This window comes from Triticum aestivum, chromosome 5A (genome assembly GCF_018294505.1).
Source record: "Triticum aestivum cultivar Chinese Spring chromosome 5A, IWGSC CS RefSeq v2.1, whole genome shotgun sequence".
Classification (NCBI taxonomy): domain Eukaryota; kingdom Viridiplantae; phylum Streptophyta; class Magnoliopsida; order Poales; family Poaceae; genus Triticum; species Triticum aestivum.
The window spans coordinates 641,567-712,859 of NC_057806.1; the positions used below are offsets into that span (position 1 = coordinate 641,567).

Consider the following 71,293-nt stretch of genomic DNA (forward strand, 5'->3'; position numbering starts at 1 on the left):
CCAACTTATGTGGTGTACTATTCAATGTCGATTTTGTGATTTTTGTACCTTGATTAACGTTTCATGTCTGGGTTAGCGCCTCCACAGTAGAAGGCGCCTACCCGCGTTTTGGTTACCGCGTTTACCAACCCCCCTCGAGAAACACTCATATCGAGCAAAAAATCTCAAATAATTTGAAATTTTTGAATTCAAACTCTTGCAATATAGTTAAATAATGTCCATCTCTTCCCTAGAAAGAGAACTGGTCGCGGCCTGGCAAGGTAGGTGATAATAGGAGTTAAATAGCTCTCTATATCGATTTAAAAAAAATGAATTCAAAATTTGATTATAAATTCCGTCCGGAACTTCACGGTTACCGTGGTAATCGTAAATTCAGGTGCCCCTCGAGAAAAAAGGTCCACTTGGGATCCAAAACCTTGGCGCCTACACCTGCCGTTTCCGGTGTATCGTGGGAACACAACCCAGTGACTGCCGACAGCCACCGCCGGGCAAGCTCGAACGACGCCATGCCCATGGTCTCTAGAGCCGATCCAACTGACGGCACGACAACACCCGAGGAGCCCAACTCGGACCGATGCCATGAAAAAGCATCAGACATGAGAAGCACAACGCAAAGGAGACCAACACGGACCGAGTCAGCCCCTCGTATCAATGCGCCAGCCGTCGTCCACCACCACGAACCTGATCCACGCCGCACAACAAAGATATCCACGACCCGGATCGCACCGCCGCCAAGCCGCCCCTACGCCAACCGGACTTTGCCCGGCGGCGCGCGTCGGCAGTGACCAGGGGAAGGGAGGCGCGGGGAGGGCTGCTGGTGGCGCAGGCTAAGGGTCGGTGGTGGTGACCACAGAGAGGTTGTTGAAGCCGCAGGATCCCTTCTGCTGGCCGGCGGACTGGAAGAACTGGTTGAAGGCGTAGGAGACGTTGCCCCTGACGTCGAGGCCGCCGCACGAGGAGCCGGGGCTGAGGCTGGTGCAGTCGGCGTACTGGCACGCGTACCCCACGGCGCCCACGATGGCCGGGTCGGTGGGGCTGGCGTCGGGGCGGAGCACGCACCACTGCTTGGACAGGTACCTGACGCCCTTGGCCGGCACGACGCCCCTGCCGCCGGCGAGCCTGAGCGCGTACTTGGGCGAGCCGTCGTAGTTGAAGACGCCCCAGTGGCGCTCGAAGTTGCCGGGGTCGACGCTCTTGGCGTCCTCGTCCAGCAGCGCGAACACGTAGACGTCGGGCATCTGGGGCCGGCCACGAACCTTCATCCATGCATGTTTGTTTCTTCTTGATTGTTTGAATGAAGAAGAAGAAGAAGAAGAAGAAGAAGAAGAAGAAGAAGAAGAAGAAGAAGAAGAAGAAGAAGAAGAAGAAGAAGAAGAAGAAGAAGAAGAAAAGAGACGTAATACGTACCGGATGTCGACGCCGTAGTCGGAGACGTAGTGCGAGACGTTGTGCTGCACCCACTGCTCGGCGGCGGCGACGTCCCGGGCGACGGTGGCGAGCAGCTCGTTTGGACGTGTATGCGCGCTCGTTGGAGGAGCTCAAACGACGACGCCCGCATTTAAGGCCCCTTCCTTTGCTTTTTTTTCTTCTAACTAGAACAGTGACCGTGCGTTGCAATGCTGTGTTAATAAATTCTTATCAAATTCTACCCTTGAATTACCTTATATTTTGATTAGAAGTTTGGTAAGTAAACTGAAGTAGAATTGATTCATAAGGCAAGTAAATTAAGGTGATTGATATCATATACATGAAAGGTTGGACGAGGAGGTGGTGGGAAGAAAGATGAAATGGGAACCTTACGTTCTTTTTAAGTAGTAGAGATTCCATTCATTCATTCAAAACTTTGTTACATACATTATTCTTTTGGGAAGGTAACAACTTTTTAAGGAAGGCATTACTTCTTCAACCATAAAAGTAATTATGCTCTCTTTTTGCGGGGAATTGATTTTCTCACACCATGCATGTGTGTTTCTGTCTGTCTGAAAGTTTCACGGCCAATATCTAGCTAGTGCCATGTGTGTGTTTCACCCAATATGTGTCACCCGAGCTTTAGGACGGTGGTAGTGGGAGGTCAATGGGAGCAGCAAGAGATCGGGCCTCATAGAGTTTGTTGGGCACCACCAAGCTTCGAGAGCGTGACATGATACATGGGATTGGCGGGATGTACTCGTGGGCAAGCTAGCGGGTGCTTGGGAAAATTTGTGTGTGTGTGTGTGTGTGTGTGTGTGTGTGTGTGTGTCGTCTGTCATTCCCCTCCCGATCCCCTTGGTCTCCCTCCTATCCCACTCACGGTGGCGCCGCCGCCTCCACCCACCACACCGGCAACCTCCCCCACCGGCGATCCCCTACATCCGTCGCCCTCACCTTCTCTCTGGCCCAGTCCCAGATCGACCCGACCCGCAGGTGAGCCGGCGGCCAGGACCCACGCGAAGCGACGCAGGTCGATTTTCTCGCGCGCCACTGCCTCCTTCCTTCCTTCCTTCCTCTCTTGGGGCGCTCTACCTCTCTCTCGCTGCGCCTCCTCTGCTTCGACCTTCTCCAGGTGCCCGAGCCATGGAGCTCAATCGTCAAGGTGCTTGGATTCGATTTCGATTTTGTTTGTTGCTATATATATATATGCTGTTGGTTGGTGATGCCAAGGTCCTTCCTTTAATTTCCTTTGCTGCAGGAGAAGAAAACCCTATCTAGACCTGGAGGAGGATGTGGTGGATTGGGGAACCACCCGAGGAGGAAGGAAGGAAGGAACGTCACCATGGACCTCGACGCCCTCAATAGTGTTTTCTGGCATGGTAAGCTTGCGGGTAGTAGTTACGAGCTGTGTCTGCACCAACAAAAAAAAAGACGTGCAGTCCAATTTACTAAAAAGAAAACCATCCAGTCCAAAGCAGTAAATAAACCTGTCCAGTCCAATCCAATCCAAACCAAGTCAATCTATGTACGTAGTATCTATTCTACTGGACGCTGACTCAAGTTTCTTCTCATGTGTTGTTGGATATGGGCCCAACGGCTGGGATTAAGTGGAGGAAATGATCGATCCGTGGGAGGACTCGATGGACCAATCAATGAAGGGCAGTAATAATAAAAGTAAAAAAAATCAGGGGGAGAAAAGGAGGGAGAATCCCAAACGAAACGACGCCCAACCAAATCCTCCCTCCCTCCCAAGCCGCCGCCGATGCCTCGGTCCTTCCTTTCATTTCCTTTGCTGCAGGAGAAGAAAACCCTAGCTAGACTAGCTGGAGGAGGATGTGTTGGATTGGAGAACCACCCGAGGAGGACGGAAGGAAGGAAGGAAGGAAGGAACGTCACCATGGACCTCGACGCCCTCGATAGTGTTTTCTGGCATGGTAAGCTTGCGGGTAGTAGTTACGAGCTGTGTCTGCACCAACAAAAAAAAAGACGTGCATTCCAATTTACTAAAAAGAAAACCATCCAGTCCAAAGCAGTAAATAAACCTGTCCAGTCCAATCCAATCCAAACCAAGTCAATCTATGTACGTAGTATCTATTCTACTGGACGCTGACTCAAGTTTCTTCTCATGTGTTGTTGGATATGGGCCCAACGGCTGGGATTAAGTGGAGGAAATGATCGATCCGTGGGAGGACTCGATGGACCAATCAATGAAGGGCAGTAATAATAAAAGTAAAAAAAATCAGGGGGAGAAAAGGAGGGAGAATCCCAAACGAAACGACGCCCAACCAAATCCTCCCTCCCTCCCAAGCCGCCGCCGATGCCTCGGTCCTTCCTTTCATTTCCTTTGCTGCAGGAGAAGAAAACCCTAGCTAGACTAGCTGGAGGAGGATGTGTTGGATTGGAGAACCACCCGAGGAGGACGGAAGGAAGGAAGGAAGGAAGGAACGTCACCATGGACCTCGACGCCCTCGATAGTGTTTTCTGGCATGGTAAGCTTGCGGGTAGTAGTTACGAGCTGTGTCTGCACCAACAAAAAAAAAGACGTGCATTCCAATTTACTAAAAAGAAAACCATCCAGTCCAAAGCAGTAAATAAACCTGTCCAGTCCAATCCAATCCAAACCAAGTCAATCTATGTACGTAGTATCTATTCTACTGGACGCTGACTCAAGTTTCTTCTCATGTGTTGTTGGATATGGGCCCAACGGCTGGGATTAAGTGGAGGAAATGATCGATCCGTGGGAGGACTCGATGGACCAATCAATGAAGGGCAGTAATAATAAAAGTAAAAAAAAATCAGGGGGAGAAAAGGAGGGAGAAGCCCAAACGAAACGACGCCCAACCAAATCCTCCCTCCCTCCCAAGCCGCCGCCGATGCCTCGGTCCTTCCTTTCATTTCCTTTGCTGCAGGAGAAGAAAACCCTAGCTAGACTAGCTGGAGGAGGATGTGTTGGATTGGAGAACCACCCGAGGAGGACGGAAGGAAGGAAGGAAGGAAGGAACGTCACCATGGACCTCGATGCCCTCGATAGTGTTTTCTGGCATGGTAAGCTTGCGGGTAGTAGTTACGAGCTGTGTCTGCACCAACAAAAAAAAGACGTGCATTCCAATTTACTAAAAAGAAAACCATCCAGTCCAAAGCAGTAAATAAACCTGTCCAGTCCAATCCAATCCAAACCAAGTCAATCTATGTACGTAGTATCTATTCTACTGGACGCTGACTCAAGTTTCTTCTCATGTGTTGTTGGATATGGGCCCAACGGCTGGGATTAAGTGGAGGAAATGATCGATCCGTGGGAGGACTCGATGGACCAATCAATGAAGGGCAGTAATAATAAAAGTAAAAAAAATTAGGGGGAGAAAAGGAGGGAGAAGCCCAAACGAAACGACGCCCAACCAAATCCTCCCTCCCTCCCAAGCCGCCGCCGATGCCTCGGTCCTTCCTTTCATTTCCTTTGCGGCAGGAGAAGAAAACCCTAGCTAGACTAGCTGGAGGAGGATGTGTTGGATTGGAGAACCACCCAAGGAGGACGGAAGGAAGGAAGGAAGGAAGGAACGTCACCATGGACCTCGACGCCCTCGATAGTGTTTTCTGGCATGGTAAGCTTGCGGGTAGTAGTTACGAGCTGTGTCTGCACCAACAAAAAAAAGACGTGCATTCCAATTTACTAAAAAGAAAACCATCCAGTCCAAAGCAGTAAATAAACCTGTCCAGTCCAATCCAATCCAAACCAAGTCAATCTATGTACATAGTATCTATTCTACTGGACGCTGACTCAAGTTTCTTCTCATGTGTTGTTGGATATGGGCCCAACGGCTGGGATTAAGTGGAGGAAATGATCGATCCGTGGGAGGACTCGATGGACCAATCAATGAAGGGCAGTAATAATAAAAGTAAAAAAAAATCAGGGGGAGAAAAGGAGGGAGAAGCCCAAACGAAACGACGCCCAACCAAATCCTCCCTCCCTCCCAAGCCGCCGCCGATGCCTCGGTCCTTCCTTTCATTTCCTTTGCTGCAGGAGAAGAAAACCCTAGCTAGACTAGCTGGAGGAGGATGTGTTGGATTGGAGAACCACCCGAGGAGGACGGAAGGAAGGAAGGAAGGAAGGAACGTCACCATGGACCTCGACGCCCTCGATAGTGTTTTCTGGCATGGTAAGCTTGCGGGTAGTAGTTACGAGCTGTGTCTGCACCAACAAAAAGAAAGACGTGCAGTCCAATTTACTAAAAAGAAAACCATCCAGTCCAAAGCAGTAAATAAACCTGTCCAGTCCAATCCAATCCAAACCAAGTCAATCTATGTACGTAGTATCTATTCTACTGGACGCTGACTCAAGTTTCTTCTCATGTGTTGTTGGATATGGGCCCAACGGCTGGGATTAAGTGGAGGAAATGATCGATCCGTGGGAGGACTCGATGGACCAATCAATGAAGGGCAGTAATAATAAAAGTAAAAAAAAATCAGGGGGAGAAAAGGAGGGAGAAGCCCAAACGAAACGACGCCCAACCAAATCCTCCCTCCCTCCCAAGCCGCTGCCGATGCCTCGGTCCTTCCTTTCATTTCCTTTGCTGCAGGAGAAGAAAACCCTAGCTAGACTAGCTGGAGGAGGATGTGTTGGATTGGAGAACCACCCGAGGAGGACGGAAGGAAGGAAGGAAGGAACGTCACCATGGACCTCGACGCCCTCAATAGTGTTTTCTGGCATGGTAAGCTTGCGGGTAGTAGTTACGAGCTGTGTCTGCACCAACAAAAAAAAAGACGTGCAGTCCAATTTACTAAAAAGAAAACCATCCAGTCCAAAGCAGTAAATAAACCTGTCCAGTCCAATCCAATCCAAACCAAGTCAATCTATGTACGTAGTATCTATTCTACTGGACGCTGACTCAAGTTTCTTCTCATGTGTTGTTGGATATGGGCCCAACGGCTGGGATTAAGTGGAGGAAATGATCGATCCGTGGGAGGACTCGATGGACCAATCAATGAAGGGCAGTAATTATAAAAGTAAAAAAAAATCAGGGGGAGAAAAGGAGGGAGAAGCCTAAACGAAACGACGCCCAACCAAATCCTCCCTCCCTCCCAAGCCGCCGCCGATGCCTCGGTCCTTCCTTTCATTTCCTTTGCTGCAGGAGAAGAAAACCCTAGCTAGACTAGCTGGAGGAGGATGTGTTGGATTGGAGAACCACCCGAGGAGGACGGAAGGAAGGAAGGAAGGAAGGAACGTCACCATGGACCTCGACGCCCTCGATAGTGTTTTTTGGCTTGGTAAGCTTGCGGGTAGTATTTACGAGCTATGTCTGCACCAAAAAAAAAGACGTGTAGTCCAATTTACTAAAAAGAAAACCATCCAGTCCAAAGCAGTAAATAAACCTGTCCAATCCAATCCAATTCAAACCAAGTCAATCAATGTAGTATCTATTCTACTGGACGCTGACTCAGGCTATTGCTGACGCTCTCTCATGTGTTGTTGGATATGGGCCAACGACTGGGATTAAGTGGAGGAAAGGATGGATCCGCGGGAGGACTCGATGGACCAATCAACGAAGATTCGGATGTGTGGGTGTGGGTGTGTGAGTTATCTTCTTCTTTCTCTTCCTCTCTGCATCTGCTTCTATCTAATGTGTGGGTGTGGGTGTGGGTGTGGGTGTGGGCGGATGCAGGCAGTTTGATGAGACGATCCCATCTCCATCTCATCTTCTCGTGTCAAGGACGCCATGGAAGAGGTTTCGCTTCTCTTCATTCATGAGCAGGATCAGGATCTTTCTTGAACAAACTTAATTATTGGCATGCAGATTCATGAATCAATTTAATTTTTGTTTGTGCTGTAGGTAAGATGTTTGTAGCAAAAATAATCTATTTTTCATGCAACCATTACATTTTCTCTCACTAACGTGTGGGTGTATGTGGTTGCGTGCAGGCAGCGTCATCCCATCTCATCTGCTTGTGTGAAGGACAGGGGCCCTGGAGGAGCTGCTCCCCTGCGGGTTCAGTGGCTGCTCCGACACTGACGGCATGGAAGGTCCTCGCTTGCCCTTACCTCTCCCTGTTCGGTTCCGTTCATGAGCAGATTTAATTTTTGGTAGATTCACGAATCAATTTCCCACAAGTTGGAGCTTTATGTGGTTGCGACTAGGGATTATTGTAATGCTATTCGCTTTCACTGGATGGCCGTGTGAATGAAATTACATGTGTTAGTCAAATGAACAAATTAGATGACCCCCCATGCCTACAAGCCTTCTTGGGTTAAAATTAAATGGTTTATTGATGTCTAGTTTTTGTATGTTCTGGTTGGTTGTGAAACACATGCGGTTTTTCTAGGCCGATTCAGTTTTTTGGTTCTGTCTTGTTCTAGCCTTCTAGGTCGATTCAGTTTTTCATTTTCTCTCTTTATGATTTAAACACGAACTGCAGATCCAGTATCTGTTTGATCATCCATGTGCCATATATATATATGGAGCTGTCTGTAGCATTTGATCACTACTACTACTAGTTGCAGCAACTAGTAGTGCCTTAACAATGGGCTCTCTCTGGAAAACAAGTCTTCTTGAGGAGAAATCTAACTGTACTAAGTACCAGTAGTAAGTATCTTCTATTTGCACCCCTAACAGCTTAGATTGTTTTTTTTAACTTGTTAAAATCGTGGAAGATGTTTAGCAGCTGCTTCTCTTGGAAGCTGCTCTTTCTAAACATAGTCATGGATATGTATGTACTTGCTTCATATACCATACCTTTTCAGAAATATATATCAGCTGTTCTTGCAGTATTTAAGATGTTTGAATGAGAAATTACCATTTTCGTGCCTCCATTAATTTTTTTCTCTGAATAAACTGCTCTTTTGTTGCACGTGAAGGAAAGAAATTGGTAAGAATCTACATATCTACACGAGAACATTTGTAGTTGAAGGACTTAGTCTGACCATTTCTTTTCGCACTCGTTCATTTCTTTTCTATCTTGCACCTATGCTTAATATGGTATTGCTATCTATTCTGGAACTGCAAATATGTTTATATAAAGATGTATATAAATCAAGCAACACACGCATTGTAGTTTGTTACTTCTTGGTTTTCTAACTTGTGTCAAAAACTTTCAGCATGTTATCAGAATGGTAGCTTGTATTGCTGCAGAGCCCATTTCTATCCTGGAAAGCATGGATTCTGAAGGGTAAGCAGGCATCTGAAGGTTTGCTATGTTTGATGCATCATGCATTTTCCCTCTCTTCTTATGACGCTTCTGTATATTTCTTTCAGATATGTATAATGGGACGTCAAACCTGAGAACTTTCATCTCAGCCAGCCTGGAACTCCTGAAGAAAAGAAACCTTTTCTTGTAGATCTTGGATTAGGTAAGCAACTCTTTATCCAGATCCTTGTTACTTGTTAGTTTTCGCTGCAGGGGTACTGGTATAATGTTGTTGCTAGTGTACTGGTAGTTCAGATGATTCAAACTTGATAATCTTGACTGCTTTGGACCTTCGGTGTTCTTCATTTCTTTGTTTCTGGAACTCTGGATCATTTAAGATTTATCATTTGGCAGCAACAAAGTGAGAAGCTTATGTATGATTCATCACTTGTCCAAATTCAAATAGGGCAGACATGAGTTTCTTTCTTCTGTTGGTCTTTCTAACGGCTTGGACCGACTTACTTTTTTTTTCTATTCTGGTTGTAATAATGCCTAGTTTCTCTATGTTATGGTTGGTTATGAAACACGAGAAAATTTTCTAGGCAGATTCAGTTTTTGGGTCCCGTCTTGTTCCAGGTCGATTCAGTTTTTATTTTTTCTCTCTTTCTGCTTTAAATACGAGCAGCACATTCCAATGTCTATGTGATCATCCAAGTGCCATGGAGCCGTCTGCAGCGTTTGATCAATACTACTAGCTACAACAACTAGTAGTGCCTTAACAGTGCATGGTCTCTCTCTGAAAAACAAGTCATCTTGAGGAGAAATCAAACTGTAGTAAGTACCAACAGTAAGTAGGTTAATTACTGCTAGTACATGTACACCCGTCTATTAAAAAAATTAGTTGCAGCCAGCCACATAATCGATCGAGTTATTAATAGTTTTGTTGCCCAGAGGAGTGAGATACTCCACTATTGAATAGTAGTGGTGGTATTGGATGTTGTAGAATCGTTTGTAGTCGGTGGGCTACTGATGAGAGATATCAAGGAATCTGTTTGCTCGGGCCTAGCCTGTGGAATTCATGGAATCCGACAGGGCAATCGTGAGCATTTCTCTTGTGTTGGCATTCCTAACAGCTTAAGCTGGCTTCTTTCTTCTTTTCTTGTATTCATGGAAGATGTTTACCAGCTGCTCCTCTTTGAAGCCACTCTTTCTGAACATACAACTGTACTGCCATGGATATCTGCTTGCTTGACGTAGGATATATCTTTTCAGAAATATATCAGTTGTTCTTGCTGTAGCTAAGATGTTTGAATGAGAAACTATCGTTTTCATGTACCCACTCATTTTTTTTCTGTGACTACACAACTCTTTTCTTGCACGGGAAGGAAAGACATTGATAAAAATCTACACATCGACGTGAGAACATTCATAGTTGAAGGACTTAATTTGACCAATTCTTTTCACACTAAATCATTTCTTTCCTATCTTGCACCTATGCCTAATATGGTATCGCTATCTATTCTGGAACTGCAAATATATTTACATCAAGTAAAGCAACACAAGCATTGTAGTTTGTTGCTTCCTGGTTTTCAAACTTGTGCGTCAGGCATTTTTGATTTTATAGGCCCTTTTTTTACCAAGGCATGGCCGTGGGCAGTGTCGTTTTGGTGTTGTTCAATGTGTACTATTCCGTTCTTAGATGGTGAGGGATGATGTTGTATTGCTGAATGGGTTCCAGGACACGTACAAGAATTGTTTTTCATTTGGTTTGGTCAACATTTATTATGATTTGCTTAAACCACATATGTTGTAGAGTAGCTCCAAGTGTATGCGTCCTACATCCTGCTTATCAACCCTCAACACATGTTTACATTCTTTAAAGCCATGGACCTTTGCTCACTTGTTTCCCCAAAGTTGTTCTTTTTTCATTTGTGCTTTCCTTTTGCAGAGGTGATCGTTGTTGTGATGAAGCTGCAGTGGTGGCGTAGGTAAGATAAGGCACTCCCTTCCTCTCATGTCTTTCTCTTCCGCTCTGTGTGTCCATGGCCATCGAGCCATGGTAGGATCTATGCTGGCCATGGAAATTTCTATGATTTGAGGCTATGGTAATAGTCTGTTGTGATAACCAGCGCCACCGTTTCTCTTCTGCTGTTTGAGTCCACGACCATGGTGTCATGGAGAGCTTTGTGCTCGCCATCGCGCCATGGCAATCTCTAGTTTTTTTGGCTGTGGTGATGGTCACCATTTGAGTGGATTTAGCCCTGGAGAATTAAATGTTTTAGATTGCCTCATGGTTTATAGAATCTATTAATCCCCAATCTGGCACTATTTCTGGTTTGTCTACTGAATTTCTTCACTATTTCTGTGTAGACTATGTATGCTTTTTTGCCAGTTGCTATTAATTGTTTGCGGTATTTTTTCTTGACCTGCATATCTGGAATCAAATGGCCACAGACTAGTAAAATTTCTTACTTGTAAGGAAGGTATGGGAGAAACAAATAGTACCCTTTTGACATTTATGAGATAAAAGTGTCATAGAAACAATCTGTCATGTGAAATTGTCATATATTCCCTATCTGTGTTGGGCATAAACCAGTCATATCTGCCTAACTTAGTCCTTTGTTGTGTATCTAGAAACATGTTGCCTGAAGCTATTTCCTAGCTTCGTTGACCTAGTGAGATAAACCTAGGTGGATTCTAGGTGTGAAACGCATTTTTCGTATTCTGAGACTTTGAGAACAGAGTCGTCGCTCTGTTGGTAAGTTGTGTAGGTGCATGTTTGAGTCTTAGACTCCATTGGGTCTCAGGTTGTTTCTTCTATAAAAAAATACCGCCAAGGGCTTCTGTTTGGTCTCGTTTTTTTATATTCTGAGACCTTGAATATAACTTCCTGTAGTTTTGTTATCATTCTGCATTTCGAGAACCACTGAGACTCTTGTTGATTTTTTTTGTTGTCCTCACATCTTAGATGGACATGAAAACACTTGCTCTTAGATGTGGCACCACTATACTTTTGGTCCATGTTCTAACTGTTAGGAATATGATACTACACTTGGTTTTATCTCCTGGTTTCCAGAGTTGGATGAAGAACTATCATACTGGAAGCTACTTTGTTGCTTCTAGTTGCTATTGTATATTAGATGATAATTGATTTGTAGTCTTGTGATGATCAAGGGTGTTTCTTCCCGGACATAGCTATTGTGTTTAATTTTGATTTGGTCACTATTATGATTGCTTAAGCTGTCTCTAGTGTTGTGCGTAAGTGTTAAGAGTGTAAAGTTTCATCATGTTTCCTTTTTCAGGAAATTTAGCTTATTTTTTGAGGTCACCTAATCTTCTACAACCTTGGCAATGGCGGCTGCCTCTTCTTGGTTCAGGTGAGCGCTTGATGTCCTCTCTCTATTGCTCTGAGATGGTGTCCGGCCATCAAGTCGTTGATTTCGTGTTCAGATATGTGGTGGTGGTCTTTCGATGGGCCACCACAATCATGTGGAGAATGCTGGATTTTTGTCCCTATTAGCTGGCTGGATTGATAGTTTTCAAATGTTAAGCATTTTGGGTAGCAAAGGTCTTAGTTGGATTAGAAATGTGAAAACTAAGCCCTCAATTAATCAAATGCTGCCTCAGCTATGGAGCAAAACTATATCATTTGGTCTTGGTTATGTTGTCGCCGTGCTGGACGAAATGGTAATATATGCACTAGTTTTTTACATTCTGTTGTAACTAGGTGGGTTGATTGTTGTCAAATGCTTAAAATCAGAGAATGGTTTGAGTTGTTGGTTGTTTTTGTCCCGAGATCAAAATGCATGTGATTAGATAATCCAGTACTATATGGCAAACCATTTGGGTATGATATAGTGACTATTCATCATGGTTATGCTACTGTTTCTATCGTGATTCAATGGATATGCTTCTTGACAATGTTAGTATTGGTAGGTGATTCTTGGTCTTATTTGATAGGATTGAATAATAAAAGAGAGATATTCTCTACTTGATTTCTTACCAAATGTTAGCGATGTGCTTTGTGCTACTGATAAGTGTGGCACGCCTGACCTATTCCCATGTGTTGGTGCTGCGTGCAGTGAATATAGGAATACATTGGCTTGACTGGTTGTAACTTGCCATAGAGCTTATTCTAACAATGCATCATGGAAGAATCTTGGTTTCTAGTTGGTACTGTCTACTAGGTGACGTTTGATTTTTTAGGCCTTTTTTCACCATGGCATGGGCATGTGTAGTGTTGCCTTGGTGCTGTGCTATGTGTACTATTCCGTTCTTAGATAGTGAGGGATGATGTTGTATTGTTGAATGGGTTCGAGAACATACATACAAGAATTGTTTTTCATTTGGTTTGGTCAATATTTATCATGATTTTCTTAAACCATAGATGTCGTGGAGTAGCTTCCAGTGCTTGTGTCGTGCATAGTGCTTATCTAGCCTGAACACATGTGTACATTCTTTACTGCCATGGAACTTTGCTCACTTGTTTCTCCAAAGTAGTTCTTTCTTCATTTGAGTTTTCCTCTTGTAGAGGTGATCGTTGTTGTGATGAAGCTGCAGAGGTGGCATAGGTAAGATATGGCACTCCCTTCCTCTCGTAGGCTTTCTCTTCTGCTGTGTGTGTCCATGGCCATCGAGCCATGGTAGGTTCTATGCCGGCCATGGAAATTTCTAGGATTTGAGGCTATGGTGATGGTCTGTTGTGCTAACTAGTGCCACTGTTTTTCTTCTGCTCTTTGTGTCCATGACCATCGTGTTGTGGTGAGCTCTGTGCTCGCCATCATGACATGGCAATCTCTAGTTTTTTTGGGCTACGATGATGGTAACCGTTTGAGTGGATTTAGCCCTGGAAAATAAGTGTTTTAGATTTCCTCGTGGTTTATAGAATCACTTAATCCCCAATTCGGCACTATGTCTAGTTTGTCTACTGAAAATTTTCACTATTTCCGTGTAGACTATATATGCGATGCACACTTCAGACTTTTGTACATGCATGGGTCGAATATTGTTATGCTATAATTTTGTGTTGTGTCCATTCGAGAGAGACCTGACTAGGCCGTTTCAGGTTGACGGAACTTGGTAAGCTCAAGGGACACGTCGAAGTTGGTTTGTCAACTAGAAGGCGCTCGACATCGAGACTGTCCAGCAGTTTGTACATGGTGGGATGATATGGGCTTACATGACTGCCTCTTCAGCTACAACTACTTGGGTGAGTCCCTGATTTCTCCTTCCTCCTCTGTTTTCTCTGGGTGCTAGCTTTCGAGTTATGGCCATACCGTGTTCTGTTCTGGCCATCGAGCCGAAGATCTAGTGGTTGTCGTCTATCCTATGGTTTTATGATGTTAGTGTTTTCATGTTTAGGTTTAGTCATTTGCTATGTGTTGATGATGATGATGATGGTTGCAAATGATGTGTTAGGCACATTTACAGAGTTGGATGAAGAACCATTTCAAAAAAATATTTTCCTAAAATTTATTTAGATGGAACAGACTCTTGTTTAATTGTTATTTTGTTGTGCTGGCATTTTCACTTTGAACTATAAATTTTGCAACTACAGCCTGCTTTTTTGCCAATTGCGATTAATTGTTCACGGTATTTGTTCTTAAGTGCATATCTGGAATCAAAAGCCACGAACCAGTCAAATTTTCTTATTTGCAAGGAAGGTATGGTAGACCCAAATAGTTCCCCTTTGAACATTTAATGAGATAAAAGTGTCGTAGAAACAAGCAGTCATGTGAAACCATCATATATTCCCTACCTATACTGGGAATAAATCAGCCATATCTGCCTAACTTAGTCCTTGTTGTGTATCCAGCAACTGGTTGGCTGAAGCTATTTCCCAGCTTCGTTGACCTAGAAAGATAAACCTAGGTGGATTCTAGGTATGAAACCCACTTTTCTTATTGTGAGACTTTGAGAACAGAGCCGTCACTCTGTTGGTAAGCTGTGAGGGTGCACGTTTGAGTCATAGACTCCACGGGGTCTCAGGTTTTTTCTTCTATAATAAAATGCCACCAAGGGCTCCTGTTAGGTATCTTTTTTCTATATTCTGAGACCCTGAATATAACTTCCTGTAATTTTGTTATCATTCTTCATTTCAAGAATCACAGATTGTAAAGTTGATTAGTAAAAAGAATTTATCTTCAATAAATTTGTTATCATCCTCTATTATGTATTGTTGAATCAAGTGGTCAAAATAAGAAATCAGATGGTCATTTCATTTATTTAGCTACAAGCATGCAACAAACTCTTGGTTATTTTTTACCTGTCCTAGCATCTTTGATGGAAATGAAAACACTTGATCTTAGATGTGGCACCAATATACTTTAGGTCCATGTTATAACTGTCAAGAATATGATACAACGTTGGGTTTTATCTCTGGGTTTCCAGAGTTGGATGAAGAAATGTCGTACTGGAAGCTACTTGGTTGCTATTGTCTAGTAGATGATAATTGATTTATAGTCCTGTGATGACCAGGGGTGTTCCTCCCCTAACATAGCTACTGTGTTCAATTTTGGTGTGGTCACTATTATGATTGCTTAAGCTATCTGTAGTGCTCTGCATAAGTGTTAAGAGTGTAAAGTTTCATCATGTTTCCTTTTACAGGAGTTTTAGCTTATTCTTTGAGGCTGCCATATCTTCTACAACCTCGGCGATGGCGCCACCTCTTCTTGGTTCAGGTGAGCCCTTGATGTCCTCTCTCCTGCTCTAAGATGGGGTTCGGCCATCAAGTCATTGATTTAGTGTTCAGATAAATGGTTGTGGTCTTCCGATGGGCCACCACGATCATGTGAGCTTGCTGGATTTTTGTCCCTATTAGCTGCCTGGATTGATAGTTTCCAAATGTTAAACATTCTGGGCAGCAAAGGGCTTAGTGGGATTAAAAATGGTCAAACTAAGCCCTCAAATGTTGCCTCACAGCTAGTTTTTACATTCTGTTGTAACTAGGTAGGGTTATTGTTGTCAAGTGCTTAAAATCAGAGAATGGTTTGAGTTGTCGATTGTTTTTGTGCTGAGATCAAAATGCATGTGATTAGATAATGCGGTACTCTGGCATGATATAGTGACTATTCATCATGGTTATGCTTCCGTTTCAATTGTGATTCAATGAATATGCTTCTTGGTAGTATTGGTAGGTGATTCTTTGTCTTCTTTGATAGGATTGAACAAGAAAAGAGTGATATTCTCTACATGATTTCTTACCAAATGTTAGTGATGTGCTTTGTGGTACTGATAAGAAGTGTGGCATGCTTGACCTATTCCCATGTGCTGGTGCTGCGTGCAGTGAATATAGGAATACGATGGCTTGACTGATTGTGACTTGCCACAGAGCTTATTTTAACAGAGCATCATGGAAGAAGCTTGGTTTCAAGTTGGTACGGTCTACTAGGTGACGTTTGATTTTATAGGCCTTTTTTCACCAAGGCATGGGCTTGTGTAGTGTTGTCTTGGTGATGTGCAATGTGTAGTATTCCGTTCTTAGATGGTGAGGGATGATGTTGCATTGCTGAATGGGTTCCAGAACATACATTCGAGAATTTTTTTTCATTTGGTTTGGTCAATATTTATCATGATTTGCTTAAATCATATGTGTCGTGGAGTAGCTTCAAATGCATGCATCGTGCATAGTGCTTATCTACCCTGAACACATGATTACATTCTTTACAGCCATGGAACTTTGCTCACTTGTTTCCCCAAAGTTGTTCTTCTTCATTTGTGTTCTCCCCAATGCTGCAGAGGTGGCGTAGGTAAGATAAGGCACTCCCTTCCTCTCCTATGCTTCCTCTTCTGTTCTGTGTCTCCATGGCCATCGAGCCATGGTAGGTTCTATGCTGGCCATGCAAATTTCTAGGGTTTGAGGCTATGGTGATGGTATGTTGTGATAACTAGTGCCACTATTTCTCTTCTGCTCTTTGTGTCCACATCCATCGTGTCGTGGTGAGCTCCGTTCTCGCCATCGTGCCATGGAAAGCTCTAGTCTTTTGGGCTATGGTGATGGCCGCCCTTTGCGTGGATTTAGCCCCGGAAACAAGTTTTTTAGTTTGACTTGTGGTTTATATAATCAATTAATCCCCAATCCAGCACTATTTCTGGTTTGTCTACCGGATTTTTTCATTATTTCCATGCAGACTATGTATGCGATGCACTTGAGACTTGACCTCTACCTTTTGAGTTTTGATACGCTCGAATATTGTTATGCTATAATTTTGTGTCTTGTACATTCGAGAGAGATCTGACTAGGCTGTTACAGGTTGAGGGAACTTGATAAGCTCAAGGGACATGTGGAATTTGGTTTGCCAACTAGAAGGCGCTCGGCATCGAGACGGTCCAGCAGTCCGTACACGGTGTGATGATCTGGGCTTCCATGAATGCATCAGCTACAACTACTTGGGTGAGTCCCTGATCTGGGCTCCCATTGTATGCGTCCTACATCTTGCTTATCAACCCTCAACACATGGTTACATTCTTTAAAGCCATGGACCTTTGCTCACTTGTTTCCCAAAGTTGTTCTTTCTTCATTTGTGTTTTCCTCTTGCAGATGCGATCGTTGTTGTGATAGAGCTGCAGTGGTGGTGTAGGTAAGATAAGGCACTCCCTCCCTCTCATGTGCTTTCTCTTTCGCTCTGTGTGTCCATGGCCATCAAGCCGTGGTAGGTTCTATGCTGGCCATGGAAATTTCTAGGATTTGGGGCTATGGTGACGGTCTGTTGTGATAACTAGCGCCACCATTTCTCTTCTTCTCTTTGTGTCCACGACGTGTCATGGTGAGCATTGTGCTCGCCATCGCGCGATGGCAATCTGTAGTTTTGTTGGGCTGTGGTGATGGTCACCATTTGAGTGGATTTAGCCCTGGAGGACTAAGTGTTTTAGATTGCCTCATGGTTCATAGAATTTATTAATCCCCAATATGGCACTATTTCTTTTTTGTCCATTGAATTTCTTCATTATTTCTGTGTAGACTATGTATGCTTTTTTGCCAGTTGCAATTAATTGTTCGCGGTATTTGTTCTTGACCTGCATATTTGGAATCAACTGGCCAGGAACCAGTCAAATTTTCTTATTTGTAAGGAAGGTATGGGGGAAACAAATAATACCCTTTTGAAATTTTATGAGATAAAAGTGAGATAGAAACAATCTGCCATGTGAAATCATCATATATTCCCTATCTGTGTTGGGCATAAACCAGTCATATCTTCCTAACTTAGTTCTTGCTGTGTATCTAGAAACTGGTTTCCTGAAGCTATTCCCCAACTTCATTGACCTACGGATATAAACCTTGATGGATTTTAGGTATTTCTTAGCTTGGTTGGCCTACTGAGATGAACACTTTTTCTTTTTTGTGAGACTTTGAGAACAGAGTCGTTGCTCTGTTGGTAAGGTGTGCGGATGCATATTTGAGTCTTAGACTCCGCGGTGTCTCAGGTTGTTTCTTCTATATATAAAAAATGCCGCCAAGTGCTCCTGTTTGGTCCCCCTTTTCATATTCTGAGACCTTGAAATATAACTTCCTGTAATTTTGTTATCATTCTGCATTTCAAGAACCACCGATTGTAAAGTTGATTTGTAAATCGTTTACGCAATCTCTCGTGTTGTGCATAAGTGTTAAGAGTGTAAAGTTTCATCCAATTCCTTTTTTTTCATGAATTTTAGGTTATTCTTTGAGGTCTCCTAATCTTCTACAACCTCGGCAGTGGTGGCTGCCTCTTCTTGGTTCAGGTAAGCCCTTGATGTCCTATCTCTCTCCTCCTCCGAGATGGTGTCTGGCCATCAAGCCATTGATTTAGTGTTCAGATCCACGGTGCTGGTCTTTCGGCGGTCCATCAAGCCATTGATGTTCATCCCTATTAGCTGGCTGCGTTGATTGTTTTGAAATGTTAAGCATTTTGGGCAGCTAAGGGTTTAGTTGGATTCAAAATGTGAAAACTAAGCCCTCGAACTAACCAAATGTTGCCTCTCAGCTATGGAGCAAAATTATATGATTTCGTCTTTGTTTATTATCTTGTCGCCTTGCTAGACGAAATGGGAATATATGCATTGGTTTTTGACATTATGTTGTAACTAGGTAGGGTGATTTTTGTCAAATGCTTAAAATCAGAGAATGGTATGAGTTGATTGTTTTTGACCCGAGATCAAAATGCATGTGATTAGATAATCCGGTACTATATGGCAGAACATTTGGGCATGATATAGTGACTATTTAACATGGTTATGCTACTGTTTGGGTTGTGATTCTACGGATATGCTTCCTGGCATTGCTAGTATTGGTAGGTGATTGTTGGTCTTGTTTAATAGGATTGAACAAGAAAAGAGAGATATTCTCTACTTGATTTCTTACAAAATGTGTTAGCGTTGTGCTTTGTGTTGCTGAAAAGAAGTTTGGCATGCTTGACCTATTCCCATGTGCTGGTGCAGTGGTGCAGTGTGCAGTGATTATAGAACACGATGGCTTGACTAATTGTAACCTGCAATGAAGCACATTTTAAGAGAGCATCATGGAATAATCTTGGTTTCTAGTTGGTACTGTCTAGTAGGTGATGTTTGATTTTATAGGCCTTTTTTTACCAAGGCATGGGCATGTGTAGTATTGTCTTGGTGTTGTGCAATGTGTACTATTCCGTTCATTTTAATTTGGTTTTGTAAATATTTATTATGATTTGGTTAAACCAAAGATATTGTGGAGTAGCTCCAAGTGTATGCGTCGTGCATAGTGCTGATCTACCTGAACACATATTTACGTTCTTTTGAGCCATGGACCTTTGCTCCCTTGTACTCCCTCCGTTCCAAATTACTCATCGTGGTTTTAGTTCAAATTTTGAACTAAAACCACGACGAGTAATTTGGAACGGAGGGAGTAGATATTTATTTTGTCAGCATGCACCCCTTGTTGATGCATTAGATAGAGGACCTGACCCATCCTGGTTGTTTCTTTGAATATTACTACAGGAGTGGAAGTCGCAGGCTGAGGGAAGGGAAGTTTATACTCCACATGGGAAGGAAAGGAGGTGACAGACCCAAGTGTTGTTTGCTTGCGCGGTAGTTGCAACAAACATGCCCCAAGTGTTGTTCCTTCAAGACTTTTTGTTGCTGTGGACACATGTGTTTGTTATGGTTGGTTTATGATGAGTCACAACAAAAAACTTGGGTTGTTGATGTGTCTGTGAAACAATCAATTTCTTTTTGTTTGTTTGTTTGTATCGAACCCAAGGAAGGAGCATAATACTTTGAAGCTGCCGATCGAATTGGTGGTTTTGAGGGTGGTATTATATATTGAACTCACTCATCTACTGGTCCATATTTATTTATGTTTGTGGAATTTGCAGTGCCTCATTGGATTTATCAAATATTTTCTAGAGGAAGTTAGGTTGAATTGATGATGAGTTATGTATTGGCTGCCCCAAGTTGGGTTAGTTGGTTCCCCTTTATTATGTAGAATGTATCCAAATGGTATGGAATGTATGTTATTTATAAGTGCTCCACCATGATGGTACGACGCGGCGGTGGAACTGGTTGTTGATGAGGGAAGGTCTTGGTCGACGAGCTCCTCTACATATTGAGGAATGCCGATGGGTGTTGCTTGCTTCATGCGAAACTGCTGTGAAGTTGTGCAAAATCTAGCAAGGAGTTGTTGCCACGATCAATCAAGTGGAAAATATGTTTGAACGAATCAGTCCAGTCAGGCTTGCTTGTTTTGATTAGATGCACACCACAACACCACTTATGAAGAAAGAAATTTGAGTCTTTACGTCGTGATCCAATGGAAGATGTTCATCAGGTTCCCATCACGTTCAGATTTCTCCCTCGTCATGATCCAATGGAAGATGTTCATCAGGTTCCCATCAGGTTCAGGTTTCTCCCTCGTCATGATCCAATGGAAGATGTTCATCAGGTTCCCATCAGGTTCAGGTTTCTCCCTCGTCATGATCCAATGGAAGATGTTCATCAGGTTCCCATCAGGTTCAGGTTTCTCCCTCGTCATGATCCAATGGAAGATGTTCATCAGGTTCCCATCAGGTTCAGGTTTCTCCCTCGTCATGATCCAATGGAAGATGTTCATCAGGTTCCCATCAGGTTCAGGTTTCTCCCTCGTCATGATCCAATGGAAGATGTTCATCAGGTTCCCATCAGGTTCAGGTTTCTCCCTCGTCATGATCCAATGGAAGATGTTCATCAGGTTCCCATCAGGTTCAGGTTTCTCCCTCGTCATGATCCAATGGAAGATGTTCATCAGGTTCCCATCAGGTTCAGGTTTCTCCCTCGTCATGATCCAATGGAAGATGTTCATCAGGTTCCCATCAGGTTCAGGTTTCTCCCTCGTCATGATCCAATGGAAGATGTTCATCAGGTTCCCATCAGGTTCAGGTTTCTCCCTCGTCATGATCCAATGGAAGATGTTCATCAGGTTCCCATCAGGTTCAGGTTTCTCCCTCGTCATGATCCAATGGAAGATGTTCATCAGGTTCCCATCAGGTTCAGGTTTCTCCTCGTCATGATCCAATGGAAGATGTTCATCAGGTTCCCATCAGGTTCAGGTTTCTCCCTCGTCATGATCCAATGGAAGATGTTCATCAGGTTCCCATCAGGTTCAGGTTTCTCCCTCGTCATGATCCAATGGAAGATGTTCATCAGGTTCCCATCAGGTTCAGGTTTCTCCCTCGTCATGATCCAATGGAAGATGTTCATCAGGTTCCCATCAGGTTCAGGTTTCTCCCTCGTCATGATCCAATGGAAGATGTTCATCAGGTTCCATCAGGTTCAGGTTTCTCCCTCGTCATGATCCAATGGAAGATGTTCATCAGGTTCCCATCAGGTTCAGGTTTCTCCCTCGTCATGATCCAATGGAAGATGTTCATCAGGTTCCCATCAGGTTCAGGTTTCTCCCTCGTCATGATCCAATGGAAGATGTTCATCAGGTTCCCATCAGGTTCAGGTTTCTCCCTCGTCATGATCCAATGGAAGATGTTCATCAGGTTCCCATCAGGTTCATGTTTCTCCCTCGTCATGATCCAATGGAAGATGTTCATCAGGTTCCCATCAGGTTCATGTTTCTCCCTCGTCATGATCCAATGGAAGATGTTCATCAGGTTCCCATCAGGTTCAGGTTTCTCCCTCGTCATGATCCAATGGAAGATGTTCATCAGGTTCCCATCAGGTTCAGGTTTCTCCCTCGTCATGATCCAATGGAAGATGTTCATCAGGTTCCCATCAGGTTCAGGTTTCTCCCTCGTCATGATCCAATGGAAGATGTTCATCAGGTTCCCATCAGGTTCAGGTTTCTCCCTCGTCATGATCCAATGGAAGATGTTCATCAGGTTCCCATCAGGTTTAGATTTCTCCCTCGTCATGATCCAATGGAAGATATTCATCAGGTTCCCATCAGGTTCAGGTTTCTCCCTCGTCATGATCAAATGGAAGATTTTCATCAGGTTCCCATCAGGTTCAGATTTCTCCCTCGTCATGATCCAATGGAAGATGTTCATCTATCCATCAGGTTCAGGTTTCTCCCTCGTCATGATTCAATGGAACATATTCATCTATCCATCAGGTTTGTGTTTCTCTATCTTGTACAGGGCGAAAGACAAGCTCATATGCATGCATGCATGCAAAAGAAAGAAACTTAACAGCGTTTTAATTAGCCGATATGCATCAAAACAAACTTTGGTATTCGCGCGTGTACCAAAAAAAATAAAAAATAAGTTGGACTCTCTTCTCTCTCCCCAGATAGATAGATATAGCTAGATAAGATAGATTGACTTGGTTGGGTTGGATTGGAATTGGACTGGACGTCACGTTGGGCCTGCCAAATCTCCCATGGACCGACTGGACTGACTTTATCAAGCCATTATTAATCCAAAACCAATCTGGTCCCATAATTCTCTCGTCTTCCACCTCGAAACCAGAAGCTCTTTAATTCTCTCATCATACCTAGTACGCACGCGTGCGCCTCCTGCCTCTTCTCATCCGCGTCGCGATCCGGCCAGCTTCCTTCCATTGGCTGCCGCCTCCTCACGCGGATCCTCCCTCTCCCATCCAACGCATCCGCTCGTTCGCTGCCACCTCACGGATCCGCCTTCCCTCTGGTCACGGACCATGCCATCCTCTTTCTTACTTCCAAGTCCAAACCAACCTTCTTCCAAAACCATCTCCATCTCTATATATATTACAAGTAGTGATTCATCCGCGTGCACCGAGGGGATGGAGAGGGAAGGGATGGGGACGACATAGAGATGGGCTGCCGTCGTCTGGCTTAAATGGCCGGACTTGGTCCCTCAGGCGTTACGTCGGAGTGGTGCCATGAATGCGTCCGCACTGAGGACCGGAGGAGGCGCTCGTTGGACCTGTTGAGTAACATGATTGTATTAAGAAACATAGGATAAACTAGGAAGTATTCTGGCTTGTCTTATACTTCAAATAGGTCATGTACTCCTATATATATGCCCACGAGGCTCAAGCAATATAGCGAACTATTTTCACTAAATCCCGCTCTCCCTTCTAACATGGTATCAGTTTCCGGATTCTAAACCCTAGTCGCCGCCGATTCCACACCCGCGCGCCGCCCCCGGGGCGGTCGGCCTCAATGACCGCCGCCGGGGGCCGCGCCGCCCATACCTAGGGTTCGTCCGCCGGCCGTGTTGGCTGGCTGCCCTAGAGAGTCTTTTTCCCGAGCCCTTGCTCCGGGCTTTTTCGCTCTCTCGCCAGTCGTTTTCTATCGGCGTTTTTTCTTTTTGGTTTTTTGATCTAATCTTGATCGGTTTGCGTCGCCCGCCGCCGCCGTCGACCCCCGTGCGCCTCTACTCCAACCCCGGCGCGACCAGCCCGCCTCTCCTCCGACCCGGCATCCACGCGCGCCAAGGCGGCCCGTCAAGGCCAGCCGCCGTCTGCGCGTCGGTCCGCCCGTCGCCCTGCGTCGGCCGTCGCTGCCCTGCTCTGACCAGGAAACCTGCATCGCCCCGCCCCGGCGGCTTCGCGCCATGCGACGGATAATCATAGCCGTCACTCGCGCGTCGGCCCGCCAATCGATCCATGCCACCCGACTCCGTCGCGTCTGCACGGCGGCCCTGCGGATTGCCTCGCCAGCCTCGTCCCCGGCTCCGTCGGGCCGTCTGCGTCAGGCCCGTTGGCTGCCTTGAGCTCGGGCGCCGCTGCTCCGTTGGTCGCTCGGGCCTCGCTACCCGGGCGCCGGCGCTGCTTTGGTGGCCTGGGTGTCGGTGCTGAGGCGCTCGTCCGCACATCGTCCGACGCCGTCCATCGTCGCCGGCTTCATCTCGGATTCCGCCGCCACCCCTTCTCCACCGAGCGGCGTCCCCGACTCCGCGCGCGATCGGCTTGATCACCCGCTCGTCGCCGCGATCCGCCTCATCTACGCCGCGCGACCAACCTGGCCCATCGGTTGCGCGCGCCTCCGCAGGTCCCGTGAAGATTGTCCTCGAGTTCAGTGCTCCCCTCCGCCGATCGAGCAACGGTCTGCCGCTGCGTCGCCCCGTGGTTCTCCTCGCGCCTGCATCGACTCGTGTGATGCCGCTACGTCGCCCCTACGGGCCGTAGTGCCGCGACACACGGTCCCAGCCGCCGCCCCGAGGCCATCCCCGCGGTTGCACCGACCCGTGCTCCGCCGCTGTACCGCCCCTTCGGGCCGTAGCGCTGCGGCCCGCGGTCCCCGCCGCCGCCCCGAGGTCTTCCTGCCGTCGCCCTGACCTGCCCGCCGCCGCTGTGTCGCCCCTTCGGGCCGTAGCGCCGCGGCCCGTGGTCCACTCTGCCGTCACCGCGCGTCGACCTCCCGTGGTATGCGCCGCGCCGTCTCCCTTGGCGCGGGAATGCCACCGTCCACGCCGGTCTTCGTCATGCTGTCAGGGTTCCTCGCTAACTTCGAGCACCGCTGCCGCACTACTAACATAGTCGCCGCCGCCGCCGTCAGGCCGCCACTCTTCTTCAGCCGCCGCCGCTGCTACTCCCGTAGCCGTCGCCACCGCTTGTCCACCTCCTTCGTCTTTGTCCAGCACCAGCCCGTCGCCAGCGTCGCAGTCATCTACCCCGACCACTTCGTCTACTCCAACCACCGTTGGTGACATCGGCCCCGCGCCGATGGACGCCGCAATCGTCGTCGAGTTCTTCTTTGCTAGCCTCTCCGACTTCTTCGACATGGCGTACAGCTCGTGCAGGTCCCAGTCTCTGCATGCCCGGTACTGGCAACACCGCCACGTGCCTTTGTCCACGACGTGTCCCCGGGGCTGGCAAGCCTGGTGCGACGCTTCATCAACTTCGTCTTCGTCTGTCTACGCATGCCCGGTGCTGGCAACACCGGTGCGTGCCTTCGTCTACGATGTGTTCCCGGGCTTGGCAAACCCGCCGCGACGCGTCGTCAATAACATCTCCTTTCTGGCTCACCACTACTTCGACACCACTGCGCCCATGCTAACTCGGCGCCCCCTTGCGTCCGCGGCTCCACGGCGACATCCTCGACACCGGCTCCCCGACTCAATATCGACCACGACATTCTTGGAACGGCTACCTCGACCACGACTACACCACCCTCCGCTCTCGGCTACCTCGACAATGACACAAAGGGCTACCGCCTGCTTGAGCAACCTCGTTGGTTTCCACTCCGGCCATGATTCCGTGATGCATCGACCGTTACGACTGTTGGGGGGTGTCCATCGGCTTGCCCTCGGATTCTTCTCCAGTCTTACCGTCTGCATCGCTACCGTTGTGACTGCGGGGGGATGTTGAGTAACATGATTGTATTAGGAAACATAGGATAAACTAGGAAGTATTCTGGCTTGTCTTGTACTCCAAGTAGGTCATGTACTCCTATATATATGCCCACGAGGCTCAAGCAACACAACGAACTATTTCCACCAAATCCCTCTCTCCCTTCTAACAGGACCAATTTTTTTTGACGTGTGAGCACGTGGGCCCTTGCGGTCAGTCATACGTGGCAGCCGTGCTCGGGCGCATTCGGGCATCCCCATATCCGCCCCAGATAGGAGTGTTGGTCAGTTCGAGCGTTTGGGCCGGATTTGCCGGGGCGTTTAGGGCAGATCTTGGGCCTCCTATTGTAGATACGTTGCATGCTAATCATTAATCATAATTCCCCCGGGAAAATAAGTAAGATAAAATAAAACCAACAACAAGTTATAATTAAGGTGGCAACCACCTCATATATGAGAGAACAATCAATCTGAAGCAAGTCCCAGCCGCGTCCCACTTTTATTGGATTTGCAAAAGGAGGAAAGAAAGGAATATTCATGTACCAAACCAAAGAGGTTGGTTGTAGCTATGGAAGGAAGAAGATGCGGGAAAGACATGGATGGATGGACAAGCAAAAATGGTACACTCACGGACTACTTTTACTTAACCAATGTATTTTTTCACAAAATTTCACACGAAAGTAGATTGGACACCCATGACTATTTGCATGATGAAACTTTGCAAGCAAGTAAACAATTCTTAATCTTCTTTTCCTCGTATCAGCCATCGGATGCAATGCAATGCCCCACAATTTGTATAATCTGCTTTCCTTCCTTCCTTTCCGTGTCAAGTGATGCAAAAATGTCCTTTTCCTGGCTGGCTTTCAAGGTCAGCTACCTCCGGCCGCTTGGTCGCTACACCTGTCCATCATCATATTCATATTCATATTCATATTCATATTCATATCGTGCGGCATCTTCCTTCTTCTTGCCCTCTCAACGCAACTGATGCAATTTGTATATGCTTTCCTTTCTTCAAAGGTGATGAGGTACCTCTTCCATGCATGGTTGCTACACTTGTCCATCCTATCCTATCCTCTGGCATAGCATCTTCCCAACTGATGCAATTTGCTTTCCTTTCCCTAGCTATGCAAACCCAAACTTAACTTACTGCACATGCGACCTTCATATTCATAGGACGTATGGAATTGAAGGACAACTTAATTATAATTTGCTCTTGGATGGATTTCCCCATTGCCAATGCCTGCCTGCAACAACACAACCAACTCACACAAGAAGATCATTCATACCGATCCATCCATCATTAACTGGGTCTGGGGAAGGCAAAGCTCAAAGATTGAACGCATTTCCCATTCTCCATGTTGTAGTATTAGTCGGAGGAGGATGGAGGATCTTTGTGCAACACATTCCTCCTGATGATCATATTCATATATTCCCTCCGTCCGGAAATACTTGTCCAAATAATGGATGTATCTAAATGTATTTTAGTTCTAGATACACCCATTTGTATCCATTTCTATGACAAGTATTTCCGGACGGAGGAAGTACAAATGTACAGTTCTAATATAATCCTTGCCGATATGATCAGGGACCTTGACAGCCGATGTACGTATAAAGAAAAGAAAAGAAAAGAAAAGAAACAACTAATGAAAGAATTGTTTGGTCCTTTCTTCCTCTCAAGGCTAGGCTAGCAAGCCCCTGAGGTCAGGTGGTGAGCACGCGCGCGTGTCCTCATCAATGGCGATGTCAGAGGGAGGGATGGTCAGAGTGCCACGATGGCGAGCAATGCGAGCATGGCGACGACGGCGCCCCACGCGGCGGCGGCCCTGGCGGCGCCGGAGTCGTCCTGGTGGGTGAGGTCGTGCCGGCCGGTGTCGATCATGATCTTGAAGCGGCAGGTGCCCCGCGACGGGTCGGTGGTGGTGACCACGGAGAGGTTGTTGAAGCCGCAGGATCCCTTCTGCTGGCTGGCTGACTGGAAGAACTGGTTGAAGGCGTAGGAGACGTTGCCCCTGACGTCGAGGCCGCCGCAGGAGGAGCCGGGGCTGAGGCTGGTGCAGTCGGCATACTGGCACGCGTACCCCACGGCACCCACGATGGCCGGGTCGGTGGGGCTGGCGTCGGGGCGGAGCACGCACCACTGCTTGGACAGGTACCTGACGCCCTTGGCCGGCACGATGCCCTTGCCGCCGGCGAGGCGGAGCGCGTACTTGGGCGAGCCGTCGTAGTTGAAGACGCCCCAGTGGCGCTCGAAGTTGCCGGGGTCGACGCTCTTGGCGTCCTCGTCCAGCAGCGCGAAGACGTAGACGTCGGGCATCTGGGGCCGGCGCGGGGTGCCCTTGCCGGCGACGATGCGGTCGAAGAGGCCCTGGTTGAACTTCTGCGCGCCGGCGGCGTTGGCGTTGGCGTCGCCGTCGATCATGGTATCTATCGATGTACAACAAGTTGATCATGTACTGGTTTGTCTTGTACTCCAAGTTGATCATGTACTCCTATATAAATGCCCACGAGGCTCAAGCAATACAACAACTATTCCACCAAACCTCTCTTTCCCTTCTAACATGGTATCTATCGCAAGTCGATCCTAAACCCTACCCGCCGCCGCTTCCGCACCTGTGCGCCGCCCCCGGGGCGGTCGACCTCCATGACCGCCGCCGGGGGCCGCGCCGCCCGTACCTAGGGTTCGTCCGCCGGCCGTGTTGGCCGGCTGCCCTAGAGAGTCTTTTTTCCGATCCTTTGATCCGGGTTTTCTCTCTCTTGCCGGTCGCTTTGATCGGCGTCTACTTTTTTGGTTTTCCGGTCTTTGTGATCCGGTTTGCGTCGCCCACCGCCGCCGTCGACCCCGTGCGCCTCTACTCCGACTTCGGCGTCGACTCCACCGGCGTCTTCACCGACCTGGCGGCCTCGCGTGTCGTCCGCGCGTCTGCCCGCCGGTCGCCCCGACCCGGCGGCCTCGCGTCATGCGGCGGCCCTTCACCACCGCCGTTCGCGTGACGGCCCGCTCGTCGATCTACGCCGGACGTCACCGCCCTGCTCCGACCGGGACTCCTGCATCACCTCGACCCGGCGGCCTCGCGCCATGCGGCGGCCAATCATAGCCGCCCTGCCGCCCGCCACCGCCGGCTTCATCTCGGACTCCGCCGCCACCACGCCTTCACCGAGCGGCGTCCCCGACCTCGCGTGCGATCGGCTTGATCACCCGCTCGCCGCCGCGATCCGCCTCATCTACGCCGCGCGACCGACCTGGCCCGTCGGTTATGCGCGCATCCGCAGGTCCCGTGAAGATCGTTCCCGAGTTCAGCGCGCCTCTCCACCGATCGAGCATCGGGCTGCCGCTGCGTCTCCCCGTCGGGCCGCAGCGCCGCCGCCCCGTGGTTCTTCTCCCGGCTGCACCGACCCGCGTCACCGCTGCGTCGCCCCTTCGGGCCGTAGTGCCGCGGCCCGCGGTCCACCGCCGCTCCGGGGCCGTCCGCTCCAGGCCGTCCCCGTGGCTGCACCGACCCTCGCACCGCCGCTGCGTCGCCCCATCGAGCCGTAGCGAGCGTGGCACGCGGTCCACGCCGCCGTCTCGAGGCCGTCCTCGCGGTTGCACCGACTCGTGAACCGACGTTGCGTCGCCCCTTCGGGCCGCAGCGTCGCGGCCCGCGGTCCCCGCCGCCGCCCCGAGGTCTTCCGCCGTCGCCCCGACCCGCCTGCCGCCGCTGCGTCGCCCCTTCGGGCCGTAGCGTCGCAGCCCGCGGTCTGCTCCGCCGTCACCCCGCGTCGACCTCACGTGGTATGCGCCGCACCGTCTTCCTTGGCGTGGGAACGCCACCGTCCGCGCCAGTCTTCGTCACGCTGTCAGGGTTCTTCGCCTACTTCGAGCATCACCGCCGCACTCCTAACCTAGCCGCCGCCGCCGCTACCTTTGTAGCCGCCGCCGCCGCCCGTCCACCCCCTTCGTCTTCGTCCAGCACCAGCTCGTCGCCAGCGTCGCCGTCATCTACCCCGACCGCTTCATCTACTCCGACAACCGCGGGCGACATTGGCGCCTCGCCGATTGGCGCCGCAACCATCTACCCCAACCGCTTCATCTACTCATAATATAGTACGAATATATCAGTGGATGATTTGGGACAAACTCATAATATAGTAGGAATATATCAGAGGATGATTTGGAATAGAGCCAATGAGGAATTGGGAATAACCTGATACGAAGCGGATGTTGTTATGTTGTTAGGGAGGTGCCAAAGCAACTCCGAACACGGCCCATAGTGACGGCGGCGCTGCCGTCCGTGGAGGGGGGCCACACCACGGAGCCCCAAGACGGGCGTCTACGCATGCCACAACACTTTCACACATGCATCAGGAGCCGTGCGATGTTTCGGTGGCATAGCCACGCCCCGAAGGCCACCCCGAATCCCAGTTGACCAGGAGATCTAGCCCTTTGACTTTTGCCGGACGTGCTTTGACCAGTGGTCTCTTCCGCCTGGTTGCGACAGGTCTGCCCACAGCAACATCCCCAAACACGGTCTGGACCAAACCCACCACTAGATTCCCTCCGGTTCTACCGCACCCGCACGATTCCCCCCTCCAAGTGACGGCGGCGCTGCCGTCCGTGGAAGGGGCCACACCACGGAGCCCCAAGACTGGCGTCTACGTATGCCACAACAGTTTCACACATGCATCAGGAGCCGTGTGATATTTCGATGGCATAGCTACGCCCCGAAGGCCAACCCGAATCCCAGTTGACCAGGAGATCTAGCCCTTTGACTTTTGCCGGACGTGCTTTGACCAGTGGTCTCTTCCGCCTGGTTGCGACAGGTCTGCCCACAGCAACATCCCCGAACACGGTCTGGACCAAACCCACCACTAGATTCCCTCCGGTTCTACCGCACCCGCACGATTCCCCCCTCCAAGTAACGGCAGCGCTGCCGTCCGTGGAGGGGGGCCACACCACGGAGCCCCAAGACGGGCGTCTACGCAAGCCACAACACTTCCACACATGCATCAGGAGCTGTGTGATGTTTCGGAGGCACAGCTACGCCCCGAAGGCCACCCCGAATCCCAGTTGACCAGAAGATCTAGCCCTTTGACTTTTGCCGGACGGGCTTTGACCAGTGGTCTCTTCCACCTGGTTGCGACAGGTCTGCCCACAGCAACATCCCCGAACACGGTCTGGACCCAACCCACCACTAGATTCCCTCCGGTTCTACCACACCCGCACGATTCCCCCCTGCAAGTGACGGCGGCGCTGCCGTCCGTGGAGGGGGGCCCACACCACAGAGCCCCAAGACGGGCGTCTACGCATGCCACAACACTTCCACACATGCATCAGGAGCCGTGCGATGTTTCGGTGGCATAGCTACGCCTCGAAGGCCACCCCGAATCCCAGTTGACCAGGAGATCTAGCCCTTTGACTTTTGCCGGACGGGCTTTGACCAGTGGTCTCTTCCACCTGGTTGCGACAGGTCTGCCCATAGCAACATCCCGAACACGGTCTGGACACAACCCACCACTAGATTCCCTCCGGTTCTACGGCACCCGCACGATTCCCCCTCCAAGTGACGGCGGCGCTGCCGTCCGTGGAGGGGGGCCACACCACGGAGCCCCAAGACGGGCGTCTACGCATGCCACAACATTTCCACACATGCATCAGGAGCCGTGCGATGTTTCGGTGGCATAGCTACGCCCCGAAGGCCACCCCGAATCCCAGTTGACCAGGAGATCTAGCCCTTTGACTTTTGCCGGACGGGCTTTGACCAGTGGTCTCTTCCACCTGGTTGCGACAGGTCTGCCCATAGCAACATCCCCGAACACGGTCTGGACCCAACCCACCACTAGATTCCCTCCGGTTCTACCACAACCGCACGATTGCCCCCTCCAAGTGACGGCGGCGCTGCCGTCCGTGGAGGGGGGGCCACACCACGGAGCCCCAAGACAGGTGTCTACGCATGCCACAACACTTCCACACATGCATCAGGAGCCGTGCGATGTTTCGGTGGCATAGCTACGCCCCGAAGGCCACCCCGAATCCCAGTTGACCAGGAGATCTAGCCCTTTGACTTTTGCCGGACGAGCTTTGACCAGTGGTCTCTTCCACATGGTTGCGACAGGTCTGCCCACAGCAACATCCCCGAACACGGTCTGGACCCAACCCACCACTAGATTCCCTCCGGTTCTACCGCACCCGCACGATTCCCCCTTCAAGTGACGGCGGCGCTGCCGTCCGTGGAGGCGGGCCACACCACGGAGCCCCAAGACGGGCGTCTACGCATGCCACAACACTTCCACACATGCATCAGGAGCCGTGCGATGTTTCGGTGGCATAGCCACGCCCCGATGGCCACCCCGAATCCCAGTTGAACATGCGATCTAGCCCTTTGACTTTTGCCGGACGGGCTTTGACCAGTGGTCTCTTCCACCTGGTTGCGACAGGTCTGCCCACAGCAACATCCCCGAACACGGTCTGGACACAACCCACCATTAGATTCCCTCCGGTTCTACCGGACCCGCATGATTCCCACTCCAAGTGACGACGACGCTGCCGTCCGTGGAGGGGGGCCACCCCACGGAGCCCCAAGACGGGCGTCTACGTATGCCACAACAATTTCACACATTCATCAGGAGCCGTGTGATGTTTCGGTGGCATAGCTATGCCCCGAAGGCCACCCCAAATCCAAGCTGACCAGGAGATCTAGCTCTTTGACTTTTGCCGGACGGGCTTTGACCAGTGGTCTCTTCCACCTGGTTGCGATAGGTCTACCCATAGCAACATCCCCGAACACGGTCTGGACCCAACCCACCACTAGATTCCCTCCGGTTCTACCACACCCGCACGATTGCCCCCTCCAAGTGACGGCGGCGCTGCCGTCCGTGGAGGGGGGCCACACCACGGAGCCCCAAGACAGGTGTCTACGCATGCCACAACACTTCCACACATGCATCAGGAGCCGTGCGATGTTTCGGTGGCATAGCTACGCCCCGAAGGCCACCCCGAATCCCAGTTGACCAGGAGATCTAGCCCTTCGACTTTTGCCGGACGGGCTTTGACCAGTGGTCTCTTCCACCTGGTTGCGACAGGTCTGCCCACAGCAACATCCCCGAACACGGTGTGGACCCAACCCACCACTAGATTCCCTCCGGTTCTACCACACCCGCATGATTCCCCCCTCCAAGTGACGGCGGCGCTGCCGTCCGTGGAGGGGGGCCACACCATGGAGCCCCAAGACGGGCGTCTACGCATGCCACAACACTTCCACACATGCATCAGGAGCCGTGCGATGTTTTCGGTGGCATAGCTATGCCCCGAAGGCCACCCCGAATCCCAGTTGACCAGGAGATCTAGCCCTTTGACTTTTGCCGGACGGGCTTTGACCAGTGGTCTCTTCCACCTGGTTGCGACAGGTCTGCCCATAGCAACATCCCGAACACGGTCTGGACACAACCCACCACTAGATTCCCTCCGGTTCTACCGCACCCGCACGATTCCCCCTCCAAGTGACGGCGGCGCTGCCGTCCGTGGAGGGGGGGGGCACACCACGGAGCCCCAAGACGGGCATCTACGCATGCCACAACACTTCCACACAGGCACACATGCATCAGGAGCCGTGTGATGATTCGGTGGCATAGCTACGCCCCGAAGGCCACCCCGAATCCCAGTTGACCAGGAGATCTAGCCCTTTGACTTTTGCCGGACGGGCTTTGACCAGTGGTCTCTTCCACCTGGTTGCGACAGGTCTACCCACAACAACATCCCCGAACACGGTCTGGACCCAACCCACCACTAGATTCCCTCCGGTTCTACCACACCCGCACGATTCCCCCCTCCAAGTGACGGCGGCGCTGCCGTCCGTGGAGGGGGGGGGGCACACCACGAAGCCCCAAGACGGGCGTCTACGCATGCCACAACACTTCCACACATGCATCAGGAGCCGTGCGATGTTTCGGTGGCATAGCTACGCCCCGAAGGCCACCCCGAATCCTAGTTGACCAGGAGATCTAGCCCTTTGACTTTTGCCGGACGGGCTTTGACCAGTGGTCTCTTCCACCTGGTTGCGACAGGTCTGCCCACAGCAACATCCCCGAACACGGTCTGGACCCAGCCCACCACTAGATTCCCTCCGGTTCTACCACACCCGCACGATTCCCCCCTCCAAGTAACGGCAGCGCTGCCGTCCGTGGAGGGGGGCCACACCACGGAGCCCCAAGACGGGCGTCTACGCATGCCACAACACTTCCACACATCCATCAGGAGCCGTGCGATGTTTCGGTGGCATAGCTACACCCCGAAGTCCACCCCGAATCCCAGATGACCAGGAGATCTAGCCCTTTGACTTTTGCCGGACGGGCTTTGACCAGTGGTCTCTTCCACCTGGTTGCGACAGGTCTGCCCAGAGCAACATCCCGAACACGGTCTGGACACAACCCACCACTAGGTTCCCTCCGGTTTTACCGCACCCACACGACTCCCCCCTCCAGGTGACGGCGGCGCCGCCGTCCGTGGAGGGGGGGGGGCACACCACGGAGCCCCAAGACGGGCGTCTACGCATGCCACAACACTTCCACACATGCATCAGGAGCCGTGCGATGTTTCAGTGGCATAGCTACGCCCCGAAGGCCGCCCCGAATCCCAGTTGACCAGGAGATCTAGCCCTTTGACTTTTGCCGGACGGGCTTTGACCAGTGGTCCCTTCCACATGGTTGCGACAGGTCTGCCCACAGCAACATCCCCGAACACGGTCTGGACCCAACCCACAACTAGATTCCCTCCGGTTCTACCGCACCCGCACGATTCCCCCTTCAAGTGACGGCGGCGCTGCCGTCCGTGGAGGCGGGCCACACCACGGAGCCCCAAGACGGGCGTCTACGCATGCCACAACACTTCCACACATGCATCAGGAGCCGTGCGATGTTTCGGTGGCATAGCCACGCCCCGAAGGCCACCCCGAATCCCAGTTAAACATGAGATCTAGCCCTTTGACTTTTGCCGGACGGGCTTTGACCAGTGGTCTCTTCCACCTGGTTGCGACAGGTCTGCCCACAGCAACATCCCCGAACACGGTCTGGACCCAACCCATCACTAGATTCCCTCCGGTTCTACCACACCCGCACGATTCCCCCCTCCAAGTAACGGTAGCGCTGCCGTCCGTGGAGGGGGCCCACACCACGGAGCCCCAAGACAGGCGTCTACGCATGCCACAACACTTCCACACATGCATCAGGAGCCGTGCGATGTTTCGGTGGCATAGCTACACCCCGAAGTCCACCCCGAATCCCAGATGACCAAGAGATCTAGCCCTTTGACTTTTGCCAGACGGGCTTTGACCAGTGGTCTCTTCCACCTGGTTGCGACAGGTCTGCCCAGAGCAACATCCCGAACACGGTCTGGACACAACCCACCACTAGGTTCCCTCCGGTTTTACCGCACCCACACGACTCCCCCCTCCAAGTGACGGCGGCGCCGCCGTCCGTGGAGGGGGGGGGCACACCACGGAGCCCCAAGACGGGCGTCTACGCATGCCACAACACTTCCACACATGCATCAGGAGCCGTGCGATGTTTCGGTGGCATAGCTACGCCCCGAAGGCCGCCCCGAATCCCAGTTGACCAGGAGATCTAGCCCTTTGACTTTTGCCGGACGGGCTTTGACCAGTGGTCTCTTCCACATGGTTGCGACAGGTCTGCCCACAGCAACATCCCCGAACACGGTCTGGACCCAACCCACCACTAGATTCCCTCCGGTTCTACCGCACGCGCACGATTCCCCCTTCAAGTGACGGCGGCGCTGCCGTCCGTGGAGGCGGGCCACACCACGGAGCCCCAAGACGGGCGTCTACGCATGCCACAACACTTCCACACATGCATCAGGAGCCGTGCGATGTTTCGGTGGCATAGCCACGCCCCGATGGCCACCCCGAATCCTAGTTGAACATGAGATCTAGCCCTTTGACTTTTGCCGGACGGGCTTTGACCAGTGGTCTCTTCCACCTGGTTGCGACAGGTCTGCCCACAGCAACATCCCCGAACACGGTCTGGACACAACCCACCATTAGATTCCCTCCGATTCTACCGGACCCGCACGATTCCCACTCCAAGTGATGACGACGCTGCCGTCCGTGGAGGGGGGCCACCCCACGGAGCCCCAAGACGGGCGTCTACGTATGCCACAACAATTTCACACATTCATCAGGAGCCGTGTGATGTTTCGGTGGCATAGCTATGCCCCGAAGGCCACCCCAAATCCCAGCTGACCAGGAGATCTAGCTCTTTGACTTTTGCCGGACGGGCTTTGACCAGTGGTCTCTTCCACCTGGTTGCGACAGGTCTGCCCATAGCAACATCCCCGAACACGGTCTGGACCCAACCCACCACTAGATTCCCTCTGGTTCTACCACACCCGCACGATTCCCCCTCCAAGTGACTGCGGCGCTGCCGTCCGTGGAGGGGGGGGCACACCACGGAGCCCCAAGACGGGCGTCTACGCATGCCACAACACTTCCACACATGCATCAGGAGCCATGCGATGTGTCGGTGGCATAGCTACGCCCCGAAGGCCACCCTCTAACCAGATTCCCTCCGATGTCGACCAGTTCCCCCCTCCGTGACACGGCGGCAGCGACGTCCATGAGGGGGGCAATCGATATGCCATTGGGTTATGATTTTTGTTTAGACAAGGCACATTTGTATTGTAAAAAAAAGAAAATAATAAATAATACTAAAAAAATACAGGTATGCCTAAGGTAAGGCTGTAGGCATAGCTGCACACACCGATCTGAGGTATGCCTACGGTAAGGCCGTAGGCATTGTTTTGCACACGGTCATGGATCGATGACGTGGCGATGCATGCAGATTGATGACGTGGCAGAGGGCATGCGCCAGGCCTACGCCGACGGCTATGCCGTCGGCATATCTCTGCCACGGTAAACTAAAAAAAATACAGGTATGCCTATGGTAAGGCCGTAGGCATATCTGCGCACACCGATCTGAGGTATGCCTACGGTATGGCCGTAGGCATAGCTGTGCACACGGTCGTGGATCGATGACGTGGCGATGCACGCGGATCGATGACGTGGAGGCGTCCAGGATCGGGGATGTCAATATATCTATGCGAGCTATGCCGACGGCCTAGCCGTAGGCATAGGCTCCACGTGGTAGCCCTATGCCTATGGCTAAGCCGTAGGCATAGTTTTTGTCTCATTTTCCCCCCTTTTTCCTGTTTGATTTCCATGCCGACGGCCGCTGTTAGCCCCGTCGGCATAGTTCCTACGCCGTCAAACGGTCGCCTCTGACCGGGTAGGCGGGCCTCATCTAAGCCGACGGCCCCCATAGGCGTACCTCCAGAGGTCCTGACGTCACTAGTATGCCGACGGCCCCCGTCGGCGTAGATCAACATATGCCGACGGCTTTTCTATGCCTACGGCCTGCCCTAGGCCGTCGGGATATATCAATCTATGCCTACGGGGGCTGTCGGCATAGATGAGGCCGTCGGCAACTACGTTAATTGAAGGACAACTTAATTATAATTTGCTCTTGGATGGATTTCCCCATTGCCAATGCCTGCCTGCAACAACACAACCAACTCACACAAGAAGATCATTCATACCGATCCATCCATCATTAACTGGGTCTGGGGAAGGCAAAGCTCAAAGATTGAACGCATTTCCCATTCTCCATGTTGTAGTATTAGTCGGAGGAGGATGGAGGATCTTTGTGCAACACATTCCTCCTGATGATCATATTCATATATTCCCTCCGTCCGGAAATACTTGTCCAAATAATGGATGTATCTAGATGTATTTTAGTTCTAGATACACCCATTTGTATCCATTTCTATGACAAGTATTTCCGGACGGAGGAAGTACAAGTGTACAGTTCTAATATAATCCTTGCCGATATGATCAGGGACCTTGACAGCCGATGTACGTATAAAGAAAAGAAAAGAAAAGAAAAGAAAAGAAACAACTAATGAAAGAATTGTTTGGTCCTTTCTTCCTCTCAAGGCTAGGCTAGCAAGCCCCTGAGGTCAGGTGGTGAGCACGCGCGCGTGTCCTCATCAATGGCGATGTCAGAGGGAGGGATGGTCAGAGTGCCACGATGGCGAGCAATGCGAGCATGGCGACGACGGCGCCCCACGTGGCGGCGGCCCTGGCGGCGCCGGAGTCGTCCTGGTGGGTGAGGTCGTGCCGGCCAGTGTCGATCATGATCTTGAAGCGGCAGGTGCCCCGCGACGGGTCGGTGGTGGTGACCACGGAGAGGTTGTTGAAGCCGCAGGATCCCTTCTGCTGGCTGGCTGACTGGAAGAACTGGTTGAAGGCGTAGGAGACGTTGCCCCTGACGTCGAGGCCGCCGCAGGAGGAGCCAGGGCTGAGGCTGGTGCAGTCGGCATACTGGCACGCATACCCCACGGCGCCCACGATGGCCGGGTCGGTGGGGCTGGCGTCGGGGCGGAGCACACACCACTGCTTGGACAGGTACCTGACGCCCTTGGCCGGCACGATGCCCTTGCCGCCGGCGAGGCGGAGCGCGTACTTGGGCGAGCCGTCGTAGTTGAAGACGCCCCAGTGGCGCTCGAAGTTGCCGGGGTCGACGCTCTTGGCGTCCTCGTCCAGCAGCGCGAAGACGTAGACGTCGGGCATCTGGGGCCGGCGCGGGGTGCCCTTGCCGGCGACGATGCGGTCGAAGAGGCCCTGGTTGAACTTCTGCGCGCCGGCGGCGTTGGCGTTGGCGTTGCCGTCGGTGGGCCAGCCGATCTCGCCGACGACGACGGTGATGTTCCTGAGGCCGTGCTTGTCGAGCGCGGCGACGAGGGTGTCGTAGTTGGCATCGAAGACGTTGGTGTAGAGCACGTTGCCGTCCTAACTACCAGAATAAACCCCTATGCCTACGGCTCAGGCCGTAGGCATAGCCCTGATTCCCGTCGGGATAGGCCTATGCCGACGGCCCCCGTAGGCATAGGACCGTCGGCATAATATACGTCGGCGTATCTCGGGATGCCGTCGGCATAGAAAAACCGTCGGCATAGAAAAGCCGTCGGCATAGATGATTTGCCGACGGTGTTCGTACAGCTATTCCGATGGCCAGGGCCGTCGGCAACATTCCACGCTAACGGTGGCCGCCATCAAGTGCTGCCCATAGAGGAGACGCCATGTGGCAGAGCTATGCCTACGGCGTAGCCGTCGGCATAGATTTCAAACTATGCCTACGGCTAGGCCGTAGGCATAGGCCTGCCACGTGGCGGCATTCACTAGCTCTGTGGGCACGGCTATGCCTACGGCGTGGCCGTCGGCATAGATTTGAAACTATGCCTACGGCTAGGCCGTAGGCATAGCCCTGCCACGTGGCGGCGTCTACTAGCTCCATGGGCACGGCTATGCCTACAGCTTGGCTGTCGGCATATATCTAAAGCTATGCCTACGGCTATTCCGTAGGCATATGTGCCAGGCTATGCCGACAGCTAAACTGTAGGCATAGTTTAGATATATGCCGACGGCCTAACTGTAGGCATAGGCTCCACGTGTCGTCCTCTGGTAGCTCATGGTAACCCTATGCCTACGGCTAAGCCGTAGGCATAGTTTGCGTCTGATTTTTTTTCCTTTTTTCTGTTTGCTTTCAATTCAAATTCACAACATATATATATATGATGAAATAGACATACAGAACATATATAAGTATCATCCTCACAACAAACACCATCACAACAATATAAGTATCATGACAAACATAACCATCATCGCAAACATAAGCATCTAAAGAAGCACACAAGTCATCTAAAAGATCACAAGTCATCTAAAAGACCATAAAAGACCCCAAGTCATCTAAGGAACACAAGTTTATGATCACCACCACCGTCACCCAAAGGCTTAAGCGCCAGGACATCCACCACCACCGCCAAGGTCATCACCGCCAAGTCCGCTGAAGCCTAGGTCATCACTGCTAGCGGCAGCGCTACCGCCAAGACCGCCGCCGCCTCCGTGGATAGGAGTGACCGGGCTCCGTGACTCGGGAGTGATGCCAAGACCAGCACCACCACCAACGATAGATCCACCAGTTCCCTGGATGTTGAAAAGACATGTTAAGGGGATATATGATTGTGTTGAATAAACAGTATGCTTTGGGTGAATAGTTTGAGATGTACTAACCGGCGAGGGGCCAGGGTTCTGTGTCAGAAACTCCTCAAAAGTAAGAAGCACTGGTTGTGGTGGAGGAGATGGTGCTGGTTGCAATTGAGGAACCCTGCTGGCCGCCATTTCCTCAAGGAAGTGTTGCAACGTGCGATCCCTCTGCTGATGGTATGCATGAAGGCTCTCGTGCCACGTCATGGTCTCCTGACGTGTGTACTCCAAGTAGGCCTACGGTATGACATGATGGAACTCACAAAACATCTCAATGCGGAAAATAAAGTGAGCAATGAAGATAAGAGGGAAAATACTTACATAGTTCCGCTCAGCAATGAGGGACTGTGACTGCGCACTAGTCATGGACGTGCTCGTGCGCTGGCACAGGCTCGGGTTGGTAGCTCGGAGCTGTGTGTAGGAGATAGAAGGAGTGATCACAGCATCCAGAAACGGCGACCGACCGTGCTTCTTCCCCATGCTCACCACCACCCTCTCGTCCAGATCCGCCGCAATGGGGTCAGGTGTGGCAGGATGTAAACTCAGATACCCCTCAGAGTAGGCCTTCTTATACTCCGCGGTCTTGCCGTAGTACTTGGCCTCGCCAGGCTTGGGCTTCTTTCGTGTATGGGCGATCTCCCACGCCTCCATGTGTGAGAGCGGCCGCTTTAGTTTCTCCTCCTGCACCACCAAACAACCAAACAGAGGTTAGTCATACATAAGAAAGTGATGGTAAAAAGAAGAAGAAAAATGTTTAATGTACATAGATATACCTCAAGTGTCTTGTGAAGAAAGTGGTTTCGGTTTCCCTGAGCATGTACTCCCTCCCTGCCTCTGTTAGCCTTGTTTCTAATGCTCGTAGCCGCCCAAGCTCCATCGTTATCACACCACAGATCCACCAATGCTGCTCAGGACTCGTCTTTTCCATAACACCAATTTGGACACACCTACATAATGAAAGCATACTGACATGTCAACACGAAATAATGAAATGTACCACAAACATCGGAAATAAAAATCTTTTATACTTACCGCCAAGTATTGGTGCCTCTGCAAGGTAATGTCCGTCCTCCGCGCTTCTTCCTTGGTCATCTTCACACCAAGAGCGTCGTGATAGTATGTCGAGATGGCCACCCAACGCACCTCGTACTGCATCTGGCGGGCCTTACTCTTGGCTTGGCAAAGCACGATCTGGTCGGCAATGGCCTTGTGCTCCGGAAGAACTCGATAGTATTTCTACAATCATTCATGAAATCAGAATGGAAGAAGCCATGAGTTAAATCATTCATGAAACCAGAATGGACTTGTGCTTCTGAAGAGAACTCACCCAAAAGTTAGTGATCACGGCCTTAGCATGGGTCTCATAGTCCGCGTGAGGGGCCGCTACCCAGTGGTCCCAGCTCGTGGCCAAAACAAGGCGGTCCGGGTGCCTGACTGGATCCGGACAGTACAGCCCCGGCCAGTATCCCTTCAGCAAGACGGTGATGAGGCCGTTGGGAATACGGGCCCCTTTAGGATATATCAAAACAATGAAATATTAGCATGTGACAAGCAAAATAAAGAGAAATATAAGCATGTTATAAGGTTTCGAGGCCCCAGCCCTCCCACCTTGCGCGTTGAATAGATGGAGCCTGGGTTGATACTTGGGCTCTTCTATATTGTATCGAGGCACCTTGTTATGCAGATGGGGAACGTGGTCTGGATAGTATGATTTCCTGAGGTCTGACACCTCCTCTAGAATAACTGTCTCAGCTATGGAAGCTTCAATCTTAGGTTTGTTTCCACATTTCTATCGGAGATGCTTGTTCTGTATCTCAGGGCCATACTGCCAGCGATTCTGCACAGGCCCCCCAACAATACCTCGTTCGCGAGGTGCAGAATGATATGTTTCATCGGAGTAAAGAAGCCTGGCGGAAAGATCTTCTCTAGCTTGACTATCAACTCCGGTGCCTTCTTATGCAATTTTTCAATCACGTCTTTACTTACTTATTTAGCACAGAGCGTGTGGAAGAAATGGCTTAGCTCGGCAAGCACTCGCCAGACATGCTCGGGGACATAGCCTCGAACCATCACCGGTATTATCCTTGTTGGGCAACGTAGTAATTTCAAAAATTTCCTACGCACACGCAAGATCATGGTGATGGCATAGCAACGAGAGGGGAGAGTATTGTCCATGTACCCTCGTAGACCGTAAGCGGAAGCGTTATGACAACGTGGTTGATGTAGTCGTACGTCTTCACAATCCGACCGATCCAAGTACCGAACGTACGGCACCTCTGAGTTCAGCACACGTTCAGCTCGATGACGATCCCCGGGCTCCGATCCAGCAAAGCGTCGGGGATGAGTTCCGTTAGCACGACGGCGTGGTAATGATGATGATGTTCTACCGGCGCAGGGCTTCGCCTAAACTCCGCGACGATATGACCGAGGTGGAATATGGTGGAGGGGGGCACCGCACACGGCTAAGGAACGATCCGTAGATCAACTTGTGTGTTGTCCCTAGAGGTCCCCCTGCCCCCGTATATAAAGGAGCAAGGGGGGAGGGGGCGGCCGGCCTAGGAGAGGCACGCCAAGGGGAGTCCTACTCCCGGTGGGAGTAGGACTCCCTCCTTCCTTGTTGGAGTAGGAGAAGGGGGAAAGAGGGGGAGAGGAGGAAGGAAAGGGGGGCCGCACCACTTGTCCAATTCGGACCAGAGGGGGGCTGCGCGCCTCCTTCCTTTCGGCCTCTCTCCTCTATTCCCGTATGGCCCAATAAGGCCCATATACTCCCCGGCGAATTCCCGTAACTCTCCGGTACTCCGAGAAATACCCGAATCATTCAGAACCTTTACGAACTCTGAATATAGTCGTCCAATATATCGATCTTTACGTCTCGACCATTTCGAGACTCCTCGTCATGTCCCCGATCTCATCCGGGACTCCGAACTTCTTCGGTACATCAAAACTCATAAACTCATAATATAACTGTCATCGAAACCTTAAGCGTGCGGACCCTACGGGTTCGAGAACTATGTAGACATGACCTAGAACTATTCTTTGTCAATAACCAATAGCGGAACCTGGATGCCCATATTGGTTCCTACTTATTCTACGAAGATCTTTATCGGTCAAACCGCATAACAACATACGTTGTTCCCTTTGTCATCGGTATGTTACTTGCCCGAGATTCGATCGTCGGTATCCAATACCTAGTTCAATCTCGTTACCGGCAAGTCTCTTTACTCGTTACGTAATGCATCATTCCGCAACTAACTCATTAGTCACATTGCTTGCAAGGCTTATAGTGATGTGCATTACCGAGAGGGCCCAGAGATACCTCTCCGACAATCGGAGTGACAAAACCTAATCTCGAAATACGCCAACCCAACATGTACCTTTGGAGACACCTGTAGTACTCCTTTATAATCACCCAGTTACGTTGTGACGTTTGGTAGCACCCAAAGTGTTCCTCCGGTAAACGGGAGTTGCATAATCTCATAGTTACAGGAACATGTATAAGTCATGAAGAAAGCAATAGCAACATACTAAACGATCAAGTGCTAGGCTAACGAAATGGGTCATGTCAATCACATCATTCTCCTAATGATGTGATCCCATTAATCAAATGACAACTCTTTGTCCATGGCTAGGAAACATAACCATCTTTGATTCAACGAGCTAGTCAAGTAGAGGCATACTAGTGACACTATGTTTGTCTATGTATTCACACATGTATTATGTTTCCGGTTAATACAATTCTAGCATGAATAATAAACATTTATCATGATATAAGGAAATAAATAATAACTTTATTATTGCCTCTAGGGCATATTTCCTTCAGTCTCCCACTTGCACTAGAGTCAATAATCTAGTTCACATCGCCATGTGATTTAACACTAATATTCACATCTGTATGTGATTAATACCCATAGTTCACATCGTCATGTGATCAACACCCAAAGGGATTACTAGAGTCAATAATCTAGTTCACATCCCTATGTGATTAACACCCAAAGAGTACTAAGGTATGATCATGTTTTGCTTGTGAGAGAAGCTTAATCAACGGGTCTGTCACATTCAGAGCCGTATGTATTTTGCAAACATTCTATGTCTTCAATGCTCTGCATGGAGCTACTCTAGCTTAATTGCTCCCACTTTCAATATGTATCCAGTTTGAGACTTAGAGTCATCTGGATCAGTGTAAAAGTTTGCACCGATGTAACTTTCACAACAAACTCTTTTATCACCTCCATAATCGAGAAACATCTCCTTAGTCCTCACTAAGGATATTATTGAGCGCTGTCCAGTGATCTACTATTAGATCAAAATTGTATTCCTTTGTCAAACTCAGAGCAAGGTATACAATAGGTCTGGTTCACAGCATAGCATACTTTATAGAACCTATGACTGAGGCATAGGGAATGACTTTTCATTCTCTTTCTATTTTCTGCCATGGTCGGGTCTTGAGTCTTACTCAACTTCACACCTTTGCATCACAGGCAAGAACTCCTTCTCTGACTGTTCTATTTTGAACTATTTCAAAAATTTATCAAGGTATGTACTCATTGAAAAATCTTATCAAGTGTCTTGATCTATCTATATAGATCTTGACGCTCAATGTGTAAGCAGCTTCACCGAGGTCTTTCATTGAAAAACTTTTATTCAAGTATCCCTTTATGCTATCCAGAAATTCTATATCATTTCTGATCAACAATATGTCATCTACATATAGTATCAGAAATGCTGCAGAGCTCCCACTCACTTTCTTGTAAATACAGGCTTCTCCAAAAGTCTGTATAAAACCATATGCTTTGATCACACTATCAAAGCGTTTATTCCAACTCCGAGATGCTTGCACCAGTCCATAAATGGATCGCTGGAGCTTGCACACTTTGTTAGCACCTTTTGGATCAACAAAACCTTCTGGCTGCATCATATACAACTCTTCTTCCAGAAATCCATTCAAGAATGCAGTTTTGACATCCATTTGCCAAATTTCATAATCATAAAATGCAACAATTGCTAACATGATTCGGACAGACTTAAGCATCGCTACGGGTGAGAAAGTCTCATCGTAGTCAACCCCTTGAACTTGTCAAAAACCTTTTTGCAACAAGTCGAGCTTTATAGACAGTTACATTACCATCAGCGTCAGTCTTCTTCTTAAAGATCCATTTATTCTTAATGGCTTGCCGATCATCGGGCAAGTCAACCAAAGTCCATACTTTGTTTTCATACATGGATTCCATCTCAGATTTCATGGCCTCTAGCCATTTTGCGGTATCTGGGCTCATCATCGCTTCCTCATAGTTCGTAGGTTCGTCATGGTCAAGTAACATGACTTCCAGAATAGGATTACCGTACCACTCTGGTGCGGACCGTACTCTGGAAGACCTACGAGGTTCTGTAGTAACTTGATCAGAAGTTTCATGATCGTCATCATTAGCTTCCTCACTAATTGGTGTAGGAATCACTGGAACTGATTTCAGTAATGAACTATTTTCCAATTCTGGAGAAGGTACAATTACCTTATCAAGCTCTACTTTCCTCCCACTCACTTCTTTCGAGAGAAACTCCTTCTCTAGAAAGGATCCATTTTAGCAACGAATATCTTGCCTTCGGATCTGTGATAGAAGGTGTACCCAACAGTTTCCTTTGGGTATTCTATGAAGATGCACTTCTTCGATTTGGGTTTGAGCTTATCAGGATGAAACTTTTTCACATAGGCATAGTAGCCCCAAACTTTAAGAAACGACAACTTGGGTTTACTGCTAAACCATAGTTCATACGGTGTCGTCTCAATGGATTTAGATGGTGCCCTATTAAACGTGAATGCAACTGTCTCTAATGCATAACCCCAAAACGATAGTGGTAAACTGATAAGAGATATCATAGATCGCACCATATCTAGTAAAGTACGATTACGACGTTCGGACACACCATTACATTGTGGTGTTCCAGGTGGCGTGAGTTTGTGAAACTATTCCACATTGTTTTAATTGAAGACCAAACTCGTAACTCAAATATTTGTCTCCGCGATCAAATCACAGAAACTTTATTTTCTTGTTACGATGATTCTCCACTTCACTCTGAAATTCTTTGAACCTTTCAACTATTTCAGACTTATGTTTCATCAAGTAGATATACCCATATCTTCTCAAATCATCTTGTGAAGGTCAGAAAATAACGATACTTGCCACGAGCATCAACACTCATTGGATCGCATACATCGGTATGTATTATTTCCAATAAGTCAGTAGCTTGTTCCATTGTTCCGGAGAACGGAGTTTTAGTCATCTTGCCCAAAAGGCACGGTTCGCAAGCATCAAATGATTCATAACCAAGTGATTCCGAAAATCCATCTTTATGGAGTTTCTTCATGCGCTTTACACCGATATGACCCAAACGGCAGTGCCACAAATAAGTTGCACTATCATTATTAACTTTGCATCTTTTGGCATCAATATTATGAATATGTGTATCACTACGATCGAGATCCAACAAACTATTTTCATTGGGTGTATGACCATCGAAGGTTTTATTCATGTAAACAGAACAACAATTATTCTCTGACTTTAAATGAATAACCGTATTGCAATAAACATGATCAAATCATATTCATGCTCAACGCAAATGCCAAATAACATTTATTTAGGTTTAACACTAATCCCGAAAGTATAGGGAGTGTGCGATGATGATCATATCAATCTTGGAACTACTTCCAACACTCATCGTCACTTCCCCTTCAACTAGTCTCTGTTTATTCTGTAACTCCTGTTTCGAGTTACTAATCTTAGCAACCGAACAAGTATCAAATACTCAGGGGCTACTATAAACACTAGTAAGGCACACATCAATAACCTGTATATCAAATATACCCTTGTTCACTTTGCCATCCTTCTTATCCACCAAATTTTCAGGGCATTTCCGCTTCCAGTGACCATTTCCTTTGCAGTGTAAGCACTCAGTTTCAGGCTTTGGTTCTGCTTTGGGCTTCTTCATGGGAGTGGCAACTTGCTTGTCTTTCCACTTGAAGTTCCCTTTCTTTCCCTTTGCCCTTTTCTTGAAACTAGTGATCTTGTCAACCATCAACACTTGATGCTCTTTCTTGATTTCTACCTTCGTCGATTTCAACATCACGAAGAGCTCGGGAATCGTTTTTGTCATCCCTTGCATACTAACTTGGTGATGGTGACTCGAGAACTCTGTCAATCACTATCTTATCTGGAAGATTAACTCCCACTTGATTCAAGCGATTGAAGTACACAGACAATCTGAGCACATGCTCACTAGTTGAGCGATTCTCCTCCATCTTTTAGCTATAGAACTTGTTGGAGACTTCATATCTCTCAACTCGGGTATTTGCTTGAAAATATTAACTTCAACTCCTGGAACATCTCATATGGTCCATGACGTTCAAAACGTCTTTGAAGTCCCGATTCTAAGCCGTTAAGCATGGTGCACTAAACTATCAAGTAGTCATCATATTGAGCTAGCCAAACGTTCATAACGTCTGCGTCTGCTCCTGCAATAGGTCTGTCACCTAGCGGTGCATTAAGGACATAATTCTTCTGTGCAGCAATGAGGATAAACCTCAGATCACGGATCCAATCCACATCATTGCTACTAATATCTTTCAACACAAATTTCTCTAGGAACATATCAAAATAAACATATGAAAGCAACAACGCAAGCTATTGATCTACAACATAATTTGCAAAATACTACCAGGACTAAGTTCATGATAAATTTAAGTTCAATTAATCATATTACTTAAGAACTCCCACTTAGATAGACATCCCTCTAATCCTCTAAGTGATCACGTGATCCAATCAACTAAACCATGTCCGATCATCACGTGAGATGGAGTAGTTTTCAATGGTGAACATCACTATGTTGATCATATCTACTATATGATTCACGCTCGACCTTTCGGTCTCCGTGTTCCGAGGCCATATCTGTATATGCTAGGCTCGTCAAGTTTAACCTGAGTATTCCGCGTGTGCAACTGTTTTGCACCCGTTGTATTTGAACGTAGAGCCTATCACACCCGATCATCACGTGGTGTCTCAGCACGAAGAACTTTCGCAACGGTGCATACTCAGGGAGAACACTTCTTGATAATTAGTGAGAGATCATCTTAAAATGCTACCGTCAAACAAAACAGAATAAGATGTATAACAGATAAACATCATATGCAATCAAAATATGTGACATGATATGGCCATGATCATCTTGCGCCTTTGATCTCCATCTCCAAAGTACTGTCATGATCTCTATCGTCACCGGCACGACACCATGATCTTCATCATCTTGATCTATATCAATGTGTCGTCACATGGTCGTCTCGCCAAACTATTGCTCTTGCAACTATTGCTATCGCATAGCGATAAAGTAAAGCAATTATTTGGCACTTGCATCTTATGCAACAAAGAGACAACCATAGGGCTTCTGCCAGTTGCCGATAACTTCAACAAAACATGATCATCTCATACAACAACTTATATCTCATCACGTCTTGACCATATCACATCACAACATGCCCTGCAAAAACAAGTTAGACGTCCTCTACTTTGTTGTTGCAAGTTTTACGTGGCTGCTACGGGCTGAGCAAGAACCGTTCTTACCTACGCATCAAAACCACAACGATAGTTCGTCAAGTTGGTGCTGTTTTAACCTTCGCAAGGACCGGGCGTAGCCACACTCGGTTCAACTAAAGTTGGAGAAACTGACACCCGCTAGTCACCTGTGTGCAAAGCACGGCGGTAAAACCAGTCTCGCGTAAGCGTACGCGTAATGTCGGTCCGGGCCGCTTCATCCAACAATACCGCCGAACCAAAGTATGACATGCTGGTAAGCAGTATGACTTGTATCGCCCACAACTCACTTGTGTTCTACTCGTGCATATGACATCTACGCATAAAACCTAGGCTCGGATGCCACTGTTGGGGAACGTAGTAATTTCAAAAATTTCCTACGCACACGCAAGATCATGGTGATGGCATAGCAACGAGAGGGGAGAGTATTGTCCACGTACCCTCGTAGACCGTAAGCGGAAGCGTTATGACAACGCGGTTGATGTAGTCGTACGTCTTCACGATCCGACCGATCCAAGTACCGAATGTACGGCACCTCCGAGTTCAGCACACGTTCAGCTCGATGACGATCCCCGGGCTCCGATCCAGCAAAGCGTCAGGGATGAGTTCCGTCAGCACGACGGCGTGGTGACGATGATGATGTTCTACCGGCGCAGGGCTTCGCCTAAACTCCGCGACGATATGACCAAGGTGGAATATGGTGGAGGGGGGCACCGCACACGGCTAAGGAACGATCCGTAGATCAACTTGTGTGTTGTCCCTAGAGGTGCCCCCCTGCCCCCGTACATAAAGGAGCAAGGGGGGAGGGGGCGGCCGGCCTAGGAGAGGCGCGCCAAGGGGAGTCCTACTCCCACCGGGAGTAGGACTCCCTCCTTCCTTGTTGGAGTAGGAGAAGGGGGAAAGAGGGGGAGAGGAGGAAGGAAAGGGGGGCCGCACCACTTGTCCAATTCGGACCAGAGGGGGGCTGCGCGCCTCCTTCCTTTCGGCCTCTCTCCTCTATTCCCGTATGGCCCAATAAGGCCCATATACTCCCCGGCGAATTCCCGTAACTCTCCGGTACTCCGAGAAATACCCGAATCATTCGAAACCTTTCCGAACTCTGAATATAGTCGTCCAATATATCGATCTTTACGTCTCGACCATTTCGAGACTCCTCGTCATGTCCCCGATCTCATCCGGGACTCCGAACTCCTTCGGTACATCAAAACTCATAAACTCATAATATAACTGTCATCGAAACCTTAAGCGTGCGGACCCTACGGGTTCGAGAACTATGTAGACATGACCTAGAACTATTCTTCGGTCAATAACCAATAGCGGAACCTGGATGCCCATATTGGCTCCTACATATTCTACGAAGATCTTTATCGGTCAAACCGCATAACAACATACGTTGTTCCCTTTGTCATCGGTATGTTACTTGCCCGAGATTCGATCGTCGGTATCCAATACCTAGTTCAATCTCGTTACCGGCAAGTCTCTTTACTCGTTACGTAATGCATCATCCGCAACTAACTCATTAGTCACATTGCTTGCAAGGCTTATAGTGATGTGCATTACCGAGAGGGCCCAGAGATACCTCTCCGACAATCGGAGTGACAAAACCTAATCTCGAAATACGCCAACCCAACATGTACCTTTGGAGACACCTGTAGTACTCCTTTATAATCACCCAGTTACGTTGTGACGTTTGGTAGCACCCAAAGTGTTCCTCCGGTAAACGGGAGTTGCATAATCTCATAGTTACAGGAACATGTATAAGTCATGAAGAAAGCAATAGCAACATACTAAACGATCAAGTGCTAGGCTAACGGAATGGGTCATGTCAATCACATCATTCTCCTAATGATGTGATCCCGTTAATCAAATGACAACTCTTTTGTCCATGGCTAGGAAACTTAACCATCTTTGATTCAACGAGCTAGTCAAGTAGAGGCATACTAGTGACACTATGTTTGTCTATGTATTCACACATGTATTATGTTTCCGGTTAATACAATTCTAGCATGAATAATAAACATTTATCATGATATAAGGAAATAAATAATAACTTTATTATTGCCTCTAGGGCATATTTCCTTCAATCCGCTCAATCCATACATGATAGTCATGACTCTTCAGGCCAGTCACTTTGCCCTTTGAAAGATTGACTCCCTTACTTATATTCGATGCATAACCATCGGTGAACTTCAAAATGTGTTTCAGCCAGATAAGTACTTCCTTTTTTTCTGGCGGTTTAAGGACAAAGTCAGCATCTGGCTTGAACCAGTTTTTTCGACCGCCTGTGGGAGGCTTCATGTTCAGGCGTGGTCTATCACAAATTCTCTGTTGATCGGCTCTAGCTTTCACATTATCCTTCGGGACGAATCGCACTGCCTACAGTACTTGTCATCCGCATACTCGTGCCTAAACAAAAGGCAATTCTTCGGGCAAACATCTATTTTCTCATAATCCATAGAGAGTGCCTTTATGATTTTCTTTGTATCGTACATGCTTTTCGGCAGTTCATGACCCTCAGGGAGGCTGTTAGCCCATACTCCCAAGAATGCTTCGAAGCATTTTTGGCTACAGCCGTACTCAGCCTTGACTGCAATCAATTGTGAGATGGCATCCAGCTGAGATATTTTTGCACCCGCATAAAGAGGTTTCTTCGACGAGGCCAAGACCTCCAAGAAGGCCTTTGCGGTTGCCTCTGGCTCCTCCGGTTCATTCTCTGAAGGTGTTGCATGTGCCGTTTCTGTAGCAATGACATCATCTAGCATGTCCCTGACCCCGTCGTCCACATAACCATCGATGCGTTGTCGCATGACCTCCTCTCTACCACGGTCCTGCTCGGCTAAGTTTATCGGCGGCATGCCAAAGTTTGGCATATATCCGTGTGTGCGAAGGTGGTCAGTCATGTCCTTCTGATTTTTACGGTGATGTCTGACACATCTCGCACAGGGGCATGGTGGTATAATTCTCATTGGACTACGGAATATCTCCTTCAAATACACATCGGTTTTTGCGATCCACTCTGATGTTACTCGATTCCGACGGATAAAACCACTGTACATCCACTGATTATCGGCCATCCTCTGCTTTATTGGGAGCCACACAACAAAATTAAGGATTCATTTAAATTAATCACATCAAATTTTTATTTTCTATGACGTGGACGACAATGAATCCACCTACATCTCTAATAGGTAAAGATGGGTCCTAATCCCACCCGACGATGTGTAGATGGGTACGTTGTCCATGCTCTACCCTGTTCCGAGACAAAATTTCGGCAGCACCTCCCTGCTGTTCTCCAGATACACGTCGCGGCTAATAGCCGAGAGGATGTGCTCCGGAGAACAACGGGGAGGCGCCACCGAAATCCTGTCTCGGAACAGGGTAGAGCATGGACAACGTACCCAATCTACACATCCTCGGGCTGTCCGTGGAAAACGCTGGACAATCCAAAAGAGCTGCGGTGATAAATATGCAATTGAATGCATATTTATCGATGCAACCATTTCAGACGGGAGACGCCTAGGTTATGCGACTTGACGAGAAAAGAAAATCTAGTGACATGATTATTAAGATGGATTCGTAGCTCACCCTTGACTGTAGACGAAGTAGTCAAACAGCGACGAAATCACAGACCAATGCCTTCGATGACGATGACTCCAAAGATATGCAACACCAAAAAGCCTGTAAATTTTACCAACAAAAAAACTTAGATCATCAAGTGTCAAAAGTTCAGATCACGGACCAATGCCTTCATAGATTTATTTACTAGGTGCCTTCATAGATTTTTTAGCAAGACCAAATATTTCATCATTATTTTGTAGCAAGACCATCATGAACAAGAAACCACTCATCACGAAGATGCGACACAACAAAGAATGCTAATCCACCGTGCCAAAAGTATATATATCATCTCATCGTCGTGGAAGTATACATATCATTATATATTATATAAGTAATCTTAACATGGTAATCAAACTCGGTACATTTGTATATTGGGAGACAGCCATAATGAAAACTCCAAGCAAGTAAACTTATGTGAAATTATACTGCAGGATCTAATATACTCTTTCTGAAATTGAGCTATTGTCTTTACTTCTTTCTGAATAATTCAGATAAAATAACTTATGTGACTCTGTGTAAAGGCAACTAACTGGATTTTGAAACTTCAATAATATCTGTAAATGAAACCTACTCCCTCCGGTCCAAATCACATTAAGTTCAAGCTTTGTCCTAAGTCAAACTTCTTAAAGTTTGACAAAAATTATATAAAAATACATTAACATCTACAACACCAAATTAGTTTCATTAGTTCTGTCATAAAACATATTTTCACACTATATATACTTGATGTTTTTGATAGTAGCATATTAATCAAAATACTTGGTCAAGACTAAAAGAAGTTTGACTTGGGACAGGTGATAACCAAAACTGTGAAAGGACTTACACTTTGTAGTTCTCAGTCGGATATAGAAGACCCAAAAATGTCTCGTTCAGTGTAGATGCACTCTTTTTAGGATTGTTCACTGCCAACAGAATGTATGTGAACAAAAGTAAGATAGACGGTCCAAGGGATCGACAAACAATAATTGCAATGTTACTAGAATGAAACTTTGGTGGCTGCAATCTAAATAGTTAGACAAAGACCCATGTGAATTGAGCCTAACTCTAATGAGATGGATGCAACCGTCGGGACTCAGCGGGAACCCCTATAGCTCTATGCACATCAAAAAATTTGCATAGCAGAGTGGCAAAGTTAATTGTGATTTCTGTTCCCACAGAACATGGAATTTGTAACTAATCCCTTCTACTCGTGGATCGCTTGTCTAATCTAATATATAATCAACGCCCATTGACAGTTACAGACTAGATTTCTATGCATTTAACCAAGGATTTGACAGGAGATGAGTCAGATTTCTGCCCTCTCCAGTTTGAATTAAATCCAGTGAGATGGATGCAACCACCACACTTATCAGGACTCATCTCGAACCAGTCCATGGTTTTGAATGAATAAATTGCAATTAACTTCTGTGCTCTTGCTTGGCGAAAAAACGGCAGCAGAGGACACCGGACCGCCGGAGCCGGTGCTCACCAGTGGCAGAGGGCCGGCAAAGGGGCGCCGGACCGCCAGAGCCGCGGCCACGACCACCTCAGTGAGCAGCCGCGGGGCGGGAAGGGGGTGGGGACGACGGGGCAGGGAAGGGGGCGGGGACGGCCGGCGGCGATGCGGGGCGGGCGGGGACGGCCGGCGGCGATGCTGTTGAGTATTGTGATTAGTTAGGAAACATAAGATAGACTAGGAATTATTCTGGTTTGTCTTGTACTCCAAGTTGATCATGTACTCCTATATAAATGCCCACGAGGCTCAAGCAATACAACAACTATTCCACCAAACCTCTCTTTCCCTTCTAACATGGTAGCTATCGCAAGTCGATCCTAAACCCTAGCCGCCGCCGCTTCCGCACCTGCGCGCCGCCCCCGGGGCGGTCGACCTCCATGACCGCCGCCGGGGGCCGCGCCGCCCGTACCTAGGGTTCGTCCGCCGGCCGTGTTGGCCGGCTGCCCTAGAGAGTCTTTTTTCCGATCCTTTGATCCGGGTTTTCTCTCTCTCGCCGGTCGCTTTGATCGGCGTCTACTTTTTTGGTTTTCCGGTCTTTGTGATCCGGTTTGCGTCGCCCACCGCCGCCGTCGACCCCGTGCGCCTCTACTCCGACTTCGGCGTCGACTCCACCGGCGTCTTCACCGACCCGGCGGCCTCGCGTGTCGTCCGCGCGTCTGCCCGCCGGTCGCCCCGACCCGGCGGCCTCGCGTCATGCGGCGGCCCTTCACCACCGCCGTTCGCGTGACGGCCCGCTCGTCGATCTACGCCGGACGTCACCGCCCTGCTCCGACCGGGACTCCTGCATCACCTCGACCCGGCGGCCTCGCGCCATGCGGCGGCCAATCATAGCCGCCCTGCCGCCCGCCACCGCCGGCTTCATCTCGGACTCCGCCGCCACCACGCCTTCACCGAGCGGCGTCCCCGACCTCGCGTGCGATCGGCTTGATCACCCGCTCGCCGCCGCGATCCGCCTCATCTACGCCGCGCGACCGACCTGGCCCGTCGGTTATGCGCGCATCCGCAGGTCCCGTGAAGATCGTTCCCGAGTTCAGCGCGCCTCTCCACCGATCGAGCACCGGGCTGCCGCTGCGTCTCCCCGTCGGGCCGCAGCGCCGCCGCCCCGTGGTTCTTCTCCCGGCTGCACCGACCCGCGTCACCGCTGTGTCGCCCCTTCGGGCCGTAGTGCCGCGGCCCGCGGTCCACCGCCGCTCCGGGGCCGTCCGCTCCAGGCCGTCCCCATGGCTGCACCGACCCTCGCACCGCCGCTCCGTCGCCCCGTCGAGCCGTAGCGAGCGTGGCACGCGGTCCACGCCGCCGTCTCGAGGCCGTCCCCGCGGTTGCACCGACTCGCGAACCGACGTTACGTCGCCCCTTCGGGCCGCAGCGTCGCGGCCCACGGTCCCCGCCGCCGCCCCGAGGTCTTCCGCCGTCGCCCCGACCCGCCTGCCGCCGCTGCGTCGCCCCTTCGGGCCGTAGCGTCGCAGCCCGCAGTCTGCTCCGCCGTCACCCCGCGTCGACCTCACGTGGTATGCGCCGCACCGTCTTCCTTGGCGCGGGAACGCCACCGTCCGCGCCGGTCTTCGTCACGCTGTCAGGGTTCTTCGCCTACTTCGAGCATCGCCGCCGCACTCCTAACCTAGCCGCCGCCGCCGCTACCTTTGTAGCCGCCGCCGCCGCCCGTCCACCCCCTTCGTCTTCGTCCAGCACCAGCTCGTCGCCAGCGTCGCCGTCATCTACCCCGACCGCTTCATCTACTCCGACAACCGCGGGCGACATTGGCCCCTCGCCGATTGGCGCCGCAACCGTCGTCGAGTCCTTCTCTGCTGGCCTCTCCGACTTCTCCGACATGGCGTACAGCTCGTGCAGGTCCCTCGTCTACGCATGCCCGGTGCTGGCAACACCGATGCGTGCCTTCATCCACGACGTGTCCCCGGGCCTGGCAAGCCTCGTGCGGCACTTCGTCAACTTCGTCTTCGTCCGTCTACGCATGCCCGGTGGTGGCAACACCGGTGCGTGCCTTTGTCTATGATGTGTCCCCGGGCTTGGCAAACCCGCCGCGACGCGTCGTCACAACATCTCCTTTCCGGCGCACCACTACTTCAACACCACTACGCCCATGCTAACTCGGCGCCCCCTTGAGCCCACGGCTCCACGTCGACTTCCTTGACACCGGCCACCCCGACTCGACATCGACCACGGCATTCTTCGCACGGCTTCCTCGACCACGGCTCCACCACACATGCTCTCGGCTACCTCGACAAACGGCACAAAGGGCTACCGCCTTGCTTGAGCAACCTCGTCGGTTGCCACTCCAGCCACGACTCCGCGATGCGTCGACCGTTGCCTTCGGATTCTTCGCCAGTCTCACTGTCTGCGTCGCTACCGTTGTGACTGCAGGGGGATGTTGAGTATTGTGATTAGTTAGGAAACATAAGATAGACTAGGAATTATTCTGGCTTGTCTTGTACTCCAAGTTGATCATGTACTCCTATATATATGCCCACGAGGCTCAAGCAATACAACAACTATTCCACCAAACCTCTCTTTCCCTTCTAACAGATGCGGGGCGGGGCGGGGACGGCCGGCACCGGTGTGGGGCGGGGACAGCCGACACCGGTGCGGGGCGGGGCGGGGCGGGGCGGGGACGGCCGGCGCCGGTGCGGGCCCGGGCCGGGGCGGCGCCGGCGCAGAAGGGGGCGGCGGCGGCGAAGATCACGGCGGCGGCGGGGGTGGATCGAGAGGGTGGAGGCACGAGCGGTCGAGCGGGGCGGGAGTGGATCGAGAGGGCGGATAAGGCACGAGTGGGTTTTTTTTGCGAGGACTTTTTTTTGCGAGGACCTTTTTTTTGACGAAAATTGTTGTAATAATGCCAGCTCTGCGACAATCTGGAGAAGAGAAAAGAAAAGAAAATCTGGAGAAAAGAAAAGTTAAATTTTTTTGCGACAATCGTTTGACAATCTGATGTTATTTTCTTAATTTTTTTTAAATGTCTACCATAACCATCTATGCTTAGTTCTTTTGATGTAAAAAAATAGATATCACAAGTTGGAACGATCCAAAAGAACAACCAATGAACATGGATCATTGGGATGGAAAATAATACATTCTGTTTTTGTGCATACATAATACAAACATTCATTCATCTATGTATATACAAAAGTATGGCATAAAACAATGGACGGATGATTTGGGACAAACTCATAATATAATAGGAATATATCAGTGGATGATTTGGGACAAACTCATAATATAGTACGAATATATCAGTGGATGATTTGGGACAAACTCATAATATAGTAGGAATATATCAGTGGATGATTTGGAATAGAGCCAATGAGGAATTGGGAATAACCTGATACGAAGCGGATGTTGTTATGTTGTTAGGGAGGTGCCAAAGCAACTCCGAACACGGCCCATAGTGATGGCGGCGCTGCCGTCCGTGGAGGGGGGCCACACCACGGAGCCCCAAGACGGGCGTCTACGCATGCCACAACACTTTCACACATGCATCAGGAGCCGTGCTATGTTTCGGTGGCATAGCCACGCCCCGAAGGCCACCCCGAATCCCAGTTGACCAGGAGATCTAGCCATTTGACTTTTGTCGGACGTGCTTTGACCAGTGGTCTCTTCCGCCTGGTTGCGACAGGTCTGCCCACAGCAACATCCCCGAACACGGTCTGGACCAAACCCACCACTAGATTCCCTCCGGTTCTACCGCACCTGCACGATTCCCCCCTCCAAGTGACGGCGGCGCTGCCGTCCGTCGAAGGGGCCACACCACGGAGCCCCAAGACGGGCGTCTACGTATGCCACAACAGTTTCACACATGCATCAGGAGCCGTGTGATATTTCAATGGCATAGCTACGCCCCGAAGGCCAACCCGAATCCCAGTTGACCAGGAGATCTAGCCCTTTGACTTTTGCCGGACGTGCTTTGACCAGTGGTCTCTTCCGCCTGGTTGCAATAGGTCTGCCCACAGCAACATCCCTCCGGTTCTACCGCACCCGCACGCTTCCCCCCTCCAAGTAACGGCAGCGCTGCCGTCCGTGGAGGGGGGCCACACCACAGAGCCCCAAGACAGGCGTCTACGCAAGCCACAACACTTCCACAGATGCATCAGGAGCCGTGTGATGTTTCGGTGGCACAGCTACGCCCCGAAGGCCACCCCGAATCCGAGTTGACCAGAAGATCTAGCCCTTTGACTTTTGCCGGACGGGCTTTGACCAATGGTCTCTTCCACCTGGTTGCGACAGGTCTGCCCACAGCAACATCCCCGAACACGGTCTGGACCCAACCCACCACTAGATTCCCTCCGGTTCTACCACACCCGCACGATTCCCCCCTCCAAGTGACGGCGGCGCTGCCGTCCGTGGAGGGGGGGCCACACCACGGAGCCCCAAGACGGGCGTCTACGCATGCCACAACACTTCCACACATGCATCAGGAGCCGTGCGATGTTTCGGTGGCATAGCTACGCTCCGAAGGCCACCCCGAATCCCAGTTGACCAGGAGATCTAGCCCTTTGACTTTTGCCGGACGGGCTTTGACCAGTGGTCTCTTCCACCTGGTTGCGACAGGTCTGCCCATAGCAACATCTCGAACACAGTCTGGACACAACCCACCACTAGATTCCCTCCGGTTCTACCGCACCCGCACGATTCCCCCCTCCAAGTGACGGCGGCGCTGCCGTCCGTGGAGGGGGGGCCACACCACGGAGCCCCAAGACGGGCGTCTACGCATGCCACAACACTTTCCACACATGCATCAGGAGCCGTGCGATGTTTCGGTGGCATAGCTACGCCCCGAAGGCCACCCCGAATCCCAGTTGACCAGGAGATCTAGCCCTTTGACTTTTGCCGGACGGGCTTTGACCAGTGGTCTCTTCCACCTGGTTGCGACAGGTCTGCCCACAGCAACATCCCTGAACACGGTCTGGACCCAACCCACCACTAGATTCCCTCCGGTTCTACCACACCCGCACGATTGCCCCCTCCAAGTGACGGCGGCGCTGCCGTCCGTGGAGGGGGGGCCACACCACGGAGCCCCAAGACGGGTGTCTACGCATGCCACAACACTTCCACACATGCATCAGGAGCCGTGCGATGTTTCGGTGGCATAGCTACGCCCCGAAGGCCACCCCGAATCCCAGTTGACCAGGAGATCTAGCCCTTTGACTTTTGCCGGACGGGCTTTGACCAGTGGTCTCTTCCACCTGGTTGCGACAGGTCTGCCCACAGCAACATTCCCGAACACGGTCTGGACCCAACCCACCACTAGATTCCCTTCGGTTCTACCACACCCGCATGATTCCCCCCTCCAAGTAACGGCAGCGCTGCCGTCCGTGGAGGGGGCCACACCACGGAGCCCCAAGACGGGCGTCTACGCATGCCACAACACTTCCACACATGTATCAGGAGCCGTGCGATGTTTTGGTGGCATAGCTACGCCCCGAAGGCCACCCCAATCCCAGTTGACCAGGAGATCTAGCCCTTTGACTTTTGCCGGGCGGGCTTTGACCAGTGGTCTCTTCCACCTTGTTGCGATAGGTCTGCCCACAGCAACATCCCCGAACACGATCTGCACCCAACCCACCACTAGATTCCCTCCGGTTCTACCACACCCGCACGATTCCCCCCTCCAAGTGACGGCGGCGCTGCCGTCCGTGGAGGGGGGGGCCACACATGGAGCCCCAAGACGGGCGTCTTCGCATGCCACAACACTTCCACATATGCATCAGGAGCCGTGCGATGTTTCGGTGGCATAGCTACGCCCCGAAGGCCACCCCGAATCCCAGTTGACCAGGAGATCTAGCCCTTTGACTTTTGCCGGACGGGCTTTGACCAGTGGTCTCTTCCACCTGGTTGCGACAGGTCTGCCCATAGCAACATCCCGAACACGGTCTGGACACAACCCACCACTAGATTCCCTCCGGTTCTACCGCACCCGCACGATTCCCCCTCCAAGTGACGGCGGCGCTGCCGTCCGTGGAGGGGGGGCCACACCACGGAGCCCCAAGACGGGCGTCTACGCATGCCACAACACTTCCACACATGCATCAGGAGCCGTGCGATGTTTCGGTGGCATAGCTACGCCCCGAAGGCCACCCCGAATCCCAGTTGACCAGGAGATCTAGCCCTTTGACTTTTGCCGGACGGGCTTTGACCAGTGGTCTCTTCCACCTGGTTGCGACAGGTCTGCCCACAGCAACATCCCAAACACGGTCTGGACCAAACCCACCACTAGATTCCCTCCGGTTCTACCGCACCCGCACGATTCCCCCCTCCAAATAACGGCAGCGCTGCCGTCCGTGGAGGGGGGCCACACCATAGAGCCCCAAGACGGGCGTCTACGCAAGCCACAACAGTTCCACAGATGCATCAGGAGCCGTTTGATGTTTCGGTGGCACAGCTACGCCCCGAAGGCCACCCAGAATCCCAGTTGACCAGAAGATCTAGCCCTTTGACTTTTGCCGGACGGGCTTTGACCAATGGTCTCTTCCACCTGGTTGCGACAGGTCTGCCAACAGTAACATCCCTGAACACGGTCTGGACCCAACCCACCACTAGATTCCCTCCGGTTCTACCACACCCGCACGATTCCCCCCTCCAAGTGACGGTGGCGCTGCCGTCCGTGGAGGGGGGGCCACACCACGGAGCCCCAAGACGGGCGTCTACGCATGCCACAACACTTCCACACATGCATCAGGAGCCGTGCGATGTTTCGGTGGCATAGCTACGCTCCGAAGGCCACCCCGAATCCCAGTTGACCAGGAGATCTAGCCCTTTGACTTTTGCCGGACGGGCTTTGACCAGTGGTCTCTTCCACCTGGTTGCGACAGGTCTGCCCATAGCAACATCCCCGAACACGGTCTGGACACAACCCACCACTAGATTCCCTCCGGTTCTACCGCACCCGCACGATTCCCCCCTCCAAGTGACGGCGGCACTGCCGTCCGTGGAGGGGGGCCACACCACGGAGCCCCAAGACGGGCGTCTACGCATGCCACAACACTTTCCACACATGCATCAGGAGCCGTGCGATGTTTCGGTGGCATAGCTACGCCCCGAAGGCCACCCCGAATCCCAGTTGACCAGGAGATCTAGCCCTTTGACTTTTGCCGGACGGGCTTTGACCAGTGGTCTCTTCCACCTGGTTGCGACAGGTCTGCCCATAGCAACATCCCGAACACGGTCTGGACCCAACCCACCACTAGATTCCCTCCGGTTCTACCGCACCCGCACGATTCCCCCCTCCAAGTGACGGTGGCGTGCCGTCCGTGGAGGGGGGGCCACACCACGGAGCCCCAAGACGGGCGTCTACGCATGCCACAACACTTCACACATGCATCAGGAGCCGTGCGATGTTTCGGTGGCATAGCTACGCCCCGAAGGCCACCCCGAATCCCAGTTGACCAGGAGATCTAGCCCTTTGACTTTTGCCGGACGGGCTTTGACCAGTGGTCTCTTCCACCTGGTTGCGACAGGTCTGCCCACAGCAACATCCCCGAACACGGTCTGGACCCAACCCACCACTAGATTCCCTCCGGTTCTACCACACCCGCACGATTCCCCCCTCCAAGTGACGGCGGCGCTGCCGTCCGTGGAGGGGGGCCACACCACGGAGCCCCAAGACGGGCGTCTACGCATGCCACAACACTTCCACACATGCATCAGGAGCCGTGCGATGTTTCGGTGGCATAGCTACGCCCCGAAGGCCACCCCGAATCCCAGTTGACCAGGAGATCTAGCCCTTTGACTTTTGCCGGACGGGCTTTGACCAGTGGTCTCTTCCACCTGGTTGTGACAGGTCTGCCCACAGCAACATCCCCGAACACGATCTGCACCCAACCCACCACTAGATTCCCTCCGGTTCTACCACACCCGCACGATTCCCCCTCCAAGTGACGGCGGCGCTGCCGTCCGTGGAGGGGGGGGCACACATGGAGCCCCAAGACGGGCGTCTTCGCATGCCACAACACTTCCACACATGCATCAGGAGCCGTGCGATGTTTTGGTGGCATAGCTACGCCCCGAAGGCCACCCCGAATCCCAGTTGACTAGGAGATCTACCCCTTTGACTTTTGCCGGACGGGCTTTGACCAGTGGTCTCTTCCACCTGGTTGCGACAGGTCTGCCCATAGCAACATCCCGAACACGGTCTGGACACAACCCACCACTAGATTCCCTCCGGTTCTACCGCACCCGCACGATTCCCCCTCCAAGTGACGGCGGCGCTGCCGTCCGTGGAGGGGGGGGGCACACCACGGAGCCCCAAGACGGGCATCTAGGCATGCCACAACACTTCCACACAGGCACACATGCATCAGGAGCCGTGCGATGTTTCGGTGGCATAGCTACGCCCCGAAGGCCACCCCGAATCCCAGTTGACCAGGAGATCTAGCCCTTTGACTTTTGCCGGACGTGCTTTGACCAGTGGTCTCTTCCGCCTGGTTGCGACAGGTCTGCCCACAGCAACATCGCCAAACACGGTCTGGACCAAACCCACCACTAGATTCCCTCCGGTTCTACCGCACCCGCACGATTCCCCCCTCCAAGTAACGGCAGCGCTGCCGTCCGTGGAGGGGGGCCACACCATAGAGCCCCAAGACGGGCGTCTACGCAAGCCACAACACTTCCACAGATGCATCAGGAGCCGTTTGATGTTTCGGTGGCACAGCTACGCCCCGAAGGCCACCCAGAATCCCAGTTGACCAGAAGATCTAGCCCTTTGACTTTTGCCGGACGGGCTTTGACCAATGGTCTCTTCCACCTGGTTGCGACAGGTCTGCCAACAGCAACATCCCTGAACACGGTCTGGACCCAACCCACCACTAGATTCCCTCCGGTTCTACCACACCCGCACGATTCCCCCCTCCAAGTGACGGTGGCGCTGCCGTCCGTGGAGGGGGGCCACACCACGGAGCCCCAAGACGGGCGTCTACGCATGCCACAACACTTCCACACATGCATCAGGAGCCGTGCGATGTTTCGGTGGCATAGCTACGCTCCGAAGGCCACCCCGAATCCCAGTTGACCAGGAGATCTAGCCCTTTGACTTTTGCCGGACGGGCTTTGACCAGTGGTCTCTTCCACCTGGTTGCGACAGGTCTGCCCATAGCAACATCCTCGAACACGGTCTGGACACAACCCACCACTAGATTCCCTCCGGTTCTACCGCACCCGCACGATTCCCCCTCCAAGTGACGGCGGCGCTGCCGTCCGTGGAGGGGGGGGCACACCACGGAGCCCCAAGACGGGCGTCTACGCATGCCACAACACTTCCACACATGCATCAGGAGCCGTGCGATGTTTCGGTGGCATAGCTACGCCCCGAAGGCCACCCCGAATCCCAGTTGACCAGGAGATCTAGCCCTTTGACTTTTGCCGGACGGGCTTTGACCAGTGGTCTCTTCCACCTGGTTGCGACAGGTCTGCCCATAGCAACATCCCTGAACACGGTCTGGACCCAACCCACCACTAGATTCCCTCCGGTTCTACCACACCCGCACGATTCCCCCTCCAAGTGACGGTGGCGCTGCCGTCCGTGGAGGGGGGCCACACCACGGAGCCCCAAGACGGGTGTCTACGCATGCCACAACACTTCCACACATGCATCAGGAGCCGTGCGATGTTTCGGTGGCATAGCTACGCCCCGAAGGCCACCCCGAATCCCAGTTGACCAGGAGATCTAGCCCTTTGACTTTTGCCGGACGGGCTTTGACCAGTGGTCTCTTCCACCTGGTTGCGACAGGTCTGCCCATAGCAACATCCCCGAACACGGTCTGGACCCAACCCACCACTAGATTCCCTCCGGTTCTACCACACCCGCATGATTCCCCCCTCCAAGTAACGGCAGCGCTGCCGTCCGTGGAGGGGGGCCACACCACGGAGCCCCACGACGGGCGTCTACGCATGCCACAACACTTCCACACATGTATCAGGAGCCGTGCGACGTTTCGGTGGCATAGCTACGCCCCGAAGGCCACCCCGAATCCCAGTTGACCAGGAGATCTAGCCCTTTGACTTTTGCCAGACGGGCTTTGACCAGTGGTCTCTTCCACCTTGTTGCGACAGGTCTGCCCACAGCAACATCCCCGAACACGATCTGGACCCAACCCACCAATAGATTCCCTCCGGTTCTACCACACCCGCACGATTCCCCCCTCCAAGTGACGGCGGCGCTGCCGTCCGTGGAGGGGGGGGCACACATGGAGCCCCAAGACGGGCGTCTTCGCATGCCACAACACTTCCACACATGCATCAGGAGCCATGCGATGTTTTGGTGGCATAGCTACGCCCCGAAGGCCACCCCGAATCCCAGTTGACTAGGAGATCTACCCCTTTGACTTTTGCCGGACGGGCTTTGACCAGTGGTCTCTTCCACCAGGTTGCGACAGGTCTGCCCATAGCAACATCCCGAACACGGTCTGGACACAACCCACCACTAGATTCCCTCCGGTTCTACCCCACCCGCACGATTCCCCCTCCAAGTGACGGCGGCGCTGCCGTCCGTGGAGGGGGGGGGGGCACACCACGGAGCCCCAAGACGGGCATCTAGGCATGCCACAACACTTCCACACAGGCACACATGCATTAGGAGCCGTGCGATGTTTCGGTGGCATAGCTACGCCCCGAAGGCCACCCCGAATCCCAGTTGACCAGGAGATCTAGCCCTTTGACTTTCGCCGGACGGGCTTTGACCAGTGGTCTCTTCCACCTGGTTGCGACAGGTCTGCCCACAACAACATCCCCGAACACGGTCTGGACCCAACCCACCACTAGATTCCCTCCGGTTCTACCACACCCGCACGATTCCCCCCTCCAAGTGACGGCGGCCTGCCGTCCGTGGAGGGGGGGGGCACACCACGAAGCCCCAAGACGGGCGTCTACACATGCCACAACACTTCCACACATGCATCAGGAGCCGTGTGATGTTTCGGTGGCATAGCTACGCCCCGAAGGCCACCCTGAATCCTAGTTGACCAGGAGATCTTGCCCTTTGACTTTTGCCGGACGGGCTTTGACCAGTGGTCTCTTCCACCTGGTTGCGACAGGTCTGCCCATAGCAACATCCCCGAACACGGTCTGGACCCAACCCACCACTAGATTCCCTCCGGTTCTACCACACCCGCACGATTCCCCCCTCCAAGTGACGGCAGCGCTGCCGTCCGTGGAGGGGGGCCACACCACGGAGCCCCAAGACGGGCGTCTACACATGCCACAACACTTCCACACATGCATCAGGAGCCGTGCGATGTTTCGGTGGCATAGCTACACCCCGAAGTCCACCCCGAATCCCAGATGACCAGGAGATCTAGCCCTTTGACTTTTGCCAGACGGGCTTTGACCAGTGGTCTCTTCCACCTGGTTGCGACAGGTCTGCCCAGAGCAACATCCCGAACACGGTCTGGACACAACCCACCACTAGGTTCCCTCCGGTTTTACCGCACCCACACGACTCCCCCCTCCAAGTGACGGCGGCGCCGCCGTCCGTGGAGGGGGGGGGCACACCACGGAGCCCCAAGACGGGCGTCTACGCATGCCACAACACTTCCACACATGCATCAGGAGCCGTGCGATGTTTCGGTGGCATAGCTACGCCCCGAAGGCCGCCCCGAATCCCAGTTGAGCAGGATATCTAGCCCTTTGACTTTTGCCGGACGGGCTTTGACCAGTGGTCTCTTCCACATGGTTGCGACAGGTCTGCCCACAGCAACATCCCGAACACGGTCTGGACCCAACCCACCACTAGATTCCCTCCGGTTCTACCGCACCCGCACGATTCCCCCTTCAAGTGATGGCGGCGCTGCCGTCCGTGGAGGCGGGCCACACCACGGAGCCCCAAGACGGGCGTCTACGCATGCCACAACACTTCCACACATGCATCAGGAGCCGTGCGATGTTTCGGTGGCATAGCCACGCCCCGATGGCCACCCCGAATCCCAGTTGAACATGAGATCTAGCCCTTTGACTTTTGCCGGACGGGCTTTGACCAGTGGTCTCTTCCACCTGGTTGCGACAGGTCTGCCCACAGCAACATCCCCGAACACGGTCTGGACACAACCCACCATTAGATTCCCTCCGGTTCTACCGGACCCGCACGATTCCCACTCCAAGTGACGACGACGCTGCCGTCCGTGGAGGGGGGCCACACCACGGAGCCCCAAGACGGGCGTCTACGTATGCCACAACAATTTCACACATTCATCACGAGCCGTGTGATGTTTCGGTGGCATAGCTATGCCCCGAAGGCCACCCCAAATCCCAGCTGACCAGGAGATCTAGCTCTTTGACTTTTGCCGGACGGGCTTTGACCAGTGGTCTCTTCCACCTGGTTGCGACAGGTCTGCCCATAGCAACATCCCCGAACACGGTCTGGACCCAACCCACCACTAGATTCCCTCCGGTTCTACTACACCCGCACGATTCCCCCTCCAAGTGACGGCGGCGCTGCCGTCCGTGGAGGGGGGGGGGGCACACCACGGAGCCCCAAGACGGGCGTCTACGCATGCCACAACACTTCCACACATGCATCAGGAGCCATGCGATGTGTCGGTGGCATAGCTACGCCCCGAAGGCCACCCTCTAACCAGATTCCCTCCGATGTCGACCAGTTCCCCCCTCCGTGACACGGCGGCAGCGACGTCCATGAGGGGGGCAATCGATATGCCATTGGGGTATGATTTTTGTTTAGACAAGGCACATTTGTATTGTAAAAAAAAGAAAATAATAAATAATACTAAAAAAATACAGGTATGCCTACGGTAAGGCTGTAGGCATAGCTGCACACACCGATCTGAGGTATGCCTACGGTAAGGCCGTAGGCATAGTTTTGCACACGGTCATGGATCGATGACGTGGCGATGCACGCAGATTGATGATGTGGCAGAGGGCATGCGCCAGGCCTACGCCGACGGCTATGCCGTCGGCATATCTCTGCCACGGTAAACTAAAAAAAATACAGGTATGCCTATGGTAAGGCCGTAGGCATATCTACGCACACCGATCTGAGGTATGCCTACGGTATGGCCGTAGGCATAGCTGTGCACACGGTCGTGGATCGATGACGTGGCGATGCACGTGGAATGATGACGTGGAGGCGTCCAGGATCGGGGATGTCAATATATCTATGCGAGCTATGCCGACGGCCTAGCCGTAGGCATAGGCTCCACGTGGTAGCCCTATGCCTATGGCTAAGCCGTAGGCATAGTTTTTGTCTCATTTTTCCCCCCTTTTTCCTGTTTGATTTCCATGCCGACGGCCGCCGTTAGCCCCGTCGGCATAGTTCCTACGCCGTCAAATGGTCGCCTCTGACCGGGTAGGCGGGCCTCATCTAAGCCGACGGCCCCCATAGGCGTACCTCCAGAGGTCCCGACGTCACTAGTATGCCGACGGCCCCCGTCGGCGTAGATCAACATATGCCGACGGCTTTTCTATGCCTACGGCCTGCCCTAGGCCGTCGGGATATATCAATCTATGCCTACGGGGGCTGTCGGCATAGATGAGGCCGTCAGCAACTACGTTAATTGAAGGACAACTTAATTATAATTTGCTCTTGGATGGATTTCCCCATTGCCAATGCCTGCCTGCAACAACACAACCAACTCACACAAGAAGATCATTCATACCGATCCATCCATCATTAACTGGGTCTGGGGAAGGCAAAGCTCAAAGATTGAACGCATTTCCCATTCTCCATGTTGTAGTATTAGTCGGAGGAGGATGGAGGATCTTTGTGCAACACATTCCTCCTGATGATCATATTCATATATTCCCTCCGTCCGGAAATACTTGTCCAAATAATGGATGTATCTAAATGTATTTTAGTTCTAGATACACCCATTTGTATCCATTTCTATGACAAGTATTTCCGGACGGAGGAAGTACAAATGTACAGTTCTAATATAATCCTTGCCGATATGATCAGGGACCTTGACAGCCGATGTACGTATAAAGAAAAGAAAAGAAAAGAAAAGAAAAGAAACAACTAATGAAAGAATTGTTTGGTCCTTTCTTCCTCTCAAGGCTAGGCTAGCAAGCCCCTGAGGTCAGGTGGTGAGCACGCGCGCGTGTCCTCATCAATGGCGATGTCAGAGGGAGGGATGGTCAGAGTGCCACGATGGCGAGCAATGCGAGCATGGCGACGACGGCGCCCCACGCGGCGGCGGCCCTGGCGGCGCCGGAGTCGTCCTGGTGGGTGAGGTCGTGCCGGCCGGTGTCGATCATGATCTTGAAGCGGCAGGTGCCCCGCGACGGGTCGGTGGTGGTGACCACGGAGAGGTTGTTGAAGCCGCAGGATCCCTTCTGCTGGCCGGCGGACTGGAAGAACTGGTTGAAGGCGTAGGAGACGTTGCCCCTGACGTCGAGGCCGCCGCAGGAGGAGCCGGGGCTGAGGCTGGTGCAGTCGGCATACTGGCACGCGTACCCCACGGCGCCCACGATGGCCCGGTCGGTGGGGCTGGCGTCGGGGCGGAGCACGCACCACTGCTTGGACAGGTACCTGACGCCCTTGGCCGGCACGATGCCCTTGCCGCCGGCGAGGCGGAGCGCGTACTTGGGCGAGCCGTCGTAGTTGAAGACGCCCCAGTGGCGCTCGAAGTTGCCGGGGTCGACGCTCTTGGCGTCCTCGTCCAGCAGCGCGAAGACGTAGACGTCGGGCATCTGGGGCCTGCGCGGGGTGCCCTTGCCGGCGACGATGCGGTCGAAGAGGCCCTGGTTGAACTTGCGCGCGTCGGCCACGTTGGCGTTGGCGTCGCCGTCGGTGGGCCAGCCGATCTCGCCGACGACGACGGTGATGTTTCCGAGGCCGTGCTTGTCGAGCGCGGCGACGAGGGTGTCGTAGTTGGCGTCGAAGACGTTGGTGTAGAGCACGCTGCCGTCCTGGACGCTGGCCTGCGAGGGGGGCGCCCCGGGGGCCGGGAAGAAGGCGTAGTCGCGCGGGAAGTTGGCGTCGGCGTCCATGGAGAGGAAGGGGTAGATGTTGATGGCGAGCACGCCGCCGCTGTCGAGGAGGAAGCGGACGAGGCTGGTCATGAGGGTGGTGATGTCCGGGCGGAAGTCGCCGGAGGAGGGGCGGCCGTCGAGCGACTCGTAGACGTCGGCGTTGAGCGGGACGGTGACGCGCACCTGGCGGGCCAGGCCGGCCTTGACGAGCGCCGCCTGCACGTTGCGCACCGCCGGGAGCGTGGCCGCCTCGAACTGGCCCTTGTACGACTTGAGGAACGGCTCGTTGCCCACGGCCACGAACCTTGATCCATCCATGCATGTCCATCAGTTTGATTTCTCTTTCTTGATTGTTTGAATGAAAAAGAAAGAAGAAGAAGAAGAAGAAAAGAGACGTAATACGTACCGGATGTCGACGCCGTAGTCGGAGACGTAGTGCGAGACGTTGTGCTGCACCCACTGCTCGGCGGCGGCGACGTCCCGGGCGACGGTGGCGAGCAGCTCGTTGGGGAGGCCGAGCATGACCTGGATGCCGGAGTGGCCCAGCGCCTTGAGCGCGGCCGGGTCGGCCTCGAAGAGCTTCACCTTGTCGAAGCCGTTGTCCTTGAGCAGCTGCACGGTGACGTCGCCGGGGAGCGGGTGGAGCGCGCGCGTGCCCCAGTTGGCAGCCAGCGCCGACGCCGACGGCGCCTGGATCAAGACGAGGGCGAGCAGGCACAGGAGCAGCAGCACCGCCGGAGACGACGACGACGACGACCACCCCATGATTGATGACACAAGTGATCCGCTGAGCTACCTGCAGGAGGTGGTTGTGTTGTTGCAGGCAGGAGATATATAGTTGGGTGTAAAACTATCATGCAATATAATGGGGAAATCCAAGATCAAAGTTGTCCTATAAAGGGAGGTTGCATGGGTAGTAAGTTTGGATTTGCGGAGGGAAGAAAGGAAAGCATAATATTCAAACCTATTGCATCAGTTGGGAGGAGAAGAAGAAGATGCCAACCGATGCATGCATGGAAGAGGAAGAGGTAGCTCATCACCTTGGAAGAAAGGAAAGCATATGCAAATTGTATTGTGGGGGAGGACATGGCATTGCATCAGTTGAGTTGAGACTTGAGACGGCAACAAGATAGAAGATGCCAGACGATCGATATGATGATGGACAGGTGTAGCGACCAAGCGGAGGTAGCCAGCCAGGAAAAGGACATTTTTGGATCACTCGACACGGAAAGGAAGCAAGGAAAGCAGCATATACAAATTGTGGGGCATTGCATCGGCAGATAGGAGGGAAAGAAGAGGAAGAATAGGAAGAAGAAGAAGGGGGACGTCAGAGTATCTCAGCTCATCTGAGCTCAGGAGAACAGTAAAATATGATTCTGAATATTTTTTGTGGCAAATATTAACAAAATTGTTCACTTACTTGCTTGCAAAGTTTCATCATGTGAACACATTCGTGCAAGTCAGGGCTAAAGATACAAATTTGATGCTCCAAAAATATGCTATTTTCAAAAGAATTTTCAAGTGCTTTTTTCGCCATGACTTCCACGAATGTCATTTTGAGACGAAAATTTGCAAGCACTCAAAAAAATTGTCAATGTTTGTCACAAAAAAATTAACAATTTTTCGATTTTTTCCCATTTTTTTTGGATTTTACTGTTCATAGCAAGCTCGGATGGGGACTTTCCAAGAAGATGACCCAAAGAAAGAAAGGAACGACGATGGATGGACAAGTGTGATGCGTGTGTATCTATCGATATCTGATGAACGATTTTTTACCATGGAATCTAGCTAGCCAGTAAAAGGGGAAGAAGCCTGCTCTTGTCTGTTTCATACTATACTCGGAGATAGGATTATGACGTTAAGTCGGCCTCCACGCGCTCCGCTTCTAGTCAATCCCTCCGTGTCAATAAGGGTTAGCAAGTTAGATGGAAACTTGTGTACAAGTCTATTCAATCTTTCAGCTTTGCCTTGTTGTCGTATTGTCTGGAAAGAAAATCGGGAACCCATCTTCTATATCACTATGCTCCGTAATTTGAAATACCTCACATCCAATATTGAGATTGTTGATTTTGGATTGTGTCCCTCGATTTTGGCTTGGTCGCATCCTGGGGTCTTGTGGAGAGAATCAGTGTTTGGTGGGCCTGATTTTGACTTGGCCGCATCCTGGAGTGCGCGTGCTTCTGTCCAGTTGTGGCCATGGCGGGCGGTGCAGGCAGAAGCGGCCACGGTTGCGAGAGCGGGCGCTGGAGGCGGGTAGAAGGAGGAGGGTGAGAGGAGCAGGAGAATGGTGAAGGGCCCATGGCGCTGCTGGAGTGTTGATGCTGACTCGTCGGCGACGCCCCAACCGGAGAAGTGAGTATGGGGCCATGGCGATGCGGGACTGTTGATGCTGGCTCGCCGGCGATGCCCCAACGGAGGAGTGAGCAGGGGGCCATGGCGATGCGGCAATGTTGATGTGGGCTCGCCGGTGACGCCCCAACCATGTGCGAGCTTTTCCCAAGTCACACGGCCGCCGCCTTCGTGTAGATCTTCCCGCACCGTCCCTTTGATTCTCAGCCACCGCCGATGTCGCCGCGCAAGTTGGCATGCGAGCATCAACATGAGGAGCTGCGGGTTTGGGAGAGGTATGGGTGGCTGACGGGTGGGCGCTCCATCTAAACTAATATATAGTCAACAAACGATGTAGACAATCATGCGCCACGTCAGCGCTTACAGCGGGCCCAGGCTATCAGACATCGGATTAATCTTTACCTCTTTACCTAATAATAAAGCAAATTGGATTTCTTTCGTCCGTCATGCCATTTTACAGAAAAGTCCCTCTATTTCAGAGAATTCAACCCGCAGTCTTGTTTTAAGTTAACAAGAATCGTTGTTTTTCGTATTTTACACAAAAGTCTCTGTCTTTTTTTGAAATCAACCCGCCGTCCGGATTTAAGTCACACCCGAACCGTTATTTTATATTTTTTGAAACCCCCCCTGATGTTTTAGGTAATTCATCCGCGGATCATATTTAAGTCAAACAAATGCTTTTTAAAATCATCCATATCTTTTAAACCGTAACTCCGATTTAAACATGTTATATATGAAATTTGATTAGAAAAATATGTAGAATACAAATATGAGATTATTTTTACCTTTTAAGTATGTTTAAATATTATTTTGGAATATATTTGAGTCAAACCAAATGATTTTCTAAATTATCTGTATCTTTTAAACCGTAACTTTGATTTTAACATATTATATATGAAATTTTATTATAAAAATGTGTGGAATCTAAATATGATGTTATTTTACCTGTTAAATATTTTTTAAATATTGTTATGGAAGCAAACTTATAATTTATAGCGCAAGATC

General features: G+C 51.1%; 3 protein-coding genes and 1 long non-coding RNA gene across 21 annotated transcripts; 1 reads left to right on the top strand and 3 right to left on the bottom strand.

The window, feature by feature from the left end:
• Positions 1–6,896: 6,896 nt before the first annotated feature.
• Positions 6,897–19,807, top strand: LOC123101903 (uncharacterized). 18 transcript variants are annotated; one of them, XR_006448634.1, is made up of 15 exons: positions 6,897–6,963; positions 7,068–7,235; positions 7,325–8,568; positions 8,655–8,749; positions 10,475–10,514; positions 11,829–11,903; positions 13,058–13,097; positions 13,592–13,735; positions 14,342–14,408; positions 15,133–15,206; positions 16,195–16,274; positions 16,778–16,918; positions 17,066–17,105; positions 18,178–18,243; positions 19,471–19,807. It is a non-coding gene; the product is annotated as an uncharacterized lncRNA (long non-coding RNA). The 18 variants fall into 18 exon arrangements; XR_006448631.1 differs by lacking the exon at positions 14,342–14,408 and adding an exon at positions 15,812–15,902 and having other exon boundaries at positions 6,898–6,963; XR_006448626.1 differs by lacking the exons at positions 14,342–14,408; positions 16,195–16,274 and having other exon boundaries at positions 6,904–6,963; positions 7,325–7,426; positions 7,819–7,985; positions 8,498–8,568.
• Positions 19,808–26,851: 7,044 nt separating this feature from the next.
• On the bottom strand, positions 26,852–27,657 carry LOC123106244 (glucan endo-1,3-beta-glucosidase 5-like). Its single transcript, XM_044528461.1, has one exon. It carries the CDS (start codon positions 27,652–27,654, stop codon positions 26,995–26,997), a length of 660 nt encoding a protein of 219 aa, XP_044384396.1. The 5' UTR covers positions 27,655–27,657; the 3' UTR covers positions 26,852–26,994.
• A 9,423-nt stretch (positions 27,658–37,080) lies between these two features.
• On the bottom strand, positions 37,081–39,976 carry LOC123106214 (glucan endo-1,3-beta-glucosidase 5-like). The gene is made up of 4 exons (XM_044528439.1): positions 39,647–39,976; positions 39,353–39,562; positions 39,200–39,265; positions 37,081–38,068 (listed from the first exon to the last, which is right to left on the bottom strand). The coding sequence occupies exons 1-4, from the start codon at positions 39,974–39,976 to the stop codon at positions 37,295–37,297; spliced, it is 1,380 nt and encodes a 459-aa protein (XP_044384374.1). The 3' UTR covers positions 37,081–37,294.
• A 26,704-nt stretch (positions 39,977–66,680) lies between these two features.
• LOC123101904 (glucan endo-1,3-beta-glucosidase 5) lies at positions 66,681–70,490 on the bottom strand. The gene is made up of 2 exons (XM_044523145.1): positions 68,346–70,490; positions 66,681–68,243 (listed from the first exon to the last, which is right to left on the bottom strand). The coding sequence occupies exons 1-2, from the start codon at positions 68,702–68,704 to the stop codon at positions 67,103–67,105; spliced, it is 1,500 nt and encodes a 499-aa protein (XP_044379080.1). The 5' UTR covers positions 68,705–70,490; the 3' UTR covers positions 66,681–67,102.
• Between the last annotated feature and the right edge of the window lie 803 nt (positions 70,491–71,293).

Bases quoted from the DNA above. Each gene is read 5' to 3' on its own strand.
- LOC123106244 (XM_044528461.1), bottom strand. From the start codon at position 27,654: ATGATCGACGGCGACGCCAACGCCAACGCCGCCGGCGCGCAGAAGTTC.
- LOC123106214 (XM_044528439.1), bottom strand. From the start codon at position 39,976: ATGGAGGCGTGGGAGATCGCCCATACACGAAAGAAGCCCAAGCCTGGC. The intron at 39,563-39,646 runs GTAAGTATTTTC...GTCATACCGTAG, and splicing joins TCATTGCTGAGCGGAACTAT to GCCTACTTGGAGTACACACG. The intron at 38,069-39,199 runs GTCACTCCTATC...TCTGGTAGTTAG, and splicing joins CTCCCGAGTCACGGAGCCCG to GACGGCAACGTGCTCTACAC.
- LOC123101904 (XM_044523145.1), bottom strand. From the start codon at position 68,704: ATGGGGTGGTCGTCGTCGTCGTCGTCTCCGGCGGTGCTGCTGCTCCTG. The intron at 68,244-68,345 runs GTACGTATTACG...GGATGGATCAAG, and splicing joins GACTACGGCGTCGACATCCG to GTTCGTGGCCGTGGGCAACG.